General features: G+C 33.2%; 1 protein-coding gene across 1 annotated transcript; it reads right to left on the bottom strand.

Moving 5' to 3' along the window:
* Positions 1-35,677: 35,677 nt before the first annotated feature.
* LOC132748185 (maestro heat-like repeat-containing protein family member 1) lies at positions 35,678-70,608 on the bottom strand. Its single transcript, XM_060737745.1, has 21 exons — positions 70,483-70,608; positions 69,942-70,097; positions 69,525-69,727; positions 69,012-69,246; positions 67,139-67,246; positions 65,913-66,045; positions 65,301-65,413; positions 63,557-63,709; positions 57,978-58,132; positions 56,477-56,636; positions 55,729-55,866; positions 55,239-55,312; positions 54,058-54,195; positions 53,772-53,892; positions 51,072-51,218; positions 48,130-48,318; positions 46,899-47,054; positions 46,529-46,663; positions 41,734-41,836; positions 40,142-40,207; positions 35,678-37,386 (listed from the first exon to the last, which is right to left on the bottom strand). The coding sequence occupies exons 1-21, from the start codon at positions 70,606-70,608 to the stop codon at positions 37,304-37,306; spliced, it is 2,892 nt and encodes a 963-aa protein (XP_060593728.1). The 3' UTR covers positions 35,678-37,303.
* Between the last annotated feature and the right edge of the window lie 1,481 nt (positions 70,609-72,089).

The following is a 72,089-nucleotide window of genomic DNA, read 5'->3' as shown; positions in this document are numbered from 1 at the left end:
CTAATTCACTATAACTGTATGGTTCAGATAATTGGCCAATGAGTTAGTTTTTGAATACTATAGAAGTACACCAAAAAAATTGTTTAAGAGATACAAATAAAATCTTAATGGGCCTTTAAAAAGTTATTTTTATATTCTGGGGGGGGGGGTTTACTGCGTGAACTGATTTTATGCCATTCATCTATTTAATACCTTGAATTGTGTTTACAATTTGATTTGACTTCAACATATTACATTAAAACATCATGAAAATTCATTTTTATTGATTGAATTTTTATGACCCCAAAGTGCGGTGTGTGCCTGATATTAAAAAAGCATATGTACCTGTGGAACGCACTTTGTGGTCAAAATTGGACCCCATTGTGCGTAATGCACTTATTGGTCGGACCCCAAAGTGCGTTGGACCCCAAAGTGCGTTGTCACATAGCTCAAACAAAGTAAGTGTGCTACCAAATCAAACGTTAACAATCAAATATATTTCTCTGTCACAATTTAGATACATGATAACGTGGTAAACTGAATACAGCTAGACATTGGATGATAAAAGAATTACATTTGTATTCCTAGACATTCTAATTAATAACTAAATAACTCAATCAATAAAAGATTATTCTTCTTGTCTATTCGTCTTCTTTAAAACATTAAAACTTTATCAAGATTAAATATTCATCATATATAAGACTTGAGTATATCCGCTCGATAATTTTAATGGAGAAACACTTTAGTCAATGAGTTTAAATGTCCGCACAAAAACAAAAAACGGGTACATAAACGAAATACAGCTATGTAGGAGTATGTGAGAAGTTAGCAGTTAACAGTGAGCTAAGCAAAAAGGCATTACGATTTATATAGGGAAATCAATGATCTGCTGGTATGCTCAGCTGGGTAAGCAATCTAGCAGAGCATTCCAAAATGAAGTGTAGAAATGCTTTGCTGGTATGCTCAGCTGGGTAAACAATCTAGCAGGCCATTACTAAATATAGTGTAAAAATGCTCTGCTGGTATGCTCAGCTGGCTAGGCAATCTAGCGGGGCGTTCCAAAATATAGCGTAAAAATGCTCTGCTGGTATGCTCAGCTGGCTAGGCAATCTAGCAGGGCATTCCTAAATATAGTGTAAAAAATACTCTGCTGTTATACTCAGCTGGCTAAGCAATCTAGCGGGGCATTCCTAAATATAGTGTAAAAATGCTCTGCTGTTATGCTCAGCTGGCTAAGCAATCTAGCAGGGCATTACTAAATATAGTGTAAAAATGCTCTGCTGGTATGCTCAGCTGGCTAGGCAATCTAGCGGGGCGTTCCAAAATATAGCGTAAAAATGCTCTGCTGGTATGCTCAGCTGGCTAGGCAATCTAGCAGGGCATTCCTAAATATAGTGTAAAAAATACTCTGCTGTTATACTCAGCTGGCTAAGCAATCTAGCGGGGCATTCCAAAATATAGTGTAAAAAGCTCTGCTGTTATGCTCAGCTGGCTAAGCAATCTAGCAGGCCATTACTAAATATAGTGTGAAATGCTCTGCTGGTATGCTCAGCTGGCTAGGCAATCTAGCGGAGCGTTCCAAAATATAGCGTAAAAATGCTCTGCTGGTATGCTCAGCTGGCTAGGCAATCTAGCAGGGCATTCCTAAATATAGTGTAAAAAATACTCTGCTGTTATACTAAGCTGGCTAAGCAATCTAGCGGGGCATTCCAAAATAAAATGTAAAAGGTCTGCTGTTATGCTCAGCTGGCTAAGCAATCTAGCGGGGCATTCCAAAATATAGTGTGAAAATGCTCTGCTGTTATGCTCAGCTGGCTAAGCAATCTAGCGGGGCATTCCAAAATATAGTGTAAAAATGCTCTGCTGTTATGCTCAGCTGGCTAAGCAATCTAGCGGGGCATTCCAAAATATAGTGTAAAAATGCTCTGCTGTTATGCTCAGCTGGCTAAGCAATCTAGCGGGACATTCCAAAATATAGTTCGAAAAATGCTCTGCTTGTATGCTCAGCTGGCTAGGCAATCTAGAAGGGCATTCCTAAATATAGTGTTAAAAATGCTCAGCTGGCTAGGCAATCCAGCAGGGCATTCCTAAATATAGTGTAAAAATATTCTGCTGGCAAGCTCAGCTGGCTAAGCAATCTAGCAGAGCGTTCCAAAATATAGTGCGAAAAATGCTCTGCTGGTATGCTCAGCTGGCTAAGCAATCTAGCAGGGCATTCCTAAATATAGTGTTAAAAATGCTCAGCTGGCTAGGCAATCCAGCAAAGCATTCTGAAAATTAGTGTAAAAATGTTCTGCCGGAATGCTGAGCTGTCTATGCAAACTAGCAGGGCATTCTTAAATAAAGTATAAATTTCGTTGGTCTGCAACTGATTATTTTGCACTCGTAGACTTTCTGAAATATTTAGTGCCAATGCAGATAATGACATTTTTGACTTCTACGGGATCCTCAAGTGTCTCCGACTGATTCTGGGACGATCGCAGGCTTTCAGGAATTTTTGGTGTTAATGCAGATACTGACATTTGTGAATTTTTAGGACCATCCAGAGTCCATTTGGTTGGTTTGCGAATGTTTCTGGAACACTCGCAGACTTTCAGAAATTTTCGGTGCCAATGGAGATAATGACATTTTTGACTTCTACGGGACCCTCAAGTGTCTATTTCTTTGGTCTCCGACTGATTCTGGGACGATCGCAGACTTTCAGGAATTTTTGGTGTTAATGCAGATAATGACATTTGTGAATTTTTAGGACCATCCAGAGTCCATTTCGTTGGTCTGCGAATGTTTCTGGAACACTCGCAGACTTTCAGAAATGTTCGGTGCCAATGGAGATAATGACATTTTTACTTCAAAAGGACCCTCCTGAGTCTATTTCGTTGGTCTGCGACTGATTCTGAGTCACTCGCAGACTTTCAGGAATTTTGGTGTCAATGCAGAAAATGATATTTCTGACTTATTGGGACCTTTCTGAATCCATTTTTTTGGTCTACGACTGATTCTGAGGCACTTACAGACTTTCAGGAATTTTTTATGTCAAGACATTTTTTACTTCTAGGGACCATCCAGGATCCATGTTTTTGGTCTGCGACTTAATCTTGGACAGTCACAGACTTTCAGGAATTGTTGGTGCCAATAGAGATAATTACAATTTATGACGTTTTTGATCATCCAGAGTCTATTTCGTTGGTCTGCGACTGATTATTGGACACTTGCAGACTTTCAGGAATTTTTGGTGCTAATGCAGATAATGACATTTTAGGGTAAAAATGCCCTGCTTATGACTAAGGGGTCCTTAAAAGTAAAAAAAAAGTCATGATCTGCAATGGCACTAAACATCCTGAAAGTCTGCGAGTCTCAAGGAATCAGTCGCAGACCAAAGAAATGTACTCTGGCGGTTCCCTAAAAGTCAGAAATGTCATTATCTCCATTGGCATCAAAATTCCTGAAAGTCTGCAATTGTCCCAAAATCAGTCGCAGACCAGCGAAATGAACTCTGGTGGGTCGCTAGAAGTCAAAAATGTCATTATCTCCATTGGCACCACAGATTCCTGAAAGTCTGCGAATGTCCCAGAATCAGTCTCAGACCATAAAAATGGACTCTGGCGGGTCCCTAGAAGTAAAAATTGCCATCATCTCTATTGGCACCAAACTTACCTGAAAGTCTGCGAGTGTCCAACAATACGCTGCAGGCCAATGAAATGGACTTTTAAAGGTCCCTAGAAGTCAAAAATATGATTATTTCCATTGGCACCAACCATTCCTGAAAGTCTGTGAGTGTCCAAGAATCAGTCGCAGACGACCAAAATGGACTCTTGAGTTTAAATTAAAGTTTTAATTGTCAATATCAGCATTGGCACCAAAATTCCTGAAAGTCTGCGAGTGTCCTTCAAAAAGTCGCAGGACAATGAAATAGTCTTTTAAAGGTCCTTAGAAGTCAAAAATATCATTATTTCTATTGGCACCGAAAATTCCTGAAAGTCTGCGAGTGCCTCAGAATTGCCTAGAAGTCGAAAATGTCAATAAAAATTTGGCAACAATAAATCCTGGAACTCAGAATCAGTCTGCCAACTGAGCATTCCACCAGAGCATTTTTTAACTATATTTCGGAATGCCCTGTTAGATTGCCTAGCCAGCTTAGCATTCCACCAGAGCATTTTTACACCATATTTAGTAATGCCCTGCTAGATTGCCTAGCCAGCTGAGCATTCCACCAGAGTATTTTTTCACTATATTAAGGAATGCTCTACTATAGTGCCTAGCCAACTGAGCATTCCAGCAGAGCATTTTTACACTATATCTAGTAATGCTCTGCTAGATTGCCTAGCCAGCTGAGCATTCCAGCAGAGCATTTTTTCACTATATTTAGGAATGATGCCCTGCTAGATTGCCTAGCCAGCTTAGCATTCCACCAGAGCATTTTTACATCATATTTAGTAATGCCCTGCTAGATTGCCTAGTCAGCTGAGCATTCCACCAGAGTATTTTTTCGCTATATTAAGGAATGCTCTGCTATAGTGCCTAGCTAGCTGAGCATTCGAGCAGAGCATTTTTACACTATATCTAGTAATGCTCTGCTAGATTGCCTAGCCAGCTGAGCATTCCGGCAGAGCATTTTTTCACTATATTTAGGAATGCTCTGCTATAGTGCCTAGCCAGCTGAGCATTCCCGCAGAGCATTTTAACACTTTATTTAGTAATGCCCTGCTAGATTGCCTAGCCAGCTTAGCATTCCAGCAGAGCATTTTTACACTATATTTCGTAATGCTCTGCTAGATTGCCTAGCAGCTTAGCATTCCACCAGAACATTTGTACACTATATTTAGAAATGCCCTGCTAGATTGCCTAGCCAGTTTAGCATTCGAGCAGAGCATTTTTACACTATATTTAGTAATGCCCTGCTAGATTCCCAGCCAGCTTAGCATTCTAGAAAAGCATTTGTTCACTATATTTAGTAATGCTCTGCTAGATTGCCTAGCCAGCTTAGCATTCCAGCAGAGCATTTTTACACTGTATTTAGTAATGTCCTGCTAGATTGCCTACCCAGTTTAGCATTCCAGCAGAGCATTTTTACACTATATTTAGTAATGCTCTGCTAGATTGCCTAGCCAGCTTAGCATTCCAGCAGAGCATTTTTTCAATATATTTAGGAATGCCCTGCTATAGTGCCTAGCCAGCTGAGCATTCCAGAAGAGCATTTTTACACTATATCTAGTAATGCTCTGCTAGATTGCCTAGCCAGCTTAGTATTCCAGCAAAGCATTTTTACACTATATTTAGTAATGTCCTGCTAGATTGCCTAGTCAGCTTAGCAACCAGCAGAGCATTTTTACACTATACTTAGTAACGCCCTGCTAGATTGCCTAGCCAGCTTAGCATTCCAGCACAGCATTTTTACCCTTTATTTAGCAACGCCCTGCTATATTGCTTAGCCAGCTTAACATTCCAGCAGAGCATTTTTACACTATATTAAGTTATGCCCTGCTAGATTGACTAGCAAGCTTAGCATTCCAGCAGAGCTACACTTTATTTAGTAACGCCCTGCTAGATTGCCTAGCCACCTTAGCATTCCAGCAGAGCACTTTTACACTTTATTTAGTAATGCCCTGCTAGATTGCCTAGACAGCTTAGCATTCGAGCAGATCATTTTCTCACTATATTTAGTAATGCCCTGCTAGATTGCCTAGCCAGCTCAGCTAGCCAGCTGAGCATTCCAGCAGAGCATTTTAACACTATATTTAGTAATGCACTGCTAGATTGCCTAGCCAGCTGAGCGTTCCAGCAGAGCATTTTTTCACTAAAGGTAGGAATGTTTGGTAGATTGCCAAGACAGCTGAGTATTGCAGCAGACCATTTTTACACTATATTTAGGAATGCCCTGCTAGATGCCCAAAACAGCTGAGCATTACAGCAGATCATTACCTTCCCTATATAAATTGAAATGCCTTTTTGCTTAGCTCACTGTTCACTGCTAACTTCTCACATACTATGTAGGAGCACATTTGTCTCGGAGCACATTTGTCTCACGAAGTGTGACCGATGTGTTCGTAAACATTCATATTTGCGACAAATTGGAAATGAGACAGATGTGTTCGACACACAATAGAAAGGGCATTCGAAGCACATTTGTCTCACATTTTTCCATAAGATTCTTAAAAGGTTATAATTATGCCCGTCCGTTTACCGGCAACCAGCCATTGTTCTGTGTTTTCTGTATTTATAAAACCGTTTTTAGGTCACTTCCGGTCAGTCAAAAACTTCGTGCCTCTGCATAGGAGTCATATAATTAAATTAAAGAATATCCCTGTTCTGCATGTCACAATGAAAAAAATTTCTACAAGTGCAGCATCCAGAACCTAAACACATATGCAGCAAGTCTATTGTTATCGTTATCAATTGTGATACGTTTATTTTCAATGCTTTAAGTTTTATAAATGATTTATGGCACTAGAAATATTCTTAGAAAAAAACAAGGTAGTATCTACGGTGGCATAAAGGGGACATACAATTTTCTTATTTATTACGAGCGCACACGATAGCTTTTACGTGGTCACGCGATACTATGACGTGCGCTCGCGGGTATGTATTCCGCATTTGGACACTGACCGGGATCCTCGCAAAGTTCGATGAATAGTTCGATGCCCCGTGTATATGTCGAACCTACCGCGGTTAGGGACAAGTGTTTTTTTTTTAAATCAATCGGCCACGGAGGCCCTTAAATGATCTATGGAAGAAAATAAGAAGACCATTACACACGTTTTTTTGTTTTCATCAGAAATATATGTATGTAAAAATCGTCATTTTCCAAGAATTGCGGCTTTCAGATCCGCCATTGAAAAAGCACTTACAACATGTTAGAGTTCCTAAATTAATCCGGGTAATGCCATAATTATGGAATATCGGACCACTCAGAATCGTGCGAGACGCGACATTCCGATGAGACACGAAGCGAGGCACGATATTGTAACACGAGATCTCGCAATGTCGAAGTATCCGGTACCACGAAATTTCAGAAATGAATAAAGTTTTACTTCTTTAGATAGAGCAAGTATGAATTTACTAATATTCAAATAATGATTTCTGAGGAAGTTAGATGCTTGTAATCTAAAGAAATTTGCGAGATATATGAAATAATGCGTCATAAAAGTAGCAAAATGTAAACAATGTAGTATTTTGACTTCAATATAAAACTCTAAATCACTTCAACTGTACAAACTGCAAAAAAGCAGCAGATGAAAAATGCTTTAGGTAATTAGCCAACGAGTAACTTTTTGGAGCTATAAAAGTATACCAAAAATTCAAAGCTTTTAAGGAATACAAATAAAAGCATTTCTCAGGCATAATGGGCCTTTAAGTGATTTTATGAAGACTATAAAGGGAATACTAATTATCGGTATATGACCTGGAATCAATTTCTTGTCTTGCGTCGAGATGCGAAGCGAGATTTCGGCGAGATGCGAAACGAGTCACGATATTGTATCATTCAATATCAACCGATTACGGTGTTCCGTTTGGACATAAGTAACATTTTTGACTCCTTGAACAGCTATGCGCACTGGTACAAAAGTGAAATGGTACGATGATTAAAACACGATGATGCGATGACACGATAGAGAAAAAAAATATCGCGTTTTCATCATCATGCCATCGCAGTTTCATCATATCGTACCATCGTATTTTCGCAATCGTAACATCGTCTTTCACCATAGTATCATCATGTTTTCATAATCGAACCTTCGTTGTTTCACCATCGTACAATCGTTGTTTCACCATCGTACAGTTGTTGTTTCACGTTCGTACCATTATGTTTTCACCATCGCACCACCGCGTTTTCATCAACGTAACATCGTGCCACCGCGCTGTCACCATTGTACCATCGTGAACGGGATGGGATTTAGTTTTTTTCAGTGTACGCCTTCAGGTTAAGCCAATCAATTACTTGAATAAGAGATATTATGATTATAGTTCACTTTAGGTTTTCATAAAGAAAGCATGAGCAAACCTATTGATCATTACACTTGACATGAGGTAAAACGGCGAACCTCGATTCTAAAAATGAATTTCTGCCGTGGGAATAATGTGACAAATAATTCATAAAAAATGACATAAAACAAATGTGCTTTCTTGTCCCTTAAAAACACATGGGACAAATGTGCTTTCTTGTCCCTTAAAAAACTTGTTCGGAACACATTTGTCACACAAATGAGTTTTTTGGGGTAGACATTTGAGGTCCCATTTGTCTCGTGTGGGACAAATGCGACCGCATCGGTCTTACGTAAGACAAATGTGCTCCGAGACAAACGTGCTCCTACACAGCTAGTTTATTACTTAACCCAAAAACAAACATATAGAGATGGAAATTTATCTTAATACATGTACCATCATTTTTATAGCTATGAACTAGGGAATCATTTCAAGACTTGCTGACAATACATAGATACATAAAAATAAAATTGATGCATCAAAATCTACTTTTTGAATTATCTCACCAAAGGACATTTTTTAATTAGAAGTAAGACAACAAATAGAAAGATATAATTTAAAGCTAAATAGAAAGATAAAGTTAAAGTTTAACCCATTTATGTGAGAAACAGGTTGGTTTTTATGTACTTTCCGTTTCTACAACCATAATAATAAATATAGAAATGATGGATTGTTTGCTTTTGTATCTATGAATTCACTTATTTTAGGTGGACTTTTACTACAAATATTTGAAATAAACTTGTCAACAACTTCCAGCATTTAATTACTATTTGTTTACATGTTTAGTTTCTTAGCGTAGATAGACCGAAATACCGCATCCGCTCTGTGTATTCATACTATTGTGTTCAATGTCCTTATCCGAAGACTGACGGAAAGGGCCGAAAAGTTGCGATTGGTGGCCATCCAATATATTCCAATAATGGACGCTGTAGCATCCAATATAGTTATCTTATATTGGACAGTTATGTACGTTTGGTCTTTCCATGTAACATCAATTATAAAAGCAGTTAACGACAGAAATAAGTTATCCAGCACGTTGTGTCTTATAAAGTCAAATTATAGCAATAATAATTCTGTAGCATTTTCTGAATGTAATTTTGATTACAAAGGTTATTAAACATTAAACAAGTACAATATTGAAATATATTTGGACTCGTATACAATTAGACTCAACTGTCCAATAGGGTTTCTCCAGTTGTTTTCTCGTCCAAATATATTCCTTTGTTGTAAAGTTAAATGTTAAAAGACCTTTTAATACCCGGTATGTCGATAAATCCAGCAGTCGTGCTGAAACAAACTACAGAACCTTCTGCAGAGAAACCTGTTTCTTAAATATACATGTATAATGAGTTTTTTAACACACTTTTATAAATATTTACCATACGAGTTTTATTTTCTTTGTAGGACTCCTGTAAGTTGCCGTAACACGTTAGTACCATTTTATATATAATTACTTAAAGTAAGACTATACGTGGAATGTAAAGTTTGAATCAACCAAACGGCTTGGGAGTTCTTGTATGTCAGACTAGTAGTTTGACACATTTTGCATGTCGTAGGTGCGTTGCGTAAATATGGTGGCTGATTTGGTACACTTTTGGCGTTGCGTTGTCGATATAGACATATTTTCATCGCCTTTTCATCTTATCGTCTTGTTGCTAGCGAAACGCGCCAAACGGCTCGTTGTCGCACTGTCGTCTTGTCGTCCTGTCGCTGGCGAGCCACCCCAAACGGTGAGTTGTCGTGCGGCGCGATGTCGCACTGTCGTTTGGCTTATTTTTATACAAAGAAACAATCCTTCGATCTGAATCGAGCGACAGTGTGACATCGCGACAAAATGCCGCACGACAATGCGCCGTTTGGCGTGCATCGTTAGCGACAGGACGACAAGACGACAGTGAAATAACGCGACGTACAGTGTTCCAAATCATCCACCATAAATAAAAGCTCGTCTGTGAGAAATTTACTCGACATAAAGCAAACATTGTTTTTACCTCTTTCCAAGTTTAATTGAAATGATTAAAATTGTAACATGTTATTAGAAAATCGACATATGTATCTACTGAAATGAATTTAGTTTTTCATAAGATTAAGATTTTGCTCTTTTAAACCAACTGATTCAGTCTAGCTTCTAAATGATAATTTCGTATATTTATGCAATTAATGTATCAAACTTTATATGTGCAAACCGACCAATTGATTGTATAGACTATGAAACTTTAATGTACAATTGTTCGAGTTAAAATGTTGTGACATTATCAGGTATCATGTTTTCTTTCAAACCTTAATAGCTCGTATATCACGTTACAAATGCCAAAGTTTAAGTGCTGTTACTGCGTTAGCTGAAAAACATTTATAGATATTGGAAACACAGGTCTTAATCTCAATATAATATAGAGTACAACAGGTAATAATATATAATAATATATAGTACAACAGGTAATAATATATAATAATATATAGTACAACAGGTAATAATATATAATAATATATAGAAATATCTCTACAGCTCAGGACTCATAACATGTTCCGACACACACCTTTTGAAATAAATATCATACACAATCAAGCACGCGAATAAAAAAATGGATATTATTCGTATATTATTTACATATTTTCTATCATTACATAAATATTATAGTTATATACAGTTGGATACATAGTTGTATTTTTCATACTTTAGGTATGTACATGTATCAAGTATCAAAACTACACCTTTTTTAAGTTACCTCATTCATAAAAACGACGTCAATTTTAAGAGTTGTCATATATAATTGCACAGTTTGATTTGTAAAAGTTGTACAATGTGTTGTAATTATTACAGTATACAATACCAATTAGTATCTGTTTCCATTTAAATATGCTCACATAAAACCAATAAAAATGGAAAATTGCTGTCATTATTTATATATTAAAATATAATATTATATGTTTTATAAGGAATTGTATAGTAAGTAGAAATAAAATTTTGTTACAGCAAAATTAAAAGCAAAGCTATGAATCAATGAATAAGGCTGTATCAAATAAAACGCAACATTTTCATTGCCTTTGTCATTTTGGCAGTATACTTCAAGAAGAATGAAAAGTTAAAATATATATTTATTTTGTTTTCTATTCAGCTATTGACAGACTAGTTCATTTAAAAAAAAACAAATATGTTTACTATATATTAGACATGAATAATTGTTAACAAAACTTGACTAAAAACTACCAATCATAAACTGCTGATAACGAATTAACTACCACAGAAAACTGTTGACTAAGAAAATAAACTTCACCGTATACAACAATCTAAAAACACATCTCTCTCATGTTCTGTTATACGTAAAGAAAAATTTATCATTTTCACATTACTAGTTACTCCATATCAAAATCGCATTATAAAAATCCAATTGTATAATTTATACAAGGACACAAATATGTCCTAACTTCTCGTTCATCTGATCTATCTAAGATTAATAACCAATTAAAATGATTATTTTTATGTCCTAAAATTATCAATGCTAAATTTAAGTTTAACATGATAATCCTATTTTTCTAATAATTGTTTGGAGCGTACTTCTGTGTTGTGTTTTAATGTAATCTGCTATAAAAATGGGATATGCATGGTTATTTTTCAATTCAAATTGGACGAATTAATTATCATTGATTTCAGGCTTCGCGAAAGTTGCCGGACCGTCGGACATGTCCGGCAAAAATCAGGCCGGTCCGATTTTTTTTTCCGGAGTTCCGGACCTTATGTCCGGTACGAATACCAGGATATATCCAAGATCGATCAAGACCGAGTTTTCTCCCTGGATTAAAAAAATGTAAAACGAGTTTTGATTCGCTGTTTCATTATAAGTGTCCAATACATACGACTGTCAATAACCAAAATGACGGTGTTACTACATTATTACGCTGGCGCTACGCCCGGCAAAAATCGTAAACTATCCAATGAAGAAAAAAAAGCGAAACAAAAGGAATACGAGTCCAGGCGCCCGCCGAGAAAATTTGTGGGTACCCGGTAAATGGAAAAATGGCTGCTTTGATCATGAATGTTTTGATTTCCAAACAGAGTCCATCCACAGGTGCTTGAAACAAACTTTTTAAAGTTTATATGGGCTATATACTATATATCTTTATATACATATATAGACTGGTTATGTAAAATATTTGATTATGTGACTAGCGCCTGTGAGTCCATCAATCTGGATAAACTTATGTTTTATTTAAAGGAATAAAATTGTGTTGCAAACCTTTAAAAGTTGTTATGGCTTTAAAAAAAACACCAAGGTATTACCATATACATATATTTGGGGAAAAAAATTGGTCAGACAAAAGTTATTTCGGTCAGACAAGAATTGAAAGTTTGTCTGACCGAATGTCAGGCAAATTTTTCAGCAGTTTCGCGAAGCCTGATTGATTTACCTTCGTAATATGAACACCTTTCACTGATAGGTGACCTTGACGGTGACCTAGCTGGTGACCATATTGGTGACCTTGACGGCGATCTTGCCGGGGATCTCCCTGATGACCTTGACCCCACAGCAAATAAGCTAGCAGCAAATCGTATTCCATCTATATCGCTATAGTTATACATTTTTCTCTTAATGTCACATGATTCTTTTTCTTCAATATTTCACTAACATATTTTTATTATATGTTTACCATTATTTTTATTTTAATCACTAAAATGAAAGCTTGAACATTTTAATCCAAGTGCATGTATTTGTAACTGCATGTTGTATTTTCAAATTTCATGAGGCACATATCCGGTAAAATGTTCTTCGTTTAAGTCACATGTTAAGACATTATTGAAATTATACACTTTCACTGTGAACAACTCTTTTATATATACGTACACCAGCTGCTGTATCTCCATTGATTAAGTCTGATGATACAATATATATAAGATATCATTTCAGGTACTCTGTAATCATTTAAAAATCACAATATAAACAATGATTTTAAAACCCACTGATAGCAAATATATACCTTTATACACTTTAATAGCTTGCTCATTGAACACAATGGGGCTTCTTTATTATTGCTGCTTTTTTTTTGTTGTTGTTGTGTTTTGTTGCTGTTTGTTTTTTTCAACTGTTGTTTTTTGTTGCTGTTTGTTTTGCTTTTTCAGCAGTTTTATATTTACTTTTGTTGTTGTTGTTATTTTGTTGTTTTTGTATGGTTTGCTTGGTTTTCGTTAAGAATTAGTAAGAGAAGTCTTTTCTTATTACAAATTACTTGTGATCTGATTTGTAGTTAAATAAAGTGTTAAGGAGCATAAGCATATAAGTTTAAACTTATAAATAGTAGTACTAACATTCACCATAAAGTATGCCCACACACACACAAGCGCACACACACGCACACTCACACACACACAAACACACACACGCGAATAATTGGGGTTGTTCACATTAGTTAATACAAATTACAGCTATATGAAACAAAAATACAAAACTAAAATATAAGTATATTTATATAATTATGTCACTTTATTAATCCACTGAAGAAGTTTGAAACATATAGCCATAGGACGTGTGTATAAAGATTACGAGCGGTTTATATGTGCAATGTATTTATAAGAAAAGCTCCCAAGTGGATATTTGAATGTTTTATTCACAAATTTCAAAATCGTAATCTTCATTATTAGATAAATACACATTGAAAAGACTTTATTATCAAATTACAAAACAGAAAATTTGAGGAGCTCCATACTACACATGACTTTAACGTACATGCAATTATCTTTTCTTTTTAAACGTTTATAAGAGTGATGTTGTCAGTGTGTTCATCAATATCTTTGTCTGTCGGTCTGTCTGTCTGTCTGTCTGCCTGTCTCTTGGAGCTAAAACACTGTTTGAGTTCTACTTACATTTCTGGGAAATATGATAAAATGTTCCCTAGATGTGCGTCTTTTCTTATTCACCGAAGTTTCTTGTTTCCTTTTCATATTGGTTCATAAATTATTTTATATATTTTATAAATTTTATCTATATGTGTTTAACAATGTTAATGAAGCAAGTTATATATCTAGGTACTAATTGACTTACACATATTCAATATTTTACTTATTAACCATTTTATTACCTATACTTACATTACATATTTGACCAACTTATTTTGCGTGTTTTAGTCTACTTTATCATCATATTGCGAGACAATTGAAGAGTTTTCCATTTATTTTATTATCTTATAGTCTACTTTCTCGTATCTTATATTAAAACACAGAGGGTACAAATATGCTAACTAAATAGATAAAGCATAAACATTTTCATTCAAGTGGCGTTTGATGGATATTTCACGAAAGTCAGTCTATTTTATTACAAAGCCCTATTTCACACTAAATGGTACTTTTAAATAGACTTTGTTTCAACAGTAATAACTCTTTTTTTTATTATTTTTGGATTGGATCTTGGCACGCAAGTTTAATGCATTTATCAAATACCTATCTGAAGTAAAATTTACGATTGCCTTTGTTACAATATTTTAACATGACGCGATTATATATATCTGACACGGCTGCGACGTTCCGATTTTTCGTGCGATTTTTCTATGAAAGAAAGAAAGTCATGAGCGGGAAATTATACATAGAAAAATCGCACGAAAAATCGGCACGCCGCAGCCGGAACTCGAACCAAGGGTCTCTGGAATGCCGGTCCAGTATCCAAAGCGGCCGTTGAGTCTTCATCATGCTAATTGGCCTTAAATTATTTTTAGCTTTATTGTGTCGTCAGTGATGTCAACCTTTAATGTTTTAGTTCTAACAAATGAAGGTCAAACCTAAATAGCAGAAGACATTTGATGAAGACACGAAAGCTTGTCGAAAATAACTTGTGGCGTACAGAAGATCTTACAAGCTGACCTGGGCACTGTAACGGAGAGCAGTCAAAAATACAGGACAGAAAAAACTGACTTTGATAGGTCATGTCACAACATGCAGAAAATATTGACAACTGCGAGCAGGACTTTGACAGAACTTTTACTTGGCGCTACCAGGGAACTTCATTCATTATCAAACCATATAATTCATATACAGGCATAATTATCTTGAAGTGACAGTGATGGAGTGTAAGATTTAATTAACGCAGTACAGCCAGTTATATCTGTACTAATCTGTCACCTACTTATGTTTTATCTTCAGTTTTGTTATAAAGGCTGTTCTCAAATTACGACACCTTTCAAAAGCGATATAGTGGTGCTTTGCATATGATCCCATTTGCTTTAATTTTGGACTAAAACACACAGTGTCCATTTATTTGTACACATGTATAACAACATAATTATATCGAATTTTAATCTGGCAAAAAAAAACAACATTATTTTTATCACAGTTTTTGTTACAGCTCATTTCCATAATAAATCTTGAAAATGCAATAAATTAGTGAAATTTTTTGTCAGCATAAAATCGTGAAATTACTGTCTAGTTATAATGTTGTTATTCATTTATAAACCTCTTCCAATAAAACAAAATATCACGGTTTATGGTCATTGGTAGCCTACCATTGAAGTTTTTAATGATATAATGAAAGTAACATTCATGAAGAAACAGTTTAAACTCACTGTACTTTGTATACATCATATATTGTAATAGAAATTTGTTCTTGATAATTAATGGGAGATTATTTTATGATAATTTGACTTACTGGCAAGACAAATAATCTGAATATCTGAGTGGTCTATCAATATCATTGTAAGATGAAATGTGACAATAGAAACTTGTTTGATTACATTTTATTTCTGCTTCATTAAAAAGAGAAATAAAATTTCTGTTGACATGATCTACCGTGCGAAATTTGAATTGTTGATAACGTATAGTATTTTGATGATAATGTTCAATAAATATTGTACCTCGGTAGTTTTATACATTTATACATATATTTATGAAAGTTTTAAAATTCCTTGAAGTTTCAACACCCACAGAGTAGTATATAAGATGTTATTTTTTGGTACTACCACCTTATTGTTAAACATGCTTCAATTGATATAGGGATTGCAACAATAACCGTGTTTTCTGTACATAAAAACAAATCATATCACAACAACATAATTTTGTTTTGGGTCTTGAATTATGTATACAGGTGTAAACAGGTGAGGGTCCTATTCTGCATAGATTAATGAATCTTATCATATTACATTACAACATTTATGTCAGTTTTATTATCATATATAAAGCAAAGTCCAAATATTTATTTCGAACAACTATGTAATAGCCAGTGTTTGTTTAGTCAAAATGAAGGAGGGCAGGCATGGAGCGGAGGTCGACGTTGTCAATTTTATAACTAGAAAACATAATAGTTAAAATTAGTCACTTCGTGAATCGGAACATCTCAGCTATTTTTTATTCAACCGAACTGAAAAAAAAATCAATAGCCGCATACAGCTGCGAAGACATAACGCTTTATCCCTCATCAAGATTATTTCCACGAAATTGTTTACTTTTAAAGATCATTCGTGAAAATGATTGCTTGACCACCGTTTTGAGCGAGATTTTGGCTTTTTGTCGGCTCTTATAAGTACAACATTGCATATTAATCCGTATAATTTCGATTTTCGGTAAGTGACATAAACCTTACTTCTTGTGAAACATGAAATTGAAAATAAACTGATAAAATGTCAGTCAGTCAAGCCGTTTTTATGAGGTAACGCCGATGTACTTGAATTGTGCTACGCGGTAACGCCGGAAAACGTGATTTTGTTTTCTGAAATGGTACGGTTTAACGCCTTTTATCGACGAATATAATCAAGTTATTTGCGACATATAGTCAATGCGTTTTCGGTACTAGTTTTCTTCGTAACTTATTAAGAAATATATGATAATTAGATCTTGACAAACTTTCAACAATTTGATTGCATATTGTATTTAGTACAAAAATTTAACAAAGCCCATTTTCATAACTACCAACTCAATAGGTATTGAGAAATTGCTACCCCTTTGCTGCCCCGTTGTTTTCATGAGTAAATTCGTACTCACTTAAAAAAAACTTATGTTACGAGCTCTGTGGTTTCAGGGACGGATTCGAGACTGTGTCTTTTTTTTACACAATCAAACTAAAATAAATTCTGTATAAAATGAATTAAAGTTTCCCCATAAAAATATATTTGAAAAGTGCTGATACTTGCTGATTAATGGCGTTAAACCTGAGTAACAGTTCAGTACCATATATGAAAAAAATCACATTTTCCGGCATTACCGCGAAGCACAATTCACGTACATCGGCGTTACCTCATAAAAACGTCTTAAATCAGCTTATTTCAATTTTCTATATCACCAGAATTTTAGTAAATGTCACTTGCCTACCTAAAATCGAAATTATACAGAATAATATGCATTGTTGTACTTGAGTCGACAAAAAGCTTAAATCTCGCTCAAAACGATAGTCAAGTCAACTTGCCTACCTAAAATCGAAATTATACAGAATAATATGCATTGTTGTACTTGAGTCGACAAAAAGCTTAAATCTCGCTCAAAACGATAGTCAAGTCATCATTTTCACGAATGATCTTGAAAAGTAAACAAATTCGTGGAAATAATCTTGATGATGGATAAAGAGTAATGTCTTTGCAGCCGTATTCAGCTTTTCATTTTTTCAGTTCGGTTAAATAAAAAATATATTGGCCAATTTTCTTACCGCGTTGGAAATCCTGTCAGGTATCCGCCATTTATTGTACCATTCTGTGTTGCTTATTGCACAAATCGTGCGTTATTTTCACATTACGGGGTTAATAAACATCTGTGTAGAAACAAAACAGCTTTCGTGACTTTGCGACTTCTGTTTTTTTTTCTAAAACTAATTTGATTTAGTTTCTCCCTTTCACAAACTTTTTGTCATAAAAGAATAATTGACAGGTAATTAAAAATATTGAACATTCTTTAATAAAAGACATACAAGACATTTTCTCTAAGAATTTCTGGTTCTTAACTTATTGTATTTAATGATATAGTCCTTGCAAAAAAAGCAATTTCAGTAAAATCAGGAAAAAAACTCCCTTCATAGCGCAGGCAATTCTAATTTAAGGCAATATGTCACTATGTGGCATCATTCTGCAAAAAATCCCGATACACTTTAATACTTTCAATGGTGTATGTCAAACCTCACTGCTGTCTATCAATTACTTTTTTAATTTAAGAAAACGCGAGAATATATTTGAGTTCATTACCCGGCCAAACTGTTCTCATTCTTATATGATATGATATAGTTAAGCAATACGATGTGAGTTAACGCTGGTGAAATAATTGAGCGTGTTATAGAAATTTGAAATGTCATATTAATTTTGTAATATGTCTTGACTGTTAATAGAAATTTTTATGAAATTTAGGAGGTCTTGCACCAATCTATAGAAATTAGAGAAAGGAAAAACATATTGTTTAAAATCCAAAGAAAGTTCGTTTCATTAATGAAATTGAATGTGACTGCCCATAATGTTCAAATGTCCTTTGCATGAAAAAATGCATCAACAATTTAGACCAAAACCAGTACTGTGAAGGTCAAAATGTTTCACCTTTATTACGGTTATGTTCAAAGGTTTGATGATACCAAAAAAATAATCAAAGTGTGTTTTCTTAATTATTCATTTTATCCTACGATTTGAAATTTATTTTCCCAATAATTATCTTATTTTAGTTTGCGTATTATATCATTTTGTGATACACTATTTCTCTAAATATCTTAACATACTATCATGACAAATTTTTATTGCATTTATAAAAGTTCATGACAACATGTATATGATGGCCTTAATTAAAAATCAAATCATGCAAGAACTAAATGCATGAAGTCATTTGACAAATTATTAAACAAATAACTTAATGTACTTATGTTTGTTACGGAACTCATTACGGAACTCGTTGTTAAGAAACTCATTGTACTAACATTGTTAAGAAACTTATTGTACTAATATTGTTAAGAAATTCATTGTACTAATATTGTTAAGAAATCATTGTACTAATATTGTTAAGAAATCATTGTACTAATATTGTTAAGAAATTCATTGTAACTAATATTGTTTAAGAAAATCATTGTACTAAAATTGTTTAAGAAACTCGTTGTACTAATATTGTTAAGAAAACTCATTGTAACGGAATAACTTGTTAAGAAACTCATTGTACTTAATTTATTGTTCCCAAGAAATCATTGTACTAATATTGTTAAGAAACTCATTGTACTTAATACTCTTAAAGAAACCCATTGTACTAATATTGTTAAGAAACTCATTGTTACTATATTGTTTAAGAAACTCATTGTACTAATATTGTTAAGAAAACTTCGTTGTACTAAATATTGTTTTAAGAAAACTCATTGTTCCCCCTGCGGTCTAGAGACCGGGCAGGGTATTGGTACGCGTTTTAACTTTTGAAGGGCAATGGAGGTGCACGTTGACCGTGTTCGGTAAGCATGGAGGAGCATGTGATCTTGTAAACCGTTACAACTGATTGGTTAATTTTGACCCTTTTCGAAAAACCTAGCTAAATTCCCCGGTGTGCCAGTTATGTTACGGGATTTACCTTATTGAATTAGTTCCCGGAATTACCCCTAATTAAAAGAACAAAAACATTACGTGATATTTCTAATTTTCTATAATTATTTATACCGATTAAGGTGGAAAAATTGAATGAATGTGTTTGCGAAAATTATCAATTGTTTCTTTAATATCTATCTCAAATTTTACAAAGAATTAATTGTTTATACAGAAAATCTACAAAATTAAAATATTCGTGGCATCTGCCATAATGAATAGAGATATTTTCTGCGTAAACTTGTGTGTTTACTTTATTTATTTTTTGCTCGGAATTATTCATCAAATGGTAGGCCTTTTTAATCATTTTCTTAAAAAGAAATAATTGTTTTATGTTCGACCTTCTCCGATCTTCAACGACCTAACTTCTTCTACATTGATCGTTTATTTAATTGTCAACTATATTCCTGATACAAACGTTTATTTAACCCCCCCCCCTAATAATGTTGAAAATAGTTAAATGAAATATCTTTATATCATTAAAATGTTCACCGCAGGAAACCATTTTACTTGTATCAATATTGTTAAGAAACTCATTGTACTTGTATTGTTAAGAAACTCGTTGTACTAATATTGTTAAGAAACTCATTGTACTTGTATTGTTAAGGAACTCGTTGTACTAATATTGTTAAGAAACTCATTGTACTAATATTGTTAAGAAACTCGTTGTACTAATATTGTTAAGAAACTCATTGTAATAATATTGTTAAGAAACTCATTGTAATAATATTGTTAAGAAACTCATTGTACTAATATTGTTAAGAAACTCATTGTACTAATATTGTTAAGAAACTCATTGTACTAATACTTGTTAAGAAACTCATTGTACTAATATTGTTAAGAAACTCATTGTACTAATATTGTTAAGAAATTCATTGTACTAATATTGTTAAGAAACACATTGTACTAATATTGTTAAGAAACTCATTGTGCTAATATTGTTAAGAAACTCATTGTACTAATATTGTTAAGGAACTCATTGTATTAATACTTGTTAAGTTAATAAATTCATTGTACTAATATTGTTAAGGAACTCATTGTACTAATATTGTTAAGAAATTCATTGTACTAATATTGTTAAGAAAGCCATTGTACTAATATTATTAAGAAACTCATTGTACTAATATTGTTAAGGAACTCATTGTACGAATACTTGTTAAAAAACTCATTGTACTAACATTGCTAAAAAACTCATTGTACTAATATAGTTAAGAAACTTATTGTACTAATATTGTTAAGAAACTCATTGTACTAATATTGTTAAGAAACTCATTGTACTAATATTGTTAAGAAACTCATTGTACTAATATTGTTAAGAAACTCATTGTACTAATATTGTTAAGAAACTCATTGTACTAATATTGTTAAAGAAACTCATTGTACTAATATTGTTTAAGAAACTCATTGTACTAATATTGTTAAGGAAAACTCATTGTACTAATATTGTTAAGAAACTCATTGTACTAATATTGTTAAGAAACTCATTGTACTAATATTGTTAAGAAACTCATTGTACTAATATTGTTAAGAAACTCATTGTACTAATATTGTTAAGAAACTCATTGTACTAATATTGTTAAGAAACTCATTGTACTAAATATTGTTAAGAAACTCATTGTACTAATATTGTTAAGAAACTCATTGTACTTATATTGTTAAGAAACTCATTGTTACTAATATTGTTAAGAACTCATTGTACTAATATTGTTAAGGAAAACTCATTGTACTAATATTGTTAAGAAACTCATTGTACTAATATTGTTAAGAAACTCATTGTACTAATATTTGTTAAGAAACTCATTGTACTAACATTGTTAAGAAACTCATTGTACTAATATTGTTCAGGAAACTCATTGTACTAATATTGTTAAGAAACTCATTGTACTAATATTGTTAAGAAACTCATTGTACTAATATTGTTAAGAAACTCATTGTACTAATATTGTTAAGAAACTCATTGTACTAATATTGTTAAGGAAACTCATTGTACTAATATTTGTTTATCATATGTTAAGAAACTCATTGTACTAATATTGTTAAGAAACTCATTGTACTAATATTGAAACTCATTGTACTAATAATTGTTCAAGAAACTCATTGTACTAATATTGTTAAGAAACTCATTGTACTAATATTGTCATTGTAAGAAAATACTCATTGTACTAATATTGTTAAGAAACTCATTGTACTAATATTGTTAAGAAACTCATTGTACTAATATTGTTAAGAAACTCATTGTACTAATATTGTTTAAGAAACTCATTGTACTAATATTGTTAAGAAACTCATTGTAAGAACTCATTGTACTAATATTGTTAAGAAACTCATTGTACTAATATTGTTAAGAAACTCATTGTACTAATATTTGTTAAGAAACTCATTGTACTAATATTGTTAAGAAACTCATTGTACTTATATATTGTTAAGAAACTCATTGTACTTACTTACTAATATTTATTAAGGAACTCGTTGTATTAATATTGTTAAGAAACAATTCTTGTATATTCTTGTAAAGGAACTCATTGTACTAAAATTGTTAAGAAACTCGTTGAACTTATATTGTTAAGAAACTCGTTGTACTAATATTGTTAAGAAACACATTGTACTAATATTGTTAAGAAACTCATTGAACTTATATTGTTAAGAAAACTCGTTGTACTAATAGCGTGTTAAGAAACTTATTGTACTTATACTTGTTGAGGAACTTATTGTACTAATACTTGTTAAGAAACTCATTGTACTAATATTGTTAAGGAACTCATTGTACTCATATTATTGATGAACTTATTGTACAAATACTTGTTAAGAAACTCATTGTACTAATACTTGATAAGGAAGTCATTGTACTAATTATTGTTAAGGAACTCGTTGTACTTATACTTGTTAAGGAACTCGTTGTACTTATACTTGTTAAGGAACTCATTGTTCTAATACTTGTTGAGGAACTTATTGTACTAATATTGTTAAGAAACTTATTGTACTTATACTTGTTGAGGAACTTATTGTACTAATATTGTTAAGAAACTTATTGTACTTATACTTGTTGAGGAACTTATTGTACTTATACTTGTTGAGGAACTTATTGTACTAATACTTGTTAAGAAACTCATTGTACTTATACTTGTTAAGGAAGTCATTGAACTTGAACATACATTGACTAAAATAAACACCTGCGTACCACGTACTTGAAAGTAACACTAAACACGTACTCTAAACTCGTGTTTCAGAGACATGAACGCGTGTATTCTCGTAATGAAAATGAAGCTAGATATATAACTTGTAAACATTAATAGAAAAACAAATATATGTATAAGTTAAATATCTTGTTCAACATATATAAGAAGTAAATTTTACATTGCTACTTACCAAGTTTTCTGAACTTCGACCTTGAAAATTCTCCCTCTTTAAAAAGCATATCTCAAAAAGTTCCTACAACTTCCAAGTCAAAAATCATATTTGATGATGTAACTATGACGATGGATAAATGAAACTTTATCTAAATAAAATATGTGATGGTATATTCCAAACAAACGTATCTGATACAAAAGTTCAGAAAAGTTTGTATATAAATCAAAACTGTCATTTTGGTAAACGACCATAGATTAGCATATACACTGCAAAATAAAAGAATTAGTAAGTGTTCGGTCAAAAGTACAGAACGTGATTCCGCAACACGGTGTTATGTCCAATATCTGATTTCCATGAAACGTTCTAACTACACTTGAGTGATAGCTTGTGATTAATTACATTCACAAAGAATATGCGACATAGGAAAAACATCATTGGAAAAATATATCATTTGAAAATATCGAGACATGTGGTTTAGGTTTAATAGAAAAGTGTACATGCATTAGTTCATCGTATGCATGAACTTATCAACATCAAGTTTAAATATAATTTATGGTGGCTGATTCGGTACGCTTTTGTGCTCTAGTTGGCGTTAGCGATAACACGACAAAGCGCCAAACGGCGCGTTGCCGGACTCTCGTCTTGTCGTCCTGTCGCTAGCGACAACACGTCAAAGGGTCAAACTGTCTTGTCGTCCTGTCACTAGCAAAGCACGCAATACGGCGCGTTGTCGTGCGGCGCGTTGTCGCCCTGTCGCTTGGCTTATTAGCCAATTCTTCGATTAGAAGACATCGAGGCAACACGCCGCAAAAAAACGCGCCGTTTGGCGTGCATCGTTAGCGACAGGACGACAAGACGAAAGTCCGACAACGCACCGTTTGCGCCAATTAGACGCACAAAAGCGTACCAAATCAGCCACCATAATAATTAGACATGTGGATGTCTTCATAGAAACACCTAGATTGGATTGTTTATCACCGATTAAACGAGAATATATACTAACTTTGTCCACTGACTATTAGTCCACTAACAACTCGCCCAACTAAATAACCTTTTTCATTAGATTTAAACAAACGTACATGCATATACATCATGTTTATTTTACATATAATTGGTATATTTCATTCATTTTGATTTGGAGAAACAAATTCACAGACAGAGATCTGAAACCCAACTAATACAAACCGTATGAAAGCCTTCAAGAAAATTGAACTCTAAACACTTTGTTGTTTTAAATTATTTTTCTACAGTAAAGTCTATCAACAATTATATATTGTAGACGACGATACAATACGTGTGTGTATATTGAAAGAAGAAAAATGTGAATATACATTGTGGTAATGGTATGGCACTATATGATTACTTCAATGTGTAAAATGTTTTATATCAACATTGTATCCTTTAAAACAATTTTGGACAATGAACTCTAGACATTAATTGATAAATTCTTCTGTTTCGTACTTTTTCACTATTTTGTTATTTCAACACAATATTATTGATAATCATATATCATATAAATCTAACCAATCAACAATCTGCATTTGTACCTCGTGACCGTCCAATATATACCCGTATTGGATCCAAAAAATAAATATTATTTTCATATTGTATATATAGATATATATGTACAATGAAGAATATATTTAGACTCGTAGACAGCTTAAGAAGTCATTTTGAACATGCCTATCGGCCCGTCCAATATGACTTTTCAAGCTTTGTTCACGTCCAAATATATTCCCGCATTGTACAGTAAAATGTATAATAATCTTATTGTATATCTAATAAATCTTACCAACTGGCAATCTGCATTTGTACCTCGTGACCGTCAAATATATTCCCGTATTGGATTCAAAAAAATATATTTCATTTCCATATTGGACGTTTTGATACATGCATATATTTTACGTAACGTCATCTGTGTCATTAAGACGCTCTAGATAAATGCTAGCTAGCGTTATATTATTGCCAAAGTGATAATTGAGATAAGTGGTGATAATTTGATATTTTTCGGATTTACTGTTATATAATTTTGATGTTTATCAAGCAGATATTAATGATAAATGTAAGTTGTTACAATGTATGATTTGATTAGGCAATGTTAACTGTCATTTTCTTGAACTCAAAGTAAATGATAAATAAATAAAGTCTTAAAAGTATTCGTTGTATCAGTCAAATCCTAAAACATGTTTATACACAACAAAGCCCATTAATTATTACATTTTCTTCTAAAAAATTGACAGGGGTCACAGGGCTATTATTGATGATGGTGGTAGTAGTTGTGGTTTTGGTGGTTATATTGATGGTGTTGATGATAGTGGTAGATTTCTACTGGTTTTGTTGCTGATAATGGTGGTGGTGTGGATGATGATAGTGTTGGTTGTTTTGGCTCGTCCAATATGACTTTTCAAGTTGTGTACTCGTGCAAATATATTCCCGTATTGTTCAATAAAATGTATGATAATTTATAAGTATTGATCAAAATATTGAGCTTTCAATTTCATCAGCAAGCTATTAATTTTATTAGCCTCAACTTCCTAAACAATAATGTTATGTGTTAAAAGTAACATAGTTCGCTGATTGAGTTGCAAAGTAAATTTTATTTTAAGATGAAAGCTTCTGTTTATCGCGGAACAAACAAAGAAAATAACTGCTAACAGAAACAATTAACTTCTCTATATTTAGTATATGAGCATTATTGGCAAAAAACAACGTGTAAAATGATTCCAGAGGAATTTTTGTGGAACATGAAGCTTTGTTTCACAACAATTAAATCAAGTATGACATTCTGTCTTCAGATATGAGCACAAACCTTTTATGTAAATGTATTTGTTTTCGGGATACTGCAGACAGCTGTGAGAAACAAACTATTATAATTCCTGATATGTCACTATCATTATTTTGCTGGTAAAATAAGAAAACACTGGTTTTTGGCAAGATACCCTAAGGTTTATGTATAAAAAATGAAAACAAGTGAAATTTTAGCTAAATCTACTGAAATTGATAATTCTTCGAGTATTAGCTCTCAGTCACTGGATATTTTATCATATTAATGAAACAACATACAACCGACATGTCTTTACAAATATATCACTGTGTGGTCAGTTAACTATATCCATATCAGAAGAAACAAACAAACAACTACAACAAAAGAAAAACTCATTCATATAATCTTATACGAGGTAAGGTCTTATAATATATGATTAAAATAATAATGGAGTGAAAAACAAGTGTCGCCATTTATAATTAAAGCTATACTCTCCCAAGGTCTAAAAACGTCAACAAATTGTTTGCAGTAAATAAATTTGCATACAAGTAAAATATGCAGTTTCCACGTGATACTTGTGAGCTAATGGTTGTTATGTTTCATTTGACGCAGATACAAACAACCCTATTATCACACCGCTAACATGTGGCGAGTAGAACAGCTTGATGCAGATATAAATTCCAATTTTAAACCGGATAATCAAGATATTTTCTTCTTTTCTGTCTCTTTTTATAGACATAATTGTTTATGATATAATGTGAGGCAGTCGATTGCAGGATGAAAATATTACCAAGCGTACATCTGTTCAACCCGCAACCAATGGATCTACTTGCAACCAGTTAACGGGCGTGTTTATAATTTTAGTCAATATTAACAAAATAAAACGTTGCAACGGTTTAAAGTTACAGCATAATAAACATTGCAAAAACTTTACTTAGTTGTTGTTTCAACGCACAAAGAACATGTATTAATCATGTAGTACATGTACCATATCAATGTACGAGTCTGTGGTGAAATGTTTTCTTTTAATAACATTACATTTTAAAATCGCCAAAACTACAATGCATGGGATAGTATCAAAGTTTAATTAAAGATTAAACTCTTTTATTTTAAATGAATGACACATTTCTTAATTTATCAATCATAAGAATTTTAAATAAATGAATAAATATGAAAATACCCACGCGACCCTGTTTATCCGAAAGGGACAATGCAGTTATAATTATTACAAATTATCAACATAAAAATTGATCATTAAAATCTATATATTAACAATGTTTTTATGTTGTATTTAATAAGACAATTTGTTGTTTTTCTTGATCAAAATGCCCAAACGACGAAACGAGTCTGGCCAGTGCTGCAAATGAAAAAAGACGACAAGCACAGAGGGCAACTGGCTCGAATCCGAACCCACGTTAAGAAGTTGTTCAAACTGATGACGTTTCCCCAAAATCAGGTGAAGTAAACTTTCAATCTAACATTATTTTGTCTGTCCGTGTTTCTCAAGAGAATGATGAGCTTATTCTATATGAACAATCGCACAAAAGTATTGAAAACATTGAATCTTGGACAGACGCTTATCTTTATCGCTATATATTGTCTAAAGCATCCTGGTAAAATTGGCAATTTGCTTCAATATATGACAAACATACGACAGGTAGCAACCAGTCATATTGGTTGGGGCCGCCTACGACTCAAGCATCTTTAAAATGGGAGACAACCGATCAGATCTTTCGATTCCCTCCCCTTTCTCGAAAAAAGTGTTTTCCTTTTAATAATAAGGGCTTTGGTGTCAACAGAAATTGTTCTTTTGCACATTAGTGTATAAAATGCTTTGATAAATCACCCAGCATTACCGCGCAGCATTAATAGTAACCAGATACGACAGCATCCTTCGTATTCTGAGATTAGATAGCAGGCCTAATCGTTTCAGTCACAGCAACTCCCCCACAGTTCCAGTACAAATGTTGTTCTCCTCAAAGGGCATAGGTTCAACGCCAACATATATAATTACCTTAAACAACAGTTGACAGGTTACAATAAAAAACGATGCTTCTTTTATATTATCAGGATTCAATCATGGGTTTAAGTTAAATTATACTGGTCCAAGAGCACCAGTTTTCTCGGATAATCTCGCGTCAGCTTAACAAAATCCAGGAGTTTTAAACAAAAAATTATGTGAGGACAAAACATTTGGCTGAAGTGTCGGACCATACAAGCAACCACCTGTTTCAAATTTGCGAATTAATACCGTTGGGCTTGATCCTAAACGCACGGGTGGCTGGAGACTGATTGAAAATTTGTCACTTCCGCTAAAAAACAGCGTAAATGAATTTATCGAACCAGACTATCGGCATGTCAAGAATGCACATTTCGACGAAGCAGTACAAATTGTTCAACGTATAGGAAAAATGCAGTCTGTTGCAAAGCTGATATAAAATCATCTTTTAATTTGTTTCCTGCATGGCTTACTTGGTATTAAATCAGAACCGGGTTACTGAGTGCAAAAAAAAAGTTACCTAAAGTTCCGCCTGTGCCTGTTTTGTTTTCGAAAAATTTACTTTTTAAAAAATAATCTGCTAAAAAAATTTGGACTCATCTCTTTGTTTATGATTTTTTATAGCAGACGATAGTTTTGAATCCTGTTTGTAACCCTTTAATGTATTCAAAACACGTTTGTTCAGACCTTGGCGTACCTCTGTGCCCAGATACGTTGATATATCTTTTAAAAACTATTACTTACTTGGGGCTTGAAATAAATGCGGAGAATCAAACTATTCACGTACCCAAAGAAAAAAAGTAAAGCTATAGACGAAGTTTTGCGGCTTATATCTTCAAAAAATAACTTTGAAGGAACTATAGTAGGTTTGCTCAACTTTATCAGAAAGACAATCCCTACTGGAAGAGCTTTCTTGCGAAGATTTTATGATTCATTTGATACGTGTAAACAGTGACATGCGCGATGACGCAATGACCTGTCTGCATTCCTTACTGAATTTAACGGACTCGCCATGTTTAATGACAAGAATTGCTCAGAGAATACATTTATTGAACTCTACATCGACGCCCCCGGAAACAGTTATTTAGGTTGTGGCTGCTACTTTAAAGGTCAATGGTGTGCCTTTAATAAGTGACCAGAGTTTATTTTTAAGGGCATCACATATCTTGAACTCGTGCGTATTGTTCTAGCAATCGAGCAATGAAATGAAAAACAAAAAGGTTATGTTTCGTTCTGATAATTAATCACAAGCGAGTTATAAATCTTTAATGACCTTTAATGCTTTCAATACTACAAAATAATATTCAGTTCAAAGGTAAACATGTTAGCACAAAGTTTAACACAATCGCTGATTTCAATCAGGAATTACCAAAAAAGCAGCAAAACAGCCATGCAGTATACAAGAGGCCTTTTTTACGTCTCTTCAGCCGGGACAGGGCTGACTTGGGGGAGGGGAAACAGGGGTCCTCTCCCGGAAAATTTGAAAAATGAAGGTCTGAAATGGTGCATTCTGGTGCATTTTTGGCCTTTTGTTGCATTCAATACACTAACATTTTTATACATTTTATCAAAGACATATAACATACACATTTTGTTAAGCACATGTACAAGATGTACACATTGTTTCATAGTAACCAGAGCACGATGTTTCTATCATATAAACCACCATTACAGTCTTACTCTAAGAGTTAACACTACACTACTTATCCGTATTTAACTGTCCATAAATATGTTGGGAAGGGCCATCCTTCTGTTGTTCCTTTTGGCAAAGAGACCAACCACCTGGGCAACATCTATGTTTATGTCTCTATGTATGCTTAATAAGCAAAGTGGTGTCTGTCTTGACCCATGGTTGATCTTAGTCTTGTCTTCACAAGACCAAGAACACTTAAACTCCTTTCACATTCACATGATGTAACTGGAAATACACTAGAGACTGTAAGGACTGTGTGGATATTTGGATAAAGTTGCTTTGGTGTTTTGGATTGTGTCTGGTGGGGACTGAATGTCTTTCTATTTTGTTGTCATAGGTAAAGTTCAGAGTCGAGGGACTGTGGTGAAGCTTAACTTTCTGTGAACCATTCTAGGTCAGTGGCATTAAGATTCTGGGGATTGTCACACATATATGAAGGAATCAAAGCAAGTTCTATAGCAGCCTTCCTCTGTAGCTCACCAAAACGTTCATTCATCTGCAACAGCAGAGTGTCAATAAATCCAATGGTCAAGTTCCTCCTGTAATAATCCTGTGGGATAGAGGCATTTCCTCTCATAGTTTGTCGGCCACAGGTTCTAGGTTTAGCAGATACAGTCCTTTAATTGTCGGCTATCAACACTGCCTCTTGGTACAATCTCTGATGATAGTCATTGATGTTAGTGCGGACGTCCTGGAGAGTCTCAGTGACAACCTTGACCTCGGCCAGAGCTTTGACAACATCAACTTCCCTGCCTGGAATAAAAGCATAAGAAAATAATTCAAATTGGATTTTCAATAAGTTAAGTATATCATATTATCATCTATCTATCTAATGCTAAAGTCTTAACTAGATCTATCTCAATAAATGATGAAATGATTTTAAAAAAAAAACATGATTTCTTGAGTTTTTTATATACAATACAAGAACAAAGATTAACAAGGGAAGCAAACAAGGCGAACAGGTCAGTCAAGGCTTTATTGCTCTTAATTCAATAAAAGTAAGCCATTGATAGATTTGAGTCAGATTAGCAACAGTTGATCTTACCTTGTAAGGAAACTGTTAGAGGTTTGATGTAACTGAGACACCGTGTCACAACAACCAATGCTACGATAAACTGGATTGAGGTTATCGCCAGCAGAAATTCTGGGGTGCGTTTCCTAAAGAATCTTAGGATCGTTTTAGTCGTAAGTGCAAAACTGGGATAAAAGTGCGTTTCAAGAAAAGTCTCAAGTGCAAATTTAAGACTAGAGTTTCTTGAAACGCTCCTAAGTGCAATTTTATTCCAGTTCTAACTTTTTTAGACTTACGATCCTTTATGAAACGCACCCCAGATATATCTGTGGAGTAGTTGATTTGGTATCAACAGACATAATCTGAGACATGGCTTCTACCATTGCTGGGAGTTAATCAATGAAGATCTATAGTGCATCGTGCCTCTCTACCCAACGTGTTCGACATAACTTCTGGAATTAACATTTTATTAAAATAAAAAAGAATGTTATAGATTAAAATATAAAACAATTGAAATATTTAGCAGGGAGGTAAAAGAAACAATAAAAGTAAGAAATGTGTTCTATTTATACAACAGGAGAGCCACTGTTGCCCTTTGCTGCTCACCTTATAGACCTAGTCTTTTGTCTTTTGTGACTCGACTTTATGCTTGACTTTAATCTTTTTATGCTAGAAAAATTTACAAATTTTACCCTTATTTTTCATTCGCTGGTTCTCTGAGCTTTCTTGTGTGCTGCCCTACAGTCCTCAAGGTATGTTTGTCGTTTAGGTGAAAAGTTAAAGAACATGGCGATCTGTGAATAAAAAGCAACATATTGTAAGCTAAGTCAAAAACTGTTCAAATAACAACTTTTATTGATAAAAAGTTTAATTACACAATTTCTTTATTAAACCCTGAAAAGCACTAAATTTGCTATATTTAACAGTTAAAAGTTCCACAAAATGCTCTTGTCACTAGTTTTCACGACTGTCAGGATTTAAAGCCAAAATGCAAACTGAACACAGCCTGTCATGGCTACTTATATAGACTCTGAAATGGCCAGGACTGTCACAATTGACCAATCATAACATTCCATTTGGCCTGGCAGTCTGGCAGGAAAGACAGGAATTTCTTAAAATGGCAGCCATATTGACAGGAATAATTTAGAAAATGTAAATTAACAAAGTTAACTTATAACAAAATATGCAATAAACACTTGAATTACATGCTTAACTTGATGCACTTAATATCTGGACCAAAAACAATCATGGTTATAGCTTAGAAAAATGAACTATTGATATAAAAAGATTCCAAGTGCCAGGAATTTGAATTTTCCCTCCTGACAAACTTAGAGGTCATACTGGTCATCAACATTATTATGAAATACAGCAATGCCAGCTAAATATTTGGAAATTAACTTAAGTCTTAGGTAAATAAAGATTACATTCATTGTTCTTACATGTAAAATGGTAAGTATTTGTATATGTTTATGAAAATATAAGCATTTAAAGTTTTGAATCAAGGTAGACAACTCTTGTCGGCCATTTTGATGCCAGGATAAACAAAGTAAGTGAATAAATCATTTCTTGAAGTATAAACCTCCTTAAAGTGTCTTATATAGTCCTAGAGCCTCAGAATGTCCTATATCATGGTCTTAATTCCTTCCTTTACCAGAAAATTATCTAAACAAATAAAATCAGCAAATATGAATGGCTGAGGCAAGTTCAGGAATCCTGGCAGGTAAGTTTTAAGAACTTTAAGGTAAGTGACTGAACAGTATTACCTCATTTGTCAATAAATTATGCCAGTTTGATGTTCAAATTGTCATAAAACATAGTTTGTTTTAAACTGATATATTCATTACAAGGTCCTCACTCCTGAGATAAACATTCACAGTCCCTTACAATATTATGAATTATTCTCCTCAAACATATCTTGGCATTGCATGAAAAAAATCAGTCAAACTGGTTGACTGGAAACATCTGTTAATATGTCCTAAAGCTACATGCCTCCAGATAGTCAAAATATTTCGATAAAATCAAACTAGAGAAAATGTACTTTAATTTTAGGAAATGTAAAAAAGATTCAAGATTCAATTAATATTTTACATGTTCTGTGCGATTAATGACTGATTTTTCAGTATTTACAACTATATTTCTACTGCGTTTCTGACGCAGTAAGGGCTAATTATGCATATATTGACCATTTTTTTGGTAATTTACGTGGGTTGTAAGTGGCATTGAAAATGTGTAAATTGCTTCTTTTTGGTTACTTCACTATATTAAACATTCAGATACAATTTCAATTTTTTTTTGAAAATTAGAATGAATCTGGAGGCGTGCTGCTTTAAGAATCTATACAACAACATCGAGAGTCTTGGTCTCCTTGTTTGGAGTCGCATTTAGTGAATTTTGCCTTTTGATGTCATGTTTTATTAGATGTGTGAAGATGGCGGCCTAGCGGCCAAGAAAATGGAAAAGTTTGTGAAAATGATTGTGAAATGTGTACGTGTTACCAAGTTGAATACCAACCCTGTTTAACGAAGGATCCGTTGGACAGAAACATGGCAGTGGACATAATCCTTCTTTATGTGTGCCCTAAGTCCAGAGTATAGTATTAAGCTCGTATGTATGTGAAACATGTTGAATGAAATTTAGCAGCAAAGGGCATCCAGGATCCACCAGTTAGCCAGAAATTGAGATAAAACCATTTATTGAGATTTGATAATGATTTTATATGATTTTTTTATTAAAAAACATATACACAAACAAGAGGCTTTACATTTATTTTACTATTAAACAATTAAAGTAAATAGTTAGTGAAATTTACATATAAAGTATTCAAATTATAAAACACAGTCGAATTTGTAGCATGACGAAATTGTACATCCGAACCGCAAACTATCCGAATGGATATACACATTATAGATCCCTTATATTTAAGTTCACTATTTTCTTGGATGTTTGTTCAAATCCAAAATAAAAAATTATTCAAACTATCAGATTCTTTCTTTTGATGACCCTTGGTTTATCGGTAATATCTGTCTTTCTGCAACCGTGTAACGCATTCTAGTTATAAACACAATGCATTCCCATTGACGTTTATTTCTTTTTCCAAACTGCCTCAAAACTCCTTTCTTAAGTTCTTGGATTTAAAAATATTTTAGTGGAGTATAACATTTAAGTGAAGAAGGATAAAAAAAATCAGTGATGTTAAATAGTTTACCTATTCAATACGAAGAAAAAATTTAAGTGTGTGTATTTAATGGGAATTAAATGAAAATTCTGTTTTGCATTTTCGATAAATTGCATAGAATTTGAAGTAATATACTTCAGTTATAAAATAGAAACAATTTACAGGGTGAATAAAAAGCTTATGAAGTTCATTCTTGAAATAAAGCTGACAAAAATAGTTGAATATATATAAGCAAGATAAATGACGTTGACCACTAGAAGAAACAGTGAGAACACGGAAAACTTTTCAGCAAGATCTATTATAACAATTAATGATAGAAGATTGATAACGTGTGATTGTGCCGTTTGCACATGTCATCGTGAAATTTTGGAAAATTAACATGTCGTTTGCACATGGCATCACGATACTTTGGCAAGTTAACGTGTCGTTTGCACACGTGATCACGATACTTTGACATATTAACATGTTGTTTGCAAGTCATCATGAAATTTTGACAAGTTAACATGTTCTTTGCACATCAAGTCAGCATGTTCCTTTGACAAGACATGATGTAAATTGCACATGTCAACATGCACAAACGACAAAATAACATTATCATTTCACAAGATAGCAAAAACAATGATCACATTAGACAGTCACGGCGTTCCATAGTATGGAAGTTCTACCACGTGTTGTAACGGTATGCACGAGTCTTGTCTGCCGAAAAAAACAAAAACAAATTGGATGGATATTATGATTGCCGACTGATAATCAAATAATACGATAAGTACCCACTGTAATTCATTTTCGTCGTTATTGTGAGACCATCACTTTCCATTGACTGAAGTCCGATATCCGTGACCGTCTTAAAGTGTATAAATCTAGATCTTAAATATTTAAATAAAATTTATCAACAGTAAAATTTTATTGGTTCCATTATTATATAGTTAATTCCCGAAAAGGTTGTAACATAGACGGTCTCTGTTATTAAATACACATGAATCATGTACGTTAACAGAATAAAATGTTCCGGAACAAAATATTAGTTTGCTATTTTAAGTTTAGCAATAATTTTGTGCATGTGCCATTCCTTTTAAGGCAATAAATAACCATATTTATTTCATACAAGCATTTTGGAAGTACATGTACTTTTTAAAAAAAATTCAAACAATAATTTGTGCATCAGATATATAGTTTTATACACAAATGTCTAATATTACACTGCACTATGGATGTATGTGTTTTAGGCTAAATGAGGGTCCATCCGCCCTTTCAGGCACTGAGAGTACGGACCCCGGACATGTCACCATTCATGTCCTTAAATGTTACTATCAACCAAAAGGTGACCTATATTCAGTATTAATTCACTGAATGATACTAAATATGTATGCAATTCGATTTTGTGATGACACTATTTTGATGCACGTGTGACCAATGAGACCATTATATGCACCATGGAGAAAAATAAACGGTCATATCTTTTGGGTGAGCTTGACTGACTGTTAAGATTATGCAACTACAACTGATACCCGACACATATTTTCCGTACGCACGACCGACAAGCATTCTTTGCAGGTTTTACAGGCAAAATTTGGAATGACATTTTAGCCAAAACAACGGTTTCTCTTTTCAATTTTGTATAATACTAATAATGAGAACATCCTAAGCTTGTGAAATATTAAATACATTACAGCGTATATAGTCAGATTCAGCAGATGATATAGTACAGATCAATTTTATTGTTTTGCCTTTTTATTTAGGGTAGCTAGCTTACGGTACGTCGGTGGTTTTACTTAGGTGCCCGTCCGTAAGGACACGGAAGGGCACCTGAGGTCTTCCTCCACCAGTAAAGCTGAACGTCGCGATATGACCTATACTGTGTTGATGTGACGTAAAACCCAAAACAAACAAACAAAACAAAAATTGAGGGTTGCTTTAGTCTTGTCTTTCTTGGCAGGTAATCTGAAGTTGGCTCATATGACTTACACTGCACTTTCTCTCACTAGTCTTTATAAATGTGTGAAGTTTCAATGGTTAAGAAATTATACTCCAGACAATATCATAAAAGGGGATAATCCCAAAACCTATGTTTATGGGAACTGCAATAGGCACTGGAAATTGTACTAAGAAGAGTTTTGGTGCACTGGTGTACTGTTCTGTTTGTGTAAAGTACATATTCCATACTGTGCTCACCTGGTCATCCATACTAGTTATTACTGAATACAAGAAACAAAAGAACAAATGCAGCATATAGTGTATATGTTTATTGCACAGATTTTGGCTGGTTTCTGACAAGCCACATAAATAAAACATAACTGATCATTGTTACATATTAAGCATTTTGCCAAATTATCAGTAATGGGGGTGTTGCATATATACTTGTATAGTCATATGAAGATATAGAAATATCTATATATATAAAAACTGTCCATTGCATAAAACATATAATAATAAAACATATAACTGATTTGCTGACTCATTCATGACACACAATACTACAATAACTCTGAAATAACTTCTCCAGTTTTTGTATATAATTTTATTCTATGTACTGTTACTTAATAGTATCTGAGATACCTATTGTAAATTCAAACAAAGTTTATTATACTTCCATTAATTTTGTCAGAAAAGCACTAAAAAGAACTTAAAAAATGCATACACATCTTAATTATGTACATTCACCCTACCAGATTCATATAGATATAGATGAATCATTACCATGTTTAACACATTGTTCTTGACATAAAATATATATTATAAATTACTGGGAAGATGAATCCATCTTCCACACAAGAGATAAATATGAAAGAGAAATATTCTGTTTATTTTATTACTAAATGATATGTAGTTAGAATGCAAAATTAGCAAAAATAAAAACCAGAAAAAATATAGACAACTTCTCTATACATGAAATATAAAGTCTGAACATGCAAACGAAATAAAGACATCCATTATTTTTTCCAGTCATCTATATTTTACAGTCAAATATTCAAAATGTAGCAATTGTAGACAAGACTTAAGGATGTAAAGATAATTTATGTTAAAAATTGTATTCACATAGTCATGCCCAAGAAACAAGAAATATTCAACAACAAAATCATATACAACATGTACTTAAAGTTTAATACAACAGTATCAGATGATTTACACATTTTATATTTAAATAATGAATAAACTTTATAATAATAACATTGTTTTATAATCACAGACTAGAGGATAGACATGATATTATAATGTCATAAATCATCTACAATAACTTACACAAGTTGTTCAACTATTTCATTTATTCTGTATCTATAAACCATGTCACAATATAAATCATTCACACCTTATTATTTACCATTTTGTAAATCACAATATTTTGTTTTAGTAATAACTGTATTACATGTAATTTAATTAACTTGTCTTTTCCTAATATATGGAACAAAAATATGATGATAACATTAATTTTGTAATTTGTTGTATACATGTATATTAATATAATTATATCATAATGTCTTACATTTTACATACATTCTGTAAATACACTACCTAAACAGCTATCAATAAACAATAAAATATAAATATCACTCAATAGCACTTATAATTTCTACTTATAAAGCAACTAATATATAAAGAGTTTATAATGTCATTCAAAACTTAAAATAAATAACACTAAAGAAACATCTTCTATACACAAGACATAAACAATTATATGGTCCCTTATCAAATTCATGTTTATATTTCCTATGATTTTGTCTTAATTTATCAAAGAAGAAGAAATTTGCTTTAAGCAGTATAGTATTGTTATACACTATCTATATGTCATTGTTGTTACACACCATGTAATACTCACTACAGTAACTATATCATAGTGTACATATATTTGACTGTAATTAGTATTTATCTAGTAGACTCATGGCTTCAGCAGCAGCAGATCTCACAGCTGGTGTTGGATCTTTTAACAGTAATATCAATGCTGAAATAAAAAAACCAGATTTATCCTTCAAATCAGTGACATATTCTCTTTCTGGTATACCAGATAGGATTTTCTAGTGTTTACACATTGACTATCTTTCTGGTATACCAGTGTTTAAACATTGACTGTCTTTCTGGTATACCAGTGTTTACACATTGTCTATTTGGTATTCCAGTGTTTACACATTGACTGTCTTTCTGGTATACCAGTGTTTACACATTGTCTATTTGGTATTCCAGTGTTTACACATTGACTGTCTTTCTGGTATACCAGTGTTTAAACATTGACTGTCTTTCTGGTATACCAGTGTTTACACATTGACTGTCCTTCTGGTATACCAGTGTTTACACATTGACTGTCCTTCTGGTATACCAGTGTTTACACATTGACTGTCCTTCTGGTATACCAGTGTTTACACATTGACTGTCCTTCTGGTATACCAGTGTTTACACATTGTTTATTTGGTATTCCCGTGTTTACACATTGCCTATTTGGTATTCCAGTGTTTACTCATTGACTGTCTTTCTGATATACCAGTGTTTACACATTGTCTATTTGGTATTCCAGTGTTTACACATTGACTGTCTTTCTGGTATACCAGTGTTTACATTTTGACTGTCTTTCTGATATACCAGTGTTTACACATTGTCTATTTGGTATTCCAGTGTTTACACATTGACTGTCTTTCTGATATACCAGTGTTTACACATTGTCTATTTGGTATTCCAGTGTTTAAACATTGACTGTCTTTCTGGTATACCAGTGTTTACACATTGTCTATTTGGTATTCCAGTGTTTACACATTGACTGTCTTTCTGATATACCAGTGTTTACACATTGACTGTCTTTCTGGTATACCAGTGTTTACACATTGACTGACTTTCTGGTATACCAGTGTTTACACATTGACTGTTTTTCTGGTATACCAGTGTTTACACATTGTCTATTTGGTATTCCAGTGTTTACAAATTGACTGTCTTTCTGGTATACCAGTGTTTACACATTGTCTAGTTGGTATACGAGTGTTTACACATTGACTGTCTTTCTGGTATACCAGTGTTTACACATTGTCTAGTTGGTATACGAGTGTTTACACATTGACTGTCTTTCTGATATACCAGTGTTAACACATTGGCTGTCTTTCTGGTATACCAGTGTTTACACATTGACTGTCTTTCTGGTATACCAGTGTTTACACATTGACTGTCTTTCTGGTATACCAGTGTTTACACATTGACTGTCTTTCTGGTATACCAGTGTTTACACATTGTCTGTTTTTCTGGTATACCAGTGTTTACATATTGACTGTCTTTCTGATATACCAGTGTTAACACATTGACTGTCTTTCTGGTATACCAGTGTTTACACATTGACTGTCTTTCTGGTATACCAGTGTTTACACATTGACTGTCTTTCTGGTATTCCAGTGTTTACACATTGACTGTTTTTCTGGTATACCAGTGTTTACACATTGTCTATTTGGTATTCCAGTGTTTACAAATTGACTGTTTTTCTGGTATACCAGTGTTTACACATTGTCTAGTTGGTATTCCAGTGTTTACAAATTGACTGTCTTTCTGGTATACCAGTGTTTACACATTGTCTATTTGGTATTCCAGTGTTAACACATTGACTGTCTTTCTGGTATTCCAGTGTTTACACATTGACTGTCTTTCTAGTATACCAGTGTTTTCACATTGTCTATTTGGTATTCAAGTGTTAACACATTGTCTTTCTGGTATACCAGACAGGATATCTCAGCAGTCAATGAATTTAAGATTTTGAATTTACTAGCCTGAATTCGAGTTTTGAATTTATTCTACTTTATATTTAACTTAATTTTTTTTCAATTTTCACTGGCTAGAACTTATTTTTACTGGCCATGGGCCACCAGGCCAGTGCTAACTTCAATGACTGTATCTAGTGTTTAAACCAATGCTAGAAAAACTTTTCCATTACCGTAAAGTCCAATGGAATCAAATGTCATTAATTTGGTACCTTTTATGAATGAATTGCATGCTTAGAATGACATCATTTTGCCATTACAAATAAAGTTGTTAACTTATACACTACTTCAAGAAATAGATATTCTCTGTGCTTGATAGTATGTAAAAATTTCTAAGTTCATAAAGGCCATAGTTCCGTCAAAATCCATGTTAGAGTAATAGACAGTGATCCTCCTTTTATGATTTCAAATAGTTTGTAAATTTTCATCCCATTCCCTTCAGTACAATTGGAGACACCAACTTGCATGCAAAAACTTAACCAAAGTGTGACATCAAAACCAGGCTGAGTACAATAGCTCCCCCTATTCTTTGAACATTAGAGCTAAAAAGTATCAGTTCATGTAATTTCTTTAAGGAATATGATTTATATGTAAAATGCAAGAAAAAGAATAAAACACCTGTTGTCATTACAGACCAGAATATCTGGCTCTTGGTAACTGTTTGGAAAATACTCAGAAAAGCCTTGTTACCCTCTGAAACAGTTACCAATGAGCCAAAAATTCTGGTTTGTACTGGCAGCTGGTGTAAAGTTATTATAGTCTGATACAAATAAAACTTTCAGCATGTAACCTTACATTTTTTTGGTAAATGCGAACAAAAAAATGAATTATAATATTACTATATAGATTTATCCATGTCTTTAAATATATTTAAAATTGCTTATTTTATTTTTCTTTGAACAAAAAACAACTTCTGTAGAGATCTACTGCTAATCATTGAGCATTTTTAAGATAAGAAAACATATTTACCAGCACAGACATGCTCCTTGGAAATAACACTTTGCTTTTCTTCCGGCAAGTTACCAAGAAGAAAACCTTAAAACAAACAACAACAATATTTATACTTGGTTGTTTTTCTGTACCTGTTCCCAGTAACATGGGCAAAAATATTTTTATATTATAGGACAACAACTTTGTTATTAGGAATATTTACAATATCAAAACAACAACAATAACAACACACAAACAGGTTTAATCGCAGGTTATTCTAACTAGGAAATTTTACAAAGGACAAAAGAATCAATTTCTGCTTACAAAGACATGTAAACAGTACTGTTATTTATCACATAGTGACCTTCCACCATTAAGTGCTTACCTGTAAACATTTCTGACTTACATAACAACTTCTACCATTATCAAGTGCTTACCTGTAAACACTTCTGACTTACATAACAACTTCTACCATTACCAAGTGCTTACCTGTAAACACTTTCTGACTTACATAACAACTTCTACCATTATCAAGTGCTTACCTGTAAACACTTCTGACTTACATAACAACTTCTACCATTACCAAGTGCTTACCTGTAAACACTTTCTGACTTACATAACAACTTCTACCATTATCACTTACCTGTAAACACTTCTGACTTACATAACAACATCTACCATTACCAAGTGCTTACCTGTAAACACTTCTGACTTACATAACAACTTCTACCATTATCAAGTGCTTACCTGTAAACACTTCTGACTTACATAACAACTTCTACCATTATCAAGTGCTTACCTGTAAACACTTCTGACTTACATAACAACTTCTACCATTATCAAGTGCTTACCTGTAAACACTTCTGACTTACATAACAACTTCTACCATTATCAAGTGCTTACCTGTAAACACTTCTGACTAACATAACAACTTCTACCATTATCAAGTGCTTACCTGTAAACACTTTCTGACTTACATAACAACTTCTACCATTATCACTTACCTGTAAACACTTCTGACTTACATAACAACATCTACCATTACCAAGTGCTTACCTGTAAACACTTCTGACTTACATAACAACTTCTACCATTATCAAGTGCTTACCTGTAAACACTTCTGACTTACATAACAACTTCTACCATTATCAAGTGCTTACCTGTAAACACTTCTGACTTACATAACAACTTCTACCATTATCAAGTGCTTACCTGTAAACACTTCTGACTTACATAACAACTTCTACCATTATCAAGTGCTTACCTGTAAACACTTCTGACTTACATAACAACTTCTACCATTATCAAGTGCTTACCTGTAAACACTTCTGACTTACATAACAACTTCTACCATTATCAAGTGCTTACCTGTAAACACTTCTGACTTACATAACAACTTCTACCATTACCAAGTGCTTACCTGTAAACACTTCTGACTTACATAACAACTTCTACCATTACCAAGTGCTTACCTGTAAACACTTTCTGACTTACATAACAACTTATACCATTACCAAGTGCTTACCTGTAAACACTTTCTGACTTACATAACAACGTCTACCATTATCAAGCATTTATTTTTGAAACACTTCTGTATTATTTAGTGACTATTATTAATAGCAAGTGCTTACCTGTAAACAGTGCAGCATTACTCTTTATCTCGGACCACATACTCTTGTAAAATGATACACAGCCCATCACATAAAAGTTCACCTTTTCTGGGAAATCTTGGATCTTAATATAGCAAACACAATGTAATAATCACATTTGTCATTTTTATATTTGCTTATTATAAATTCAACAACATCTTTATAATGATTTTACATGAAAGTTATGTCACTAAACACAAAACATTGTCAGTAAAACAGGGCACTTGATTATTCTCTGTGCTAGATAGTAAAACAAGAACCTGGATAATGTAAGAATTAACAAAAAGGAAGATTATACATAGTTATGGACTTGGCTTGAACAATGACCTCCAAATATGATCCTTAGGACATGTATACAATTTCAATAATTTCAGTTGTTTTGAAGACAGATGATGCATGTTAAATTTTAACCTAATTTCTTCTTAGTTCACAAGGACCATGATCCGGGCAAAATGTCAGAGTTATGGGCCTTAAACAGTGACATCCAGTTATGCTCATAAAGACATGTCTCATATTTATTCAAAGGAATATGATTCAGTAGTTTTGAATATTGATGTGGCATGCAAAGCATAAACCAAGAACTTTCTGAAGTTATTCAGCCAAAATGTATGCATGTAAGGCCTTGGATAGTGATCTTAAGTTTCAAATGAGTATTATTTGAAAACCTTATGTACTTTTTTTTATGAAAAATAAGAAGTGTTAAAAGGAAACAAATACAAGTATATGGAAATGAATTAAAACCAACAAACAATCTGCTGAGAAAAAAAACAAGAGTCACAGACATGCTGGTACCATAATTGATTTTTTTTATTCCTAAAGTCAAACACATCATAGGATGGAAACTGTAGTATAGAATACTCAAATAAAACATTATTTTATATTTAACCTTAATGTTCAACGTCATTCAAAGGTCAGTAAAATTTGAATTCATCAGAAGTCAAGGTTAATTAAAGGTCTAAGTCATATAAAAAAAAATGCAACAAGTCAGTTTTGTCATGCGTTCTTTTGCCCAAGTATAAATCAAATCAGAAAATAAATAAAATATTATGTCAATTTAAGCAAATTTCAATAATTTGACCTTGACCATCAAGGACATATTCAAATTATTGAACATACTGGTTTGAAATTGTCATAAGAGTTTTTTGTTCTAGTATAAATTTAAGCCTTTAATAAATAATAAAGTTCTGATAGTCTAAGCTAAATTCAATGCTTGATCAAGACCAGTTATAGGTTAAAGTCATATTTGACAGTCTATTATAAGTGTTCTTTGTTTGTTTGTTTGATTGGGTTTTACGTCACACCGACACAGAATAGGTCATATGGTATTGTTCCAGCTTTACTTAGTGTCCTTTGTCCAAGTATTAATCAAATCCATAAATAAAAGCAAAGTAATAGCCAACTGTAGCAAATTGCACTTATTTGACCTTTACTATAAAAGACAAATTTAGGTCAAAGCCCAGTTTACAAATTTCTTTTTAAATGTCTTGTCAAATGAATTTTTGTGCACAATAGTTAAGTTAAAGCAACTAGAAATGTGTCCATAGGACACGGGTGCCCCCAAACGCCACTGTTCTGTCAATCTTATGACTCTAGGTCAAATATTTTTTGGACTACATGTGTCACAACTAAAAATCTTTTACTATAAGTGAAGGACAAGAACTTTACATACATTGTATACTGAATAAATCCACAAGCAAACCCCAAGGTGCAAAAGTACATATGCTGACAAACATTCTTGTAACTTTCAGGCCTACAAGTCAAATACTTTTTGAGCTATGCATGAACAAGTTGAAAATTGCAAATTTATACTACTATAAGTCAAGGGCAATAACTCTAACAAAACTGAAAAAAAAATCCACATGTAAAGTCCCAGGTGCATAGCTTCACTGTGATGTTGATCATTATACCTGTAATTTAGTGATGTTGATCATTATTCCTGTTGGTTGATTCGAACTCAAGCACTCAAGGAACAAATAACACAACATAATGAAACGGTTTTTACTAAGTCAAGGGCAATAACTCTACAAATACTGGGTAAATCCAAAAGCAAAACCCAAAGTGCACAACTACATATGCTGAGCAACATTCCCGTAAGGTTTCATGACTCTATGTCAAATCCTTTTTGAGTTACATGCGACACATGTTGAAAATTGCAAAAAATTTCTAAGTCAAGGGCAATAACTCTAAAAATACTAAATAAATCCAGACAAAAATACCCAGGTGCACAACTGCACATGCTGATCAACATTCCTGTAAAGTTTCATGACTCTAGGTCGAATACTTTTTGAGTTACGTGCGACACAAGTTTAAAATTGCAACCTTTTACTAAGTCAAGGGCAATAACTCTAAAAATAATAAATAAACCCATACAAAAATACCCAGGTGCACAACTACACATGCTGATCAACATTCCTGTAAAGTTTCATGACTCTAGGTCAAATACTTTTTTGAGTTACGTGTGACACAAGTAAAAAATTGCAAATTTTTACTAAGTCAAGGGCAATAACTCTAACAAGAGGGCCATGATGGCCCTGAGGTCGCTCACCTGTATAGAGCCCCCCCCCCCCCCGGCCCAATTTTTACCCAAGGGCTTTTATTTGAACAGACTTGGTAGACACCCATAGGAAGTTGTTTCATGCAAAACATCTAAGTTCTAGCTCATTGGGTTTTTTAAAAGAAGATTTTTTAAGTTTTTACTATACACATATAGTTAAAAACAATGACACCCCTAGGGCGGGGCCAGTTTTGACCCCTGGGCTTTAATTTGAACAAACTTTGTAAATACTCACTAGAAGATGTTTCATGCTTAATATCTAAACTCTAGCTTTTTGGGTTTTTTCAAAGAAGATTTTAAGTTTTTGCTAAACACATATAAGGAAAATCAATGACCACCGTGGCGGGGCCAATTTTGACCCCAGGGCTTTTATTTGAAGAAACTTGGTAGACACTCATTAGAACATGTTTCATGCTAAATATCTTAGCTCTAGCTCTTTGGGTTCTTTAAAAGAAGATTTTTTAAGTTTTTACTATATGCATATAGGGAAAATCAATGACCCCCTGGGGCGGGGTCAATTTTGACCCCAGGGCTTTTATTTGAACAAACTTGGTAGACATTCACTAGAAGATGTTTCATGCCAAATATCTAAGCTCTAGCTCTTATGGTTTCTTTAAAAAGAAGATTTTTTAAGTTTTTACTATATGCATATAGGGAAAATCAATGACCCCCGGGGCGGGCCAATTTTGACCCCAGGGCTTTAATTTGAACAAACTTGGTAGACACTCACTAGAAGATGTTTCATGCTTAATATCTTAGCTCTAGCTCTTTGGGTTCTTTAAAAAGAAGATTTTTTAAGTTTTTACTATATGCATATAGGGAAAATCAATGACCCCCTGGGGCGGGGCCAATTTTGACCCCAGGGCTTTTATTTGAACAAACTTGGTAGACATTCACTAGAAGATGTTTCATGTTAAATATCTAAGCTCTAGCTCTTACGGTTCTTTAAAAGAAGATTTTTTTAAGTTTTTACTATATGCATATTGGGAAAATCAATGACCCCCAGGGGCGGGGCCAATTTTGACCCCAGGGCTTTTATTTGAACAAACTTGGTAGACATTCACTAGAAGATGTTTCATGTTAAATATCTAAGCTCTAGCTCTTACGGTTCTTTAAAAGAAGATTTTTTTAAGTTTTTACTATATGCATATAGGGAAAATCAATGACCCCCAGGGGCGGGGCCAATTTTGACCCCAGGGCTTTTATTTGAACAAACTTGGTAGACACCTTTTAGAACATGTTTCATGCTAGCTCTAGCTCATATGGTTTTTTTCAAAGAAGATATTTAAAGTTTTTTCTTTGGTTGCCATGGCAACCAGAGTTCTGCATGGAATTAAATTCTTTGAACAATTTTTAAAGGTGACCACCAAAGGAACATTCCTGTGAAGTTTGGATGAAATTGGCTCAGTGGTTTATGAGGAGATGTCATTTAAAGCAAAAGTTTACGGACGGACGGACGCCGGACGGACGGACGCCGGACGAAAAGCGATCACAAAAGCTCACCCTGTCACTTTGTGACAGGTGAGCTAAAAATACTGAATAAATCCACACGAAAATACCCAGGTGCACAACTTCACATGCTGATCAACATTGCTGTTAAGTTTCATGACTCTAGGTCAAATACTTTTTCAGTTACGTGTGACACAAAAGAGAACGGACGGACGGACAGACAAGGGTAAATCTAAATGCCGCCCCTTAAAGTGGGGGCACAATTATAGCATATAAGAGTGAAATTACAATAATTTGATTGCTGAGGTAATTTATAAGTCAAGGTCAAATTGAGTTTGATCTTCTTCAAAACATTGTCCATAAGGTAGTTGTGCTTAAGTATGAAGACTGTCAATTATAGGAAATATCAAGCAAAATTCAATAATTTCACCTGCATTGTCAAGGTCATTATTGAGTGAAGGCAATAATCAACTTGGTTTTGAAGGTCTTGTCCAAAGGGTTTTTTGGTTCAAGTATGCAGACAATCCCTTACGAAATAAAAAAAGATATGACCAAGATGATAGTTTCTAGAAGCAATGGCAATAACAACCTGACTGAAGCAATATGCCAAGATCTTTCTTCAAAAAAGTTGAGCTAAAAATAAACTGAACTATTGTAAGCTGCCAATGGCATGCTTGATTGAGAAGGTTAATTCTCCCTTTTCTGCAATTAGTTTGGATCACATGGAAACACTGCATTTTAAAAGTATTTAAAAGCATCATTATCTAGACTTACAATAAGTTTGGAAAGATCATTCATAAACTCTCCATAATGAAGGTTAGCATCATCTAGTAGAAGTTTCTGGAACATTGTGTTGATTGGATCGGACCCTATTAGACCGCCTATCTTTCTTAATGAATACTTGCATGCCTGAAAAAATGACAAATGTACAATCAAATCTAATTGTGTAGAAATAGATAAAATATTAATATTTTCTTACATTTTTCTCTAGCAATTTAAATTACAATCTCACCTACCATCAACATATGCCAATCTTATAACCAGATTTTCATTCAGAAAACCTGGACCTTACATGTCAAGAATCCTTATGTTTTATTTATTATATCTAAACATATCTCATAAAAATGAACTTTAAAATATTTACCTTTTTCACCTCAACATCTGGGTCATTGAGATGTAGTAGAAGACTAACAAAGTTACTGTGTATTTGCTCCAAGAATGGCTGTTTTGATGGACCATCCCCAAACTCTGACAAGTTCCCAAACAGTATGAAAGACTGGGCTCGCACATTTGCCTTATCCTGAGTTATAATCATGAACAAGTTATAAAAAAATTACTAGACTTTACCTAACCTATACGTATTCAAAATGTAAACAAACAATTAGTCAGACTGACATTAAAGCAGCAAGCTTCCAAAGATAACAGAAAAACTAATATTTCAAAATCCCTCTTCAAAAACATTATATAGTTGAAAGAAATTGAAATGATACTTTTAAATGTTCATATTTAAACATTTTTTCACTGAAAACAGACAGTTCAAATTTTCCTCAAACAGGATATACCTTCTTTTATTACTATACAATTCTTTTATCCATTTATTTTTTAGTATGACATGATGCAACAAGACAATATTACAACCTGTCATCCAGAACGCATGGAATCCGAAACCGTATCAAACACAAACAAATAAATGTTTTGGTTTTGGTATTTGCAGTAATTTGTTTGACAAACATTATTGGCACAAACATTATAACTGATTGATTATATAATAAATTATACGATGACCAGTATATCAAGGGAAAATTAATATATGACCCCCTGCTTATCAGATCCAGGCCTTTTTCTGAACAACTTTTGTGACATGTGACCATGTTGAATAAATTATCTCTCTTATCTATATTGGCTACTGCCTAAATAACGTAGCAGATTATGCAAAGGAGAAACATGATATTGTTAAGAACTCTATTGTTCTCTTTTGTTCTGTTTACAGTTAGATGTCCCCCTATCCTTATTTGGGAGTGCAAACAGACGGACAGACAACGGATGGCCAGACGCCGGACGTATTGTGATCACAAAATCTAAACTTGGCTACTCTATTGTTCTATTTACTGTTCTTTTTAGAAAAACCACATAACAGCTTTGAACGGAATGAATGCAATCAAAGAGAAAGCACAGTTATATAGGAACCACAGTTATAGTCCGTACCTTACTGGCAGGTGTATTGCCATGTAAGAGGCGGAACCATTTTCTAAGAACAACATTTCTATAAATTTACCTCAATACTGATGTTTGGGTATAAAGAAGTAGACCCAAGTTTCATCACAAGTAAGCTAATTGTCTACCATAATGTTTGTGTTAAACTTATAAAAGTGTACCTTTTCAAAGCATGGTCTGATTCTAAGTGCTACATTTATAAGTATGGCACGAATATGACTCTCATCAATCTCAGTGAGGACACGTGACAATCCACTCATTGATTCTACTGTAATATCATCTTCAGGATCTTCCTTGTCATCCATTCCTGCCATCATAGCTGATAACACAGTTGTAGAATAATGCTGAACCTGTATCACACATATAAAACATACAAATAACATACCCCCCTAGCAGGGTCCAGTATAGACCCCCCTAGCAGGGCCCAGTAGAGACCCCCCTAGCAGGGTCCAGTATAGACCCCCCTAGCAGGGTCCAGTAGAGACCCCCCTAGCAGGGCCCAGTAGAGACCCCCCTAGCAGGTCCCAGTAGAGACCCCCCTAGCAGGGCCCAGTAGAGACCCCCCTAGCAGGGCTCAGTAGAGACCCCCCTAGCAGGGCCCAGGAGAGAAAACATCAACTTTGACTTACCACAAAATATGGTTAAAAGTGTTAACAAAGCAAATACTTGTTTAATATTCTCAAACTCTGCAATTAAAAAAATCTACAAATTCTTATTGGATATTAAGATATATGAGTAATTCTAGATTTAAGCCCAATAATTATTGCATGTAATGAATTCAAATACAAACTTTATCACACACCTGTGCCGCCTTTGTGACTTCGTAAAAATGGTATTGCACGGCAATGCATATATTTTGATGCGACGTCATTTGCTTGTAAAAACATGCTAAATGTAAGCGTTATACTATAGGCATGTTATTCTTTTGCACTGAAAACAGCCTTTATTTTAGGTATGTGTTAAGCAGAATTTTATACGAGGTATGATCAAGAAGTTTTAAGCCCCTATATACTTCTAGCCACTACACTGACATTTACACACGATACGTTGATACCAATATTATTGAAGATTACTGACCGAGTTACACGCGGTTTTACATAGATTAAGTAACATAAAACACACTTTCATCAGTAGAGGGGTGTGTCATTTAGACAATATGGAGAAAGTTGAAACCAGAGCCGTACCTCTGAAAACCAGTACCTCTGTAAGAAAGGGATGTCCCCCCCGCTAGATGGGTCCCCAGACAGATGACTGACAACCAGAAACGGACCAGGCTTGACATTTCAAAATATCTTTTGTCTTGCTACATGGATGAACCTGATTTTATCTACCGGATCGTAACTCAGGATGAAAAATGAGTCCATCAATTTGATCCAGAATAAAAAAAAACAACAGAGCATGCAGTGGAAGCACCCTGGCTCACCCCCCTCCAAAGAAATTCAAGAGGGTGCCATTAACAGGGAAGATGATGGCTTCAATTTTTTGGGGTATATAGTAAGGGAATAATCATGATTGACTATCTTGAGCAAGGTTGTACCATAAATGGTATGTACTATGCAGACAAAATTGAGACGTCTGCATCAAGAAATTGCGTGTAAAAGGAGGGGCAAACTGACTCCAGACGTTCTGCTCCTGCATGACAATGCGCCAGCTCACACATCCCATGTTGCGATGGCTGCTACAACTGACTGCGGCTTTGAAATTCTTACCCATCCCGGATATTCTCTGTTTATCCGGATATCTCTCTGACTTCTACCTGTTTCGGAAACTGAAAACCAAGCTTCATGGTAGACGTTTTGGAAGCAATGAAGGTGCCATGGAGCAGTCAATGAGTTCTTTTAGGACCACAATAGAGAGACCAAAATAGAGAGTTTTATTTAGAGGGCAATTATATTGACCATTAGTTGGGTTCTCTGACTACTAGAAGTACATCGGGCCAACAACTTTTTGATCAATCCTCGTATTTGTGTAGGTTTATTACTGATTTTATAGAACTCTGATATATGTATATTGCAATAGACGTTAAATCTTTTTTTTGTATTCCAATTTCTATAAAGTATCATAATTATCATTTTTGCAAAGTTATTTTAAGTATCAACATTTTTGTACATAGTATTTTGTCATTTATGAAACAATGTAATTCTAGAGATGCAAACTAACAAAATTCTTTGAGCAATCAATGAATAAGCATTATGTTTATGCTTACAGATATTAACATACTTACTGACAAAGGATATGTTTGTTTTTTTCTTAATTCTTCATTTAGGACAACAGAAATTGGCACAAACTAGCACTTCTGATATTAATGAAGGGTTTACTTATATAACTGAAAGTTTCATATCCATTTTTATTTTTAGCAAGATCTCTGAAATACACTGACATAAAATGTTGCTAATATAGAATGCTTCAAGCATATACATGTGTAGTGTTAACTTCTTTGAAATTTGATCAATGATGATATCATAATGTATTGCTTTGTGAGTTACTACAGTCTTACATGAAAATGTTAGCACAAATTATTTATCATTTTAGCGCAAGACTGTAGTAACTACACAGTTACTACAGTCTTGCGTTGAAATGATATAAAAATTTGATGTCTTTTTCAGTGCAAAACTGTCGTAACTCAAGTTACAACAGTTTTGCAGAAAAATATTTTTATCTGTTGAGTTACTACATTAGAGTATTTATAAAAAATTTATGAAATGAAGTAAAATAAAAACAAAAAAATTACCACATTATGTAAAACATCAAATAATACAGGAAATTCAAAAAAAGTCATTTTCATAAAAAATTGTTATTACTACATTCTTGCACTAAACCCTCAATATGGTCCTCTATGTGTCATCAAACTAGCTTTTGTTCTACTTGGTTATGGTAGAACCCAGATTTCATCAGATTGATTGAATGACAAACAGATTAAAAATTTAAATAATAAGTATCATTGACCTAGCAATTGTAGTGACTGTATCTAACATATAAGGAAAGTGAAATTATTATCATTTCATCATTACCAAGTTTTCAGAGAAAACAACATTACAATATACATCATTACCATGTTTAAAACAATCCCTAATAAACTATTGTTTATATATATATATATTACCTGAGTTTTGCCAATGCTGGCAACATTACCGAGTCCACGTATACACATCTGTCTGACAACATGAGAGGAATCTACCAAACGTCCTAATAAACTGTTCATGATAAGCTCTATCAAATTATCATCTCCCATACATTTCTGATTTACAAGCTGAAATATTACATATCAGTATAAATAATTAATGATAACTGATAATGCCAATTTAACATTTAATGAATGCATTTGCCTTCTTTTATTATGAACACAATACTGTCCATTGTTTTTTTACAGGGAATGAAATAAAACAAGAACTATCATTGTACAGTGTAACTTCAGAAAACCGAACACCTGTTGGACTAGCCAAAAAGTTCGGAATTTGGAAGTTTCCGGAATTAAGAAGTTCGGAATTATCTGAACAAGTAGAAACATTAGGTTAACATTGAATATCAGATGAAAAATATAGGAAGCTCATTAGGTTCATAAAATGGCAAAATTAAAGCACTTTTAAGAAGTTGTAACTACATTGTATATTGAACTTCAGTATCACCTATAACTGAATTTGTTGATACAAAAGCATAATTTCATGTTGTACTAGCTATGACTAATCTGTATTTTTTTGGTTTCATCAAAATATACTTCTCATTTTTTGTTTTTCACACTTTAATCAAGTGCTTTACTTGCTTGATAGGTTGTGATTGTAATAGGTGTCAAGATAAATGGTTTCTGCTAATTCGAAGATACTGACATTTTAAAGGTTTTAAAATCTCAATTATGATATTCTGTCAAACATTTTTTCAATGTCCGAATTTTGGAAGTAAATTTGAATTGATATAACCCAAATTTTACCCGAAAATCGTTCGGAATTCAGAATTTAGAAGTTCTGGAATACAGAGGTATTTATTATATAGAAAACAGGCGAAATTTCTGGGCCCTGAAAAAATGTTCGGATTTCAGAAGTTTCAGGATTTTAGAAGTTTCCAGATTCTAGAAGTTCCGGAATTCAGAAGTTACACTGTATGTGATAAATACCCATAAACTACTTTTATTCTTGTAACATAAGCCACCACAAACAGGGACCAAAGCTGACTTTTTCTTATCATCAAATGCTTAAACATTGAGACGAGTTACATTTAGCAAACTTGTCTGTCAAAGCCCAAGGTCAAACTGAATAACTTGATTTGAGAATTGGGCTCTGAATGTTTGTCCAAGTAAAACCAAAATATGCCTATAAATGACAAAGCTGTAGAATTTTTTTTTTATTTAAAAGACACCTTAAAAATCATTCCAAGTTTAAATCATATTATCTTCAGCCAGATATTGATTGTATCTAAGCATACATTACTAAGTTTTTCATCCATGGTGGTGGTGAGTCCAAATATAAATCAAGATAAGTCTATTTATAACAAAATTATGGTTGTTTTCAGCAAAATTCAATTATTTGGCCTTAACTTCAAAGCTTATTGTAAGTTTCAGGTCATACCTGAATTACTCAACATTAAAACTGACCAAGTATTAATCAAATCTGATCAGTAAAAAAAAACTAATTTGGCATGTATTGAATTAGATATCTACTTCAAAACTGGGAGAAAGCAGTCTGAAAACATGCGATACTACTGTAAAACACTTATTTTTCGCGAGAACCTTATTTCGCGAATTTGAGGCAAAATGTCCAAAATAATTATTTCGCGTCAACATGAATTCGCGTCTTCCCGAAAAATGTGAAACCGGAAACCCGATGTCATTCAGATATTTTCTGTCCTGTCCTTTCACTAACTTTGCGTCGTTTATTGTGCGACGAATGAATTTATATCTGTATCGATTTTTCTGATAGCTTGTTAATCTTCTTGTTAAGTGAAACCGTCTGTCTAAAAATATGTCAATAAAGTTTGATAATTATTTGATATGTGTTCACTGTGTTAAAGTTTCACTGATTAGCCATTCAAAGGCAAGCAGACGAAAATCAATTAAACGGTACTGTAATTTGAACGATTATGTTTACACTCCGGCTTAAACTGTAGTATATACAATAGGATACAATAAATAGAAATGTTACAAACAACTCGCAGGTGTTAAAGTATTTGTACCAATTAAAACAATCTGTAGAAATACCATTAAAACTTTGTGAGACGCATTAATTTGTTTATACTTAAGTCTAGTGCAAGTCACAGTTACTTTCCTTGACACAGGTAATATGCAGAGAAGAAGTTTTTTTCCAATTTCTCAATAATATCAAATTGTTACAGGTATATATTTCATACTAGTAATCTGTACGGTATGTATATGCTGTAACACTTGAATAGCTACATGATGTAACTAGAACTGGTTTCGATACTTTCCCGCAGATAATTATATCCATGTGTACGTATTTTCGGATAGTGTTCATTTTCGGATTAGTGTATAGACAAAGTGAAATATTCGCGAGAGATATGAATTCGCGTCTTAGAAAACTCGCGAATATAAGCGAAAATAAATTTCTCGCAAATAATTAGTGTTTTACAGTATTTGCCAGTCTGGTATTTGCTGGTTAAAGGAGACCAGCAGAGACCGGTAAATAGTGGGAGGAGACCAATGATTTTGTTTAAGTAAAAGACACAGGCTGATCACAAGCTTAAATCTGTGTAAACTTTCTGCTATTTTGGAGCAAGTTAGGCCACAAGATTTCCTAGATGTACTTGGACAAAAGCAACCAATATGCCCTAAAAATATATAAAAATGAAAAAATACCTCAGCAAAGAATGATGCTACAACAATCCTTTGTGGATCATACAAACTCGACAACGTTGAGGTCAAACTTGCAACTATTTTAGACACATGTTCTCCACCAACTGTGCTGTTGACCAATGCCCTTCAAATAAAACAACAATTACTCATAAAATGTATTCTAGAAACTACCATATTTTAAGATGATAAGTAACCTAACACAAATACATAAATTTTATGCTTGTTGGTGAAATTTAAATTCTTGTTAAATGGAAACATGAGCTGGATTTTATGTTAACATGGTGCATACTTTGTAAGAATATTGAAGGCTTCATGATACTCGTCTTTATCTTCAAATTTCTCCCAGCATTCCTCTTTATCCAGTACTTCCTGTATATCCTCACTCTTTGTCAGGTCAAGAAATTTCCGGAATGCTTCCACGGCAACACTATACATATACAAAAAATACTTAATAAACTTCTTCACATTGTCTCCAGTTTATTTATCAATTTATCTCCATCAAAGTTTTTCAATATTACAATTATCTAAATCATAATCACACCTCTTTTATCAACTATATAGAAAATACTTTTTTATAACAAGTGTCACCACCAGACGGGGGCAACACTCTATTTATTTTTCCTCAAGGCAAACAATGAAACGGTTTAAACAAATCTTTAAAAAGAAAATTAAAGAAAAAAAATAATTATGTCTTTCCTTTTTTTATTTTAATAGGTCTGTCTAGTTACATTAAATTTTGTATTTTTGTCCAAGTATGAATCATTTCCATAAACAAATGAAAACCTAAGAAAATATATGCAAAATTCAATCATCTGACCTTGACTGTCAAGGTCATTTAATGGTCAAGGTCATATCTAAACTATTCAACATGTCGGTTTGGTCACAAGTGTTGTTTTGTCCACATATGAATCAAATTGGTACAAAAATAAAAAATTATGGCAATTTCAACCAAATTCAATAATTTGACCTGACGGTCAAGATCATTTAAAGGTCAAGGTCAGTTCCAACTTTAAGACGGTCTTGTCCAAAAGTCCAAAAGTTTATTTTGTTCAAGTATGACCGTAACATTTTACAATCAATAAGGGTCATCTACAAGCCATGCCCAACCTACACACTATATCAGAGTAATGGAGATCTGCATTGGTAGGACAAGATTTTGGTGGTTGACGCCAACATGACCTTGACATTTGAACCACTGACCTCAAAATCATTATTTTCTAGTCATTACCAACCTCAAAACAAAATCTTAGGACTGTCAGCTTCATTGGCCAGGCAAGTTTTCAGTGGTCAAGGTCTTGGTGACCTTTTAAAATGAATTCATATTCATAGCATGAACATTAATTACAGTATGCCAAGATATTATAATTTATTAAATATACAACCTCAAACTTACATCTATAAAAATGTATAATAGAATAATATACTGATGTTTGTTGTAGATATAAGTTTATATATACTGTATAAACAGACCTGCTTGGTTTCACTTGTTTACTGGGAGGTGGGGGTGGTGCTCCTTTCTTCTTATCTTTAGGGTCTTTCTCTTGCTGAAGTGACAAAGTCATCTTCTAATTTATAACTTTGTTTATTATAACAAGAAATCAAATGTTTCCTTCAATTACAATGATTTCAATTAAAAGTATTATAACCACAATGTTATACACATCATCAAATATATGTGTTGTCTATGTAATCATTATCTACTTGTACGAATGTTTTCACATCTAGTTAAGTTTACCAATAATCATTGAAAAATTATATTTCCAAGCAATTATGTGTACTATATATAATTATATACATGTTTCTGTCGAAAATATAAATTATTCTTGAGGTTATGTAAATCAATAAATGAATCTGCATTTTCAATTGTGGAGGGCTAACAGTTATTATTAAAATTTATTTTCTTTTCAAAATATTAAAACTGATAAAGAAGGTAAAAGAACAGAAAATTAGCATAACTTACTACTTGTTGTTTGAGAGGTTCAACACCTACACTAGAACCTATTCTAACCATCAAGGCAGCAAACAGTCGGTGGTAGATCTTCTTTACTTGTTCCTCTGTTTCTTCAACTTGTAATATCTCAACTAATGCACATGTTATCTGCAATCAAATTTATACAAATCAAAACATTCAAACATTGACGAAATAATAATAGATTTATAAACAGACAATACTACTGTTAAAAATGTTACAAAGAGAAAACAACAACTGTTTTAGGGGTGTCACTTTTATCTGTTTACAAGGGTATGGTCGTTTTTAGCTAAAAACTGATTAGAAAATTCAATAACTGGTAACCGAAATTAGTATTTGACAAAGGAGCGAAATTTTTTTAAATTGATTCTAAATATTACCTTAGCTTTTTTATAAAAATATATGACAATTGTTTGTATTTTAGTTGAACTCAACAATATATTCTTCCAATCTGATCGAATACAGAACGACCCTAGCGGAAACTATTACTTCATATTCGGATATGTATTGTAATCATTTTGTGTACAACAAAATACAAACAAAATGGAATATCTTGTCATAAAGAAACTAAGTAAATGTTGAAAATTTTAGGATTTTATAAAGTACAGTCAGTTAAACGTTTAACATGGTTATTAGGTCACCGTTTAAACGGTTAGCATTTTCACTAACTGTGAAATCCCTAAACTGTTTCTTAGCTTCTATAAGAAGAAATATACAACAATGTGAATGCAAGTCTTACTGCTAGAGGAACTTGTGTAGCTTTTCTGACTGGTTCCCGACCCTCCTGTGGTTTCTCCTCATATGGTAAACTTTTCTGGTACAGCTCTAACATGTGGTCAAACATCACTGTAGTGATCTGAGGGTCCTGTGATAATATCTTCCAGATTTCTACCACATTCCTGAAACACCAATTACTTATTATCTTTTTTAGATTTTTTAATTAAAAACACCATTTTACATACATCAATGAATAAATGCTTAAATCTGGTATAAATCCTCTTTTTGTGTTATTTCTCTCCTTAAGATTTGGTTTTAAATAGTTCAAATATAACTTTATGGAGCATGATCATTCAAAGTGTCCATCTAATATATTACTTGAGTCACAAATTGTATAGCCATTGAACATCTGATGTCATCCTCATACATGTGAACTCTCCCACTTTTAGTGGGAGACTCCCTATTTCTGCAGCCATATTTTCAAAGATTTTTCTTGAAATAAGGGGTATTTTCACAAATTAAAAAAATCTACCTATTTTTAATGTCAGAACTTCCTTCTTTGTTTATTGCAAATTCTAAAATCTCCCTCTTTTTGAAGAAAAATCTCCCACTTGATCATCAAAAAAAGTTCACATGTATGCATCCTTTTATGCATATTTTTTCCATGCTTGAATGTTACCAGTCCATAGCTTATGTTTTGTTTCTCCTAATTAGGCTGTTTATTACACAATCCCAAGTGAATTCTTCACATAAGAATAAGATTGCTATACACCAAGTATATTTTTAAATACCTATCACTTTTAACTCTACTTATCAACCTGAAACCAATTTCATTTTTTAAGACAGTGACATTAACCTTGACATCGAGGGGCTCAAAAACAATCCAAAGAAAGGTTTTCTAATAGAAATATTATACAACAAGTTTAATTAAAATATGTCAAACCTAAATCCATCTAATTACTGACCAGAAACTAATTTTCTATCTTTAGGAACAGTGACCTTGACCTTTAAGGGGGGGGGCCAAAAGCAATCCCAAGTGAGATCTTGAAATAAGCTTGCTACACACTAAGTTTCAATGAATTATCTTATTCCAAACTCTAACTAATGATTAAAAACTAATTTTCAATTTTTAGTAACAATGAAACCCAAGCCAGGCATTCACATAAGTTGGCTTTGTTCCAAGTTTCATTGAAATATCTCATTCCTTACTCTAGTTATTGACTGAAAACTGTTCTAATTTTAGTAACATTGACCTTGACCCTTGGGGCCCAAAAGCAATCCCAAGCGAGGTGTTCACATCAGTTTGCTATATACCAAGTTTGATTAAGATAAGTCAATCTGAATATAAGTAATTGACTGGAAACCATCTTGTTTGTGGCATGTCGGCACATCGGTCCACAGGCTTTTCATCAATCTAATAACCAGGATACTAAGTATTCAAATTTGAAAACCTGGTTGAATATTACACATCTACTCTCACATCATAAACAAGTGGATAGTTTGTAACAATAAAATCTACTTACTCATCATAAGGTAGTGGATAGTTTAATAATGATTTTAGCACTAGTAAGAGATGATGCTGTGACAGTGTTCTGATTGTCCTCAAGGCACCTGTTTTAGTTTGAGCAAACTGGATTTGAAACAACTTAGAGTGCACTGAACTAAGAATATTCTCAACCTGTAATATAATAAAATAGTACAAACAGTTATAAACATAACAAATAATTTAAATTAAAAAAATGATTAAGTTCTGGTAAGCTAAAGCTGATTTACAACAAATATTGTTTGTTACACGACATGGGAAACCAACAGGATGTAGCAAGTTTGCAGTATTGGTATCAAAGCAGTTTCTGTTTCTGTTAGAAAAAATGAGGTTATGTGTAAATAAAACTAGAACTATCACTAAATGCGATTAATACCCCCACAAGACTGCTTCAGAAATGAGGATGTTACTAGTAACAGAATACCTTGTAAAAGAATTGAAATATAGAGTAATGCTTGTGGGCAATTAAAGATAGTTGTGGTTCTTGTATGTTGCATTTCCTTCCAATGTGGTTTGCGATTGATGAAGTTTTATTGAATTACTCTGTAATAAGTCCAGAAAGACAAAGAAAAGGGAAAAAGGGCAATAACTCTATAAATACTGAAGATGGAGTTATAGTTCTTGTGCACTGCACTTCCTCTTATTGTGCTTGACCATTGTATGAAGTTGTTTTGAATTCCAACCAGTACGTTTTAAGTTATGCTCCGGACAAGGAAAAGTATCAAAGGGTAGTTACTCTGTATTTTGTCAAAATGGAGTTATGGCTCTTGTGCACTGCACTTCCTTTTAATGTCCTTGACAACTGTATGAAGTTGTATTGAATTCCAAACAGTAGTTTTCAAGTTATGCTCTGGACAAGGAAAAGTAACAAAGGGCAATAACTCTGTTATTAGTCAAGATGGAGTTATGGTTCTTGTGCACTGCACTTCCTCTCAATGTGCTTGACCATTGTATGTAGTAATATTGAATTCCAACCATTAGTCTTCAAGTTATGGTCCGGACAAAAGAAAGCAATGGAAAAGTAACAAAGGGTAATAACTCTGTAATTACTTTAGATAGAGTTATGATTCTTGTGCACTGCACTTCCCCTTATTGTGTTTGACAATTGTATGAAGTGGTTTTGAATTCCAACCAGTAGTTTTCAAGTTATGCCCCGGACAAGGAAAAGTAACAAAGGGCAATAACTCTGTAATTAGTCAAGATAGAGTTATGGTTCTTGTGCACTGCACTTCCTCTCAATGTGCTTGACCATTGTATGTAGTTATATTGAATTCCAACCATTTGTCTTCAAGTTATGCTCCGGACAAGGAAAATGCAACAGACGTCTGGACCAACCGACCGACCACCGGGTGACTCCTATATCCCCCCCCCCCCCAAACTTTGTTTTTGGGGGTATATAAACTATAATCCTACATTGCTCATGCATGTCAGGAATGAGGATCCTACAAAGGATGTAAACAAGTTAAATGTTGATGCTGCACATCAAAGACACCGCCAAATGATGTGAACAGTCACAGGTTATGTACAAAATCAGAATTGAAAGTTCTTTTCTATTACAGTTGAACCATCCGAAGCACTAATCAATTTCTTCTCCATGTATGTGTCTGAAATTCTGAAATGTTTGTCTGTTGCGACAAAGATTGAAACGTCTGGTCGAAGCAAAATAAATTGGATAAAAAGTGAAATTGAAATGATTGGTAAAATTAAAATAAATTCAAGACAATATGTGCCGAGAATATGTCTGTTTAAATATTAGTGCGAAGTGCATAATGTTCGGATGATTTTGAGGACGAAATGTCTGTTATTTTTTCAAATAGCGAAAATATGTCTGTAATATCAAATAATAGTTATGAATAAATTAATATATATAATCAATTCTTTGTTACGCATTGTTTACTCATTTATAAAAAAAAACTACTTGAATAAACAAAAGATTGCATATTCGCCTAGAATCTAGGTATGGGACCACACAATGTAATAAAAAATCTAGGCAAAAGAGAACAATGGTTGGTCACAGAATCCTTCAAAATAACCTATTGCAAATATTTGTGATACATTTAAAAATAAACGTACGTTTTTCACTCAGTTTTTCTGTTTTATAACTTAAATGTTAATTATTTTAATGAATTACATGTCGCACACGTTTGCCTGTTTTGCAAAAAATATTTCCGCTGCGTCTGTAGTGCCAAAATAATTTCTGTTGCGTATTTAAGTGATACCTCTTGTTCCCGAATTTGGTTCCCATCATTAGACTATAGACGAGTCGGTGTTGGGGAGAACCGCCTCTCTGATAGGGGGGTGCTTTAGGCTTTGTAACTTGTAATTTAATAATTTGTCAAGTTATATTGATCATAATTGTCCTGGTTCCCCCCCTGCCGTCAACGAAGACTAAATGCTAGCATATTGAATTTGGCAATAATTTAAGGCGGAGACGAACTTCAACAGAGGCGGAGCAAATGAAGTGAGTGACATTGCTTCAGTCGTTACCTCTCTCAATGGTTAAGTTTTTAAATGATTGACTATAGACTGGCTCATTGGCACGTTATTTATTAGGTAGATAAAATTAGATAATTATAAAAAGAATATGATATTCAAACATGACACTATCACTTCAGTTAAACGTTTATTTTAATCCCTTAAAGCTCTATGACATGTTGTACATCAGAAAAGCTATTTTTTTTTTTTAAGAAAATTTGAAAACAATGTGATTTTGTTAAAACAAAAAAAACAAGAGCTGTCAGAAGGACAGCGCGCTCGACTTTTTTAGTGCTTGCCTATAAAACAAAACTTTGACAGTTAAGGGCACACAAGACTTTAACTAGGAATTTCTAAGTACAAATCAAGAAACATTTTCACAGAGTTATCTTCTCTTGCTTACAGATAGGTCTCATGATGGCACATAAGAACTCCAACTTCCAAAGTAATATCTCAAATGGTTAAGTCAACAAGTGGACAAGAATGAAAATCTTAACTGAGTTTCTAAGTCAAAAAGGGCCATAATTCAAAATAAAATCCTTAACAGAATTACCTTCTCCTGCCCATGTTTTGGACCATGATGGTAAACAAGTATTCCAACTTTCAAATTAATATCTCAAACAGTTCAGTCAAAAAGTGGACTGGTACTAAAAACTTAACCAAGATTCTAAGTCGATAAAAGGCCTTAATTTTTAAAACAAATCCTTGACAGAGTTACCTTCTCTTGCGTACAGATGGGGGGTAATGATGTGAAATAGCATTAAAAGTTTCAAAGCAATATCTCAAAGGTTAAGGCAATAAGTGGATTTTACCCATATTCAATGTATTTTCTAAGTCAAAAAGGGGCATAATTCTGTCAAAAACCTTGACAGAGTTATGTCCTCTTGTCTGTTGATGAAGGTCGTGATGGTAAACAAGTATGGTCAGTTTTCAAAGCAATACCTCCAATGGTTTTGAAATAAAGTGAGGTGGTACAAAAAACTTAACCAAGCTCAATACACTTTCTAAGTCAAAAAGGGCCATAATTCTGTCAAAAACCTTGACAGAGTTATGTACTCTTGTCTGTAGATGGAGGTTATGATGGTGAACAAGTATGGTAAGTTTCAAAGCCATACTTGTAATACTTCTGAAATAAAGTGGGTGGTACGAAAAACTTAACCAAGGTGTGACGCCAACGCCGACGCTAACGCCGACGCCGACGCCGACGCCGGGGCGAGTAGGATAGCTCCCCTTTTCATAGAAAAGTCGAGCTAAAAATGCACAAAATCAAGTCTAAAATCTTCCCCATTGCTATACGGACAAATGCATATTTACTAATAACCTGTGATTGAATCATGAAAGAAGCAGTTTCCTTCACATGTTTCTGCTTGCACTAAACTTCAATTTGAAGAGTTAATATAGAAATCAAATGTCAGTATTAAATTATTATACAAGCTGACAGATATAACACTGACACCAGTATGATCATAAGTGACAGATTAAATGAAAATCCAGTAATTACATGCCAAAGTTGACAAACAGAAAAGACAAGATGGCTCTCACTAGTAAACAAGAGGGCCATGATGGCCCTGAAATTGCTGACCTGTATAAAGGCCCCAGGTGGGCCAAGGCCAATTTTAAACCAGGGCTTTTATTTGAACAAACTTAGTTGACACTAATATCTAAGCTCTAGCTTTTTGGGGTTTTTATTAGAAGATTTTTTAAGTTTTTACTATACACCCCTGGGGCCGGGCCAATTTTAACCCAAGGGCCGTTATTTGAACAAACTTGGTAGACACCCACTAGAAGATGTTTTTCATGCTTAATATCTAAGCTCTAGCTATTTGGGTATTTTAAAAGAAGATTTTTTAAGTTTTTACTATATACAAATAAGGAAAATCAATGACCCCCCGGGCAGGGCCAAGTTTGTACCCTGGGCAAACTTAGTAGACACTGACTAGATGATAATTCATGCCAAATATTTAAGCTCTAGCTCTTTTGGTTTTCTAAAATGAGATATTTTAAGTTTTTTCTTTCGGTTGCCATGACAACCAGAGTTCTGCTTGGAATTAAATTCTTTGAACAATTTTCAAAGTTGACTACCAAAGGAACATTCCTGTGAAGTTGGAATGAAATTGGCTTAGCGGTTTATGAGGAGATGTCATTTTAAATTCAAAGTTTATGGACGAACGGACTAATGAAAGAATGACAGTAAATAAAGAAATACTACCATGTATTTGTATAAGAATACTGAAAAAATTCTTTTTCTTTTTTCAAATCAGTGCATTTTAAGCACAAGATATTCTAATTGTGAATACATGTCTATCTTATCTATGATTAAAATTCTGCACCGTGTCCAATGTTGTTATAGTTAATGATTGAAGATGACAGCGATAATTTTCATGTATAACGTATATGTGCTACATAATGCTGAATAAAATGAAAGTATTTATGTCTTCTATACCAATAAAATTTTATTTTTATGCATCTTTTGTTGTTTATTTATTTTTCTCAATTGAACAATTGAAACAAGTGTGTTGTAAATGGTGCTTATACATGTATATCGCCAAAGTTGAATAGTTGTCGTCTGTCACTATATTCGGATTTCGAATCAAACCCATCGATTATTCAAAGTAAATTTTCAGTCTCCTGCAATTTGAATGATTGTGGTTGGACTGTATATAGATCTTTGATTAAACATGATTTGTTTTCACTAGAAATGAGAAAATCTGGTTATTAAAGACAAACAATTTACAAGACAGTTCAATAAAGGCCCATGACAAATTAACAAGACTTAATCAAAGAAAGATCTATTGTTGTAAATGATTTGTAAATGACTCAGATTATGACATTTCCATTAAATATAAAAGAAAACTACATGTTTAAAGTCTAATTTTTGTAAGTTAGCATATTAGTAATTGAAGATAACAGAATGTTATGATTAAAGATCACAGAGGGCCCTTTATTCTATTGTTATTGAATGAACTTCTGTTTTGTTCCATTTACAGTTAGATGGTCCATATTTGACTGCAGATGGACAGAAGGATGGAAAATGTCATACTATAATACATCCTGAAGATGTTTGGGCTTATAAAACTTGTTTACCTCTTTTTGAAGTTCTGTTCCTCTATTTTTCATGATTCCATTAAGAACAACACATGCCCCAGATGAGCTGTGTGACTGTGGGTCTAATAATCCTTCCTGTATTATCTCAATAAAAGGTTTAAGCTGTGATGATGGCAACTTCTTCGATATAACCTAAAATAATGCATTATTTACATGTAACAATTTTAGGAAACACTAGGCAATCAATCAGTTGTTTACACAAATCTATTTTTACATTAGTGAACAGTTATCAATAAAATTGCTATAGCAAATCATCTATTGATTCTTTATGATTCTAAAGAGCGAATTTACTTTAAAGTTTTAAAGAATTGTATAATCACATTAGTTTCATACACTTTCATAACAATGTCTCTATTATCTTAACACACATAAATATTATAAGCAAATGTAAAACAAAATATCCTATTGCTATTTAAACAAGAGCCCCGTTTGAGCCGGGTGATGCTCCCCGAATAGGTTTTGGACACAGGAAAGTACACCTCTTGTAGTTTCAGAGTTATGTCTCTGGAAAGAAAAAGTTCAAAGTGCAATAATTCCAAAAGTAGGCAAGGCAGAGTTACTGTTCTTTGCACTGCACTTCTAATCAATGTGATCTATCAAGCTACAAAGTTTCTTGATGATGTCTCTTATGATTTCCGAGTTATGTCCCTGAAAACTTCAAAAAGTTAAAATAAACAAAGGGCAATAACTCCAGAATTAGGCAAGGCAGTTATGATTCTTGTGCACTGCACATCTAACCATTGAGATATATCTACCTACAAAGTTTCATGTTGATATCTCTTATAGTTTTACAGCTATGTCCTGGACAAGATTTTTCTATAAGGGGAAATAATTCAAAAATGAGGCTTAACAGAGTTATGGTTCTTTTGCACTACACCTCTACTCAATGAGATCTATTTACCTACAATGTTTCATCTTGATATCTCTTATAGTTTTAGAGTAATGTTCCGGACAAAGTTCAAAGTGTTAAAATTAACAAAGGGCAGTTACACCAAAATTAGGACAAAAAGAGTTATTGTTCTTATGCACTGCACATCTACCCATTGAATCTATTCACCTACAAAGTTTCATGTTGATATCTCTTATAGTTTTAGAGTTATGCCCAGGACAAGATTTTTCTATAAGGGGAGATAATTAAAAAAACAGGCAAAATAGAGTTATGGTTCTTTGACACTGCACACCCCCTCAATGCCCTCTACCACTGTATGAAGTTTCAACAAATTATCTCCAAGGGTTTTCAAGTTATGCTCCGGACAAGACAACGGACGGACGTACCAACTTTTGATGTTTAAGAGGCAAATCAGCTCATAAACTACACCTGGACCAAAGTCCATAAGCAAAATTAGCTGAAAAAAACAAAAAATAGCTCTTAATTTGAATTTTATGAGATTTTGTTCTTTATTTAACTACGAAATGAAGCTCATATATATCAAATGTTTGCTCGGACAGACAAACAGACGGACGGACAGACGGACAAGGAGCCGACTATATGTGCTCCCCGTAAAAAGGGGGGTACAGATGATTCTGTGCATGTAACATTTACTATAATGAAAATTTACAAAGACATTAAGATAATTTGTATAATGGTATTAACAATTGTTCTTCCTATTACTAACATACTAGGTTTATACCCTTAAAGTTAATAAATGCGTGAGCAATCTTTAAGAAAACAAAAAAAAACATAATATTTCAAAATATTTATTTTTACAGTTTAGTATCTTACTTTGGCTAAATCATTCACCACACTGTAGAGTACATTAGGATCACCTTTCTGTAATCTTTCTTTCAGAGTAGGCAGGGCTTCAACCATCTGGTCTTTATGGTCTGCCCCTAAACCTAAATCATTTAACAATAAACATTCCGAGCTTACACATCCGTAACAAGATAAGTTAATTTTTCAATAATTCTACCTAGTAAGACCAAAAAACAACAATAAATATCACTTAATGTGACATTGGTAAAATGTCTTTCAATGCACATTTGTCAATAAGTAAAGGAGGTAAAAAGAGAAATGTACATCTATATTTAGCACCAAACCAACACCAAAAAGTTCAAATTGATACTATCATGGGAACCTAAAATGAAAATCAAGTGACTGCATTTAAGGTGCAAATTTTAAAATATACAATTGAAATATCTATATATTTTTCACAAAATTTTCCTTGTTAGAAAAAAAATCAATATAACTTTCAATAATTATGGCATATTGCAACAATAAAAAATCCCTTATTTCCTTGAAAAAAAAATTCAAAACAATGTTCACTTTTATAAGCAATGCTTATGTTACATTTACATAAAAATTCTCATTAATAACATGTATTATGTTAAATTATACCTTCACATCTTTGAGCAATCAACAATGTTGTTTGTATACAGTCCATGCTCATCTGTCTCACCTCAATACATGGATCAGAACATCGAGGTACCAGTCTAGCCAGCAATACATGCTCATGTGTAAACTCTAACTTCTAACAAAAGTAAAAGAAGTTAAAGAACAAAAAACAAGCTGGACTTTTCCTTACTTCTAAGGTCAAACACATGCAGGTAAGAATATTGCAGTAAAGAATACTTATAGAAAACAGAACTGTCTTGCATAAATTATAAAATGAATTACATATTTGCCTGTCAAGGTCATTCAAAGGCCAAGGTCACATTTAAATAAATCATCATTGTCAGTTTTGTCACAAGTGTTAGAGTATTCCAAGAATGACCCAAATCCATTAATAAATAACAAAGTTATGACAACTTAAGTAAATTTCAATAATTTGACCTTGACAGTAAAGGTCAGTTTAAGAACAATATCAGAAAAATTCAACATGTCTGTTTTATGTGTTCTTTTTGTTTAAGTGTAAATCAAATCTGTAAAAGAAGTAACAAAGAAATGAAATGATTCAAAATTTATTTCAATAATTTGACCTTGAAGGTCAAGGCCAAAAGCAAACTCAAGATAGTATCAGAATAATTCAACATGTTTGTTTTATCATATGTGTTCTTTATCCAAGTATAAATCAAACCCATAAATAAATTTTATCACACACCCGTGCCGAATTTGCGACTCCATAAAAATGGTATTGCACAGCCCTGCATATATTTTGACGTGACGTCATTAGCTAACAGTTATACAAACATAGTGTAAAGACGCGCTAAATGTTAGCGTTATACTATAGGCGCGTCAATGAAAAATGACTCTTATTTCACTTTAAACGGTCTTTATTTTGGGTATGTGATAAATAGAATATTAAATTCGTGTAAGTTCATTACTGAATTTATTGCACTTGTTGAATAAAATAATATTATGCTTGCCAGATGCTCGCATAATATAATTTTATTCAACTCGTGCAATAAATTCAGTATTGAACTTACACTAATCAATATCCTCTACTTATTTTGATAATCATATCTGATCTCTTAAAACTGTGTTGCATTATGATTGTGAACATGTTAACCAACTCTATAGGAAATAACGTTAGATTGTTTCAAAAATGATACCATACAATTCAACAACAATTCAACAATAGTATCATCTTTATGTGCACATTTAGTTGTAAATTTACTGTATACCTGGCTAGTGTCTATGTTTTCCAGGAGATATTGTAGTAATACGTGTGTTGTTTTCATGGATCTCTGTCTCTCATGATCATGTAGGGATAAATACCAGGGTATTAAATGCTGAAATAGTTTATATACAACATAATTATAGTAGTTAAATGTCATATTCTTGTTATGTAAACATATTACAATATAATCATTATATAAAACACTCAATATGGTAATAATTATAGTTTATAATATCATCTAAAATAGCTGCAATTGATACAACTAGTAGTCAACAGAACAAATTATAAAAATCACTTGGTGTATATAGTATCATATTCATCGGCTGAATGAGATTTTCCATATCTAAAAAAAGAATCACATTCCTATTCAAAAAGCATATATCATAGACTTTTAACTACACTTGTGCATGAAAATTAATTGTTGCATTTTGTTCTTTTTGGCATACTAATTGATTCAAATCTAACTATTTCACAAAAATAAATAAAAGTTACAAGGCAACTATAAGCTCATGTTCATTGTCCTCAAAGCCATTGAATGACAATATTTACAATTATTGACTACTGAGACTGTGATTGAATATGATGTGATATTCACTGGCAAATGACAAAATCATTGTGTTGTGCAAACTCAAATCTCGCTAGCAGTCACACTAAATATTGATTTGATTTATTCTGATTATATTTCTCTATTATCTTTTTTCATACTCTTTTAATTTTTAATGTCCCTAGTTGATCTGTAAGATATTTAAACATAAAGGTTTTTTTTTAAAAAAAAAAAAAGCTTTTGGACGTCAGTGGAGCTGCTTTAAGTCCCTTATATAGATTAATAATTATAATAGTAACAATAATAGTAATAACTTTATATGAAAAGGAGATATATTAAGAGTAAATAATAAACATACAACTTATTTCCAATATGGCCTTCTATCTATAAAATATTTACATATATAAACAGAAACAACAATTAACTGATCAAGTTCATCACTCAGGGGCATGATAAATATCAATTTTGCAAACATGCATAAGGTAATGCCACATGCTAAACATTTTAGCTCTTGGCATTGTAGTTTTACAAAATAAGACTGAAATGAGTTTTTTCATACAAAACTATATCAAGTGACCCAAAGGGAGGGGCCAACATTGACCCAAGGGGTATGATTAATACCAGTTATTTTGTGATCCACAAGTGATGTTACATGCCAAAGAACTTAGCTCTAGGCATTGTAGTTTTACACACTAGTCCCAGATGTGTTTTTCCTATAAAGTTTATATTTATCAAGTGGGCATGATTCTTATCTGTTTTGTAAAGGTCAATACGGCAATGTTACATGCTAAATATCCCAGCTCTAGACACTGCAATGTAAACTTGAATGTGTAAGTCCAATTTAAATCAAGTAATCCCCGGAGCAGGGCCGTTGTTCTGCATAATATCTCATTATGAATAATATTTCTGCCAGAAAGATTTAATTTCATTCTATTGGTTCTAAAGATACAGAGGACACAAAATTTTGAAATCGATACAAAAAAAGACTGTGTGACATTGACCTGACAAAGGTCAAACCTCTGTTCTGCACATCGTCTCATTATGGTTAACATTTCTGCCAAGTAGTTTCAAGATACAGACCAGACACGAAAAACTGCTAACAGACGGACAGACAACCAGGTGTATAACATTATATGCCAAAGTTTTTCGAGCATATAATAAATATAGAATTTCAAATGACAGTCTTTCTAGTACTGGTTTATTGAAATAACATTTTACCATTTGCTGCATAGGGGTGTAACAAATTATTCATATTGAAATAAATTGTTACATTTTATAGAAAAAAAGATAATACTAAGTACAGGAACCACAGTTAGATATTATAATTTTTTACCTTGAGAATATTATCAAATGCATTAGGAGTACAGTTCTTGGTGAGTAGTTCAGTTAGTAGTTCCTCAAGTGCTTCTATTGTAGCCTCCATTAGTACTTCTGTCTCTTCCTGATCTAAATCACTCTTACCCTTTTTTGGTGTAAATCCACCATCCAGTGGTAGAGGAAACACACAGTCAGTTACTGTCTTTATTAAATCAAACATGTCTGCATCATTTAATATTGGGTCCAATTTACTGGGGGAATGTATTAAGGAAACAAACTTTCAAATTTCACATAATTATTATTACATAACCTCTTCATGATGTAGCTAGCTTATAGCTAGTTTAAAGCGACGAAAATGTATCTCATATATACCAAAGTTTCCTATAAACAAAATGTACATTTTGTATAACATATCAATCAAACATTCTTTCTATAAAATCTTAATAACTTCTTCAGCAACACAATTAATGTTTTAGATATTGAATAAGAACCTACTATAGATATTTTATCAGATAATATTTAAGGATACACAAGTGTTGTACAAGATTTCATGGCGAGAGCTCTTGTTTCATTACCAATGTTGAGAGTACTCTCTAATTGCATGTATGTTTGAAGGTGTGTCAGAAACTCTCCCCTGTTGGAGAAATTATATGTTTGTCCTAGATGACTGGGATGTAAAGCTTGACCTATCTGATCTACTGCTCGAATCAAATTCTGCTTCACACTTGTGTCCTACAAAAAAAATATCATCATTTATTCAACAACTTCTGTTACTTCCTGTTTTAATCTTTTTCATGTGATTAATCAGTTCATGGGCAGGTGCACAAAGCAGTTTTTTAGAATAAAATGTACCTGAAATAGGTAAACCATTTAACAAAACATTTACACTTAGCAAATTCATATATACTATATATATATACTTTAGAATAAAACATGATTAATATACCTTCACATTAGCAAAGTGTGGTGTTAGAGATCTAAGTATAGTTGCCTCCATCCGAGATATGATGAGACTAGGTGGAGAATACAGGGCAACATAACCATAACATAACATCAATGTTGACTTAATTCTCTCTATATCAGCTTCTGATTTTGTGTCTCCCTATAAATATATATCAACACAACATTATACAAGTATATTAATGTCTCATATAAAACATTATACAAGTATATTAATGTCTCAGATAAAACTATCATCACTTAATACCTCAGACAAAACTGTCATAAAACTTAAGTAGACAAATCTCTATTAATATACTCTGAGAAAACTCTCTACTGCTACAATTATCCTGAGAAAATTCTCTGCTAAAACACTCTGGGAAAATTCTCTACTGCTACAATTATCCTGAGAAAATTCTCTGAGAAAGTTCTCTACTCTTATACTTATCTTGAGAAAATTCTCTGCTAAAACACTCTGAGAAAATTCTCTACTGCTACAATTATCCAGAGAAAATTCTCTGTTAAAACACTCAGAGAAAGTTCTCTACTCTTATACTTATCTTGAGAAAATTCTCTGCTAAAACACTGAGAAAATTCTCTAGTGCTATACTTATCCTGAGAAAATTATCTGCTAATACACTCAGACAAAGTTCTCTACTCTTATACTTATCCATGAGAAAATTCTCTGCTAAAACACTGAGAAAATTCTCTACTATTATACTTATCCTGATAAAATTATCTGCTACTACACTCTGACAAAATTCTCATTTTTTACTTAAAGGGACTCCACTCAGGTTTTTTGACATGACAATTCTGGAAATATTTTGTTGAGATTATTACTCTATTTAATGTAGATCTATACTAACTAGACCTATCACTGAAGGTGATTAATACCCCCACCAGCAACTTTGACTTTTTGAAAAATAAGTAGTCTGAAGAAAAATTTGAACACAAACTATCAACTGTGTACAAAGAAATATTTAAATTAATTGTAATCCCAACTGGGGTCTCTAAATAAGCTTGCTTTTCACAAAGTTTGAATACAATATCTCATTTCTAACTCTAGTTATTATCCGGAAACCATTTTTCTATTTTTAGTAACACTGTAACAGTGACCTTGACCCTAGGGGGTCCAAATGCAATACCAACCAAGGTCTTCATATAAGCTTGCTATACACCAAGTTTGATTACAATATCTCATTCCTAACTCAAGTTATTGTCAGAAAACCATTTTTCTACTTTTAGTCAGTGACCTTGACCCCAGTGGGCCCAAATGCAATACCAACCCAGGTGTTCATATCAGCTTGCTATACCCCAAGTTTGATAACAATACCTCATTCCTAACTCTTGTTATTGTCCGGAGATTTTTCTATTTTTAGTAACAGTGACCTTGACCCCAGGGGGTCCAAATGCAATACCAACCCAGGTCATTATATAAGCTTGCTATACACCAAGTTTGATAACAATATCTCATTCCTAACTTTAATTATTGTCCGGAAACCATTAAATAACGGTGACCTTGACCCAGGGGGTCCAAATGAAATACCAAGCCAGGTCTTCATATAAGCTTGCTATACACCAAGTTTGATAACAATATCTCATTCCATACTCTAGTTATTGTCTGGAAACCATTTTTCTATTTTTAGTAATGGTGACCTTGACCTTGACCCCAGGGGGTCCAAATGCAATACCAAGCCAGGTCTTAATGTAAGCTTGCTATACACCAAGTTTGATATCAATATCTCATTCCTAACTCTAGTTATTGTCCGGAAACCATTTTTCTATTTTTAGTAACGGTGACCTTGACCTTGACCCCAGGTGGTCCAAATGCAATACCAACCAAGGTCTTCATATAAGCTTTCTATACGCCAAGTTTGATAACAATATCTCATTCCTAACTCTAGTTATTGTCCGAAAACCATTTTTCAATTTTTAGTAACGGTGACCTTGACCTTGACCCCAGGGGGTCCAAATGCTATACCAACCCAGGTCTTCATATAAGCTTGCTATACACCAAGTTTGATAACAATATCTCATTCCTAACTGTAGTTATTGTCTGGAAACCATTTTTCTATTTTTAGTAACGGTGACCTTGACCCCAGGGGTCCAAGTGCAATACCAACCGGTGTTTTCACATAAGGTTGCTCTATACCCC

Source organism: Ruditapes philippinarum, unplaced genomic scaffold (genome assembly GCF_026571515.1).
Source record: "Ruditapes philippinarum isolate M1 unplaced genomic scaffold, ASM2657151v2 ctg3078_1_1_1_1, whole genome shotgun sequence".
Classification (NCBI taxonomy): domain Eukaryota; kingdom Metazoa; phylum Mollusca; class Bivalvia; order Venerida; family Veneridae; genus Ruditapes; species Ruditapes philippinarum.
The sequence above is the reverse complement of the archived record's forward strand: the minus strand, read 5'-3'. Positions and strand labels throughout refer to the sequence as shown.

Coding starts and splice junctions, on each gene's coding strand:
- LOC132748185 (XM_060737745.1), bottom strand. CDS start 70,608: ATGGATAAGTATAAGAGTAGAGAACTTTGTCTGAGTGTATTAGCAGAT. Junction 48,319..51,071: donor CCAGCATTGGCAAAACTCAG/GTAATATATATA, acceptor TGTGTGATACAG/GTTCAGCATTATTCTACAAC. Junction 40,208..41,733: donor TAATGCTGCACTGTTTACAG/GTAAGCACTTGC, acceptor GTTTGTTTTAAG/GTTTTCTTCTTGGTAACTTG.